Genomic DNA, 72089 nt, shown 5'->3' with positions numbered 1-72089 from the left:
GCTTACCTGGTAGTTCTGGCCGTCATAGTCATGTACACTGTGCAAACGCTGTCTCAGATTCTAGCCTTAAATACCTTTTAGGAGACCTAATTTTGCAACATCATTTATCTTTCATAAAACAATTTAACAAGACAGTGCACTCTGAAATTGTATTCCCAAAAAATAAGAAAGGAAACCATTTTAGCATTTTTTAAATACAAAATAAAATACAAAAAAACTATAATTATTTTGTAAAATTATTCAAAACTTTTAAATGGTATTATATGTGTTTTTGTTTGTTCTGTGATCCTAATTCTGTAAAGTATCTTTTTGAGCATAAAGATTGTGATGGATGATAAATAGGTGCATAGTTTGCTGAGCTTGGTTCGTTGCGTTCATAAAAATGTGCTGTCTGATGAAATTTTGCTGCTTACATGGATAGTACGTTGTGTGAAGCAGGCCTTAGACAGTGGTCAGCTCCCTAGATGTCTTTATCTCTGAAATAGCTGACGTACCACACTGCTTTACAAACAACAAGAGCTTGAGTTGTGTGTGTAATACATCAGCAATGCATTAGTAGTATTTCATATCCCATTAGGGCTGTTGCGAGTTGCGAGTAGCTGTCGTTGCAGGCAGCAATTGACTGATGTTTGAAGAACTGTCACATACGGCTTCTGTCACACGTCTCTGAAGTTTGTATCTCTTCTCACCAAGAGTGTGTCAGTCAGTCACACCGCTGTCATTCATTGCATGATGTCAGACATCAGACAGTACACAGGCGCCTCCAGTTTATTCATGCATAAATTGTATTTTGCTCGTCTACAGTGTTCAGGGAATGCTGACTGTTAACCTAGAAATAGTGGTGGTGTGGCATAGTGGTTAAAGATTTGGGTTGATGACCTAATGGTTTTGGGTTTGAACCCCACACTTAACCCTTGTTTTTTTTCCAGGAAGGCTTTTCTTGTAAAATGCTGACTGACACTTTGGTTAAAAGCATCTGCTTTGCATGTAATTGATTTAACTGCTGTCCAGTGTTGTGTGGGGTTTATTCCTTTGCCAGTTCTGCTAGAAAACATATGTGGTCAGGGTTTCTCACATTTCACCAGTAGTAGGTTTGTGTGTCATTCCAAAGCCATTGTATCAGTCCGATCTATGGATGTGGAATAAATAAACAGTGTAAAATAATGAAAGAGGATAAAGGTGTTTCCGTCCAGGCTGAAAAGCATTGTCAAATCAGATATTCTGTATTTTTTTAACATGTTAAATCAAGTAATTTAAATCAATTAATTTAATTTATAATTACTGTGTTGCTTTATATTTTTTTTTGTTATTATAGTTAACAGACATTTACTTCAGTCTATAAATATTCATTTCAGTCTTTTTCATTATTAATTAAATTGTTTTATTATTTAATTGTTATATTTAGCAGACTTCTTTTGTATTTTATATTGTTTCATATATTTATTTTGTCTTAATTTAAAATTATATTTTATTTTATTTTATTTTATTTTATTTTCAGTCCAAGGATGCCATGCAGTGATTCTTCAACACTCAGTTGGTCTTTCTGGACTGAATGTATGAATGTAATCAACTGAAGGAATCCCACTTTGACGCCGTGCATCTTTTCCTCTGTGATAATATCAGTGCTTTTCTCATGTGGATGAAAGTAAGGCCTTGCTCTTCTCCTGAACTCCTCATCTTTCATAAAATCATTGTCCCTATTGGTTGAGAGCTCTAGTGAGTCACGCCATTCAGAGGTTATATTTCACCATGCTGAATAATTAATTTTCCCTGTCTTACTCTCAACGTAAAGGTGATACAGTGCATATCTGCACATGAGCTGTTTAGCCGTGAGCATGGAGTATAAAACAAAGAAAAAACAAACAAACCTTGTATCATGATGTCATTAGATAGTCAGATGATTGGCAGTGTTTCCAGAGAAGTTTCTTCTCCATAATGTTATTTTCTAGCATTTACATTAATTATTTAACCTTGTCCCTTACAGTATTTTCACCCCTGTGTGTTATTTAAGCGAAGGACTGTCATAGGATTCACAATTTAAATGACCTTTAATCCCTCTCCCGTCCTTGTGGCTGTCAAATGCTATTCCACTGCTGTTAATTAAGCCGGTTTATGCTTCACAATGTCAACCCTGAAGACCCTTATATAGCAACAAAATGTCTTTGGCAAGGACATCACCTCCAACTGCCCCATTGACAGGGCCGTGACCCCACCTAAGTTTTGTAGAGGCACTAATTAGGGCAACCTCCCATGGAGGAATTAAGTTTCAGTGAATATGGCATTATAGTCACTGGACTACTCGCATGAAAGCCAAAGGCATTTTAATGCTGTGAATGGCATTTCTCTGGCGTTTGGAAATATATCAGTAGGGAACAACTCAAACGTGAATGTGCTGCTAATATATTTATAACTAAAAACACTGAATGTTCTGATAGATGTCGCTGAAAAATGTTTGTTATGGAGTTTGGCTATCTGGGATAAAATCAAAAACATCATCCATCACTGACAATGTTTCCACATGTTTGTCCATTTCATGTATTCCTTATTTTTATCCTGAATTCGTATTTATACCCCAAATGTGTTTAGACCACACACTTAGATAAAATATAGATCTATCTATCTATCTATCTATCTATCTATCTATCTATCTATCTATCTATCTATCTATCTATCTATCTGTCTGTCAGTTATTCTGTCTATCATTCTGTCCGTTTCTTTCTCAGCACTATCTGCCTCTCTTACAGTTATATGAATGTCTTTGATTTTCATTTTATTCTGTCTTCCTTAAATTCAGTATGACAACCCTGGCATGGAAAAACCCTATTAGGTCGAAATAAAGGTTCTTCTATGTCATCAGAATATAAAATGCTGTAAAATGGGTAAGAAACAGTTTCATTTAGTGTCAAGTCTGAGTTAGAGCTGAAATGTGTGACATCTGCCATCGCCATACAGAACTGCGAAATAAAGACTGTTGACTGAATGAAATCAACCTACAAAGGTCTTCCTTATAATCTGTACATTTCAGAATGTGATAGCAAAAAGTATTTTAACATTCAAAAAAAAAAAAAAAAAATACACACCCTTCAGCTTTTAACGCCTTGTTCCAGAGGTTTCACTCTCTCCGGTATCTGAATCATATACAGTATAGCACAGATGTAAGAGAGTTTCAAGCATTAAACTTTACATAAAGAGAAACTTGAAGTTAAATATAGTACCTCAAGAACATGTACGAGTGCATTATACTGGAGTGTGTGGAAAGGTGAACGCCCCGTTCGTCCCAGTTTGGTCAGCTTGCCTCTGGGCATTTCAGACTGGGCTGGGGTGTACAGTAGGACTTCAGAAGACTGTGTATGACTCTCTCCACCCACTCGGTGACTCCTGCCAATGCACCCAGGCTGATTAATCTCCATTTCCACTGCAGAGCATGGAGGAGTGTAGAGGGGATATCACATGCTCTCACTTATTCCCTGCATTAATGCAGTGGGTGTGGGTCACCCCGCTGAGGAGTCTGTAGACGCTTTCTTTATCTCTCTATTCTCAGCCCACGTTCTGAATCAGCTTTCAGGGCTACAGAGGTTCCCCTCTTCCAGCAACTTTTGTTTCAGCTGTATATTATAAATAGACCTCAAACACACCTCTCGACAGGATGGCAGATTCGGTGTGATTCGTACAGGTTTATCTGCTCCAAATCACTCTGATTGACTTGCTCTTGAATGGCCTCTGAGATTTTGCCATTTTTCATCCAAGGATTTCAGAGCTGGACCTCAGGGAGGATGTATGTTTTGTCATTTATTTTCCATATTGCCTGTAAGAAAGAAAAATCACAAATGAGGTCTTCTGAATGTCTGTGTACTTAGCAATGTGATTAAATTAAGAGCATTGCATTATAGCAAATTATGTTGTCTCGTTTTTTACTGTTTTATTCTTTCAATGAATTTCAGAAGAAACACCTGAAGTGAAGTAGGTACTTTTGATTTTGTAGTAGATATAGGCATCCCAAATAAAGCATTTGGATGAAATGATGTCTTTTATTTATGTGACGGGTTGCATGACATGAAAAGCACAAACTGTCAGCCTTAATGTTCACTTACTGTATGTTCAACACTGCTATTTGTTGACACAATTAAGAATTGATATATAATCTTGCACATCATAGTCGTGATACATTTTGCCCTCTTTTTTGTATATTTTTTAATTCAAATACTTTAACGTTTTACAAAGACAAATCGGTAGCACTTTATTTTACAGTCCTGTTCCTCATGTACATACTATGTACTTATTATAGTAATTACAATAACTATGTAATAACTAGTTACTAACCCTGAACCTACCCCTAAACCTAACCCTACCCCATGTAGTTACCTTGTGTTACCAGAAATTTCTTAGATAAATACACTGTAAGTACACTATAAGTACATGTTATGTTACACTGTAAAATAAAGTGCAACCGACAAATCAATACCTAAAGGCAATATATTGGGAAAAAAATACATTATGTTGCTAATTTATCCTTTTATGTCATCTATTTCTCCACTAGAATGCTTGGCGTGATGATTACTGTAGAGGAAATGCAGACTAAGAGAACAGATGGGCCGGACTGATGAGAGCGAACTGTAGAATCCTACCCATCAATCCTATGTGAACGATCCCAAAGGACTCACATGTGCTCGGCTTCCGTCTGCCATGTTTCCAAGTATAAGCTGTAAGAAAACACACACTTTTCCACATACTCTCACCCCTGACTCATGGGTGGGCTTCAGCGGGGCCCAGATGTGCACCGCCAGATGAGCATCACTGTAATGCCTTTTTCGTCTTTTCTTTCCCTCCATCCCTCTCTGTCCCTTCTATTACCTTTCTCTCCTTTTCCTTCTCAGTAACTCTGGTCTCTTCTATTCTTACATCATAATCAGGAAACACTTCACTGCGGCCCCTTTGAATGTAACATTTAATTAACCCTGCAATTATTGCATCTGGAGCTTATTAACATATCAAATGAGTAACCGCTGGGACGCAAAAAGGAACTGGGACTTTTGGGGGGCATTGATTACCTTTTCAATGCACAGCTTGCTTCGGTATGACTCATTGTGTTTAAAGCAGCCTGTTCATTTTCCCCTGTGCTCATTTTGTAAAATGTAAATGTGTTTTAGCACATTTTCTCAGCTCATTAGTTTGAGGTTCATTTCAGCAGCGTGCAGAGGCGCTGCGGCTGATGGAGTTGGTGGAGGTGATGCACATCTTTCTGCAGGTTTGCTGAGAGAATATATGAATAATTTCTTGTTTGTTTGTCGATTACGCTGAGGTTGTTCAGCTCAGGGATATGGGTCTCGGCTCATTGTGGCTCAGCGGGAGGGACGTTTCTGTCTTTAACCTGTCAGGCAAACCCTGTGATCTTTTGGATCTGAGCTGTCAGGTGCTTGTCATGTCAGGGACTTTCTGTAGCACTTGTTAAGAAGGGCAGCATCTTTATAAATACCTGATGTCTGGGAAATGCAACTCTGTAATTAAGCTGCATAATGTTGTGATTTCACTTATATAGTTGTGAAGGTTTTCTTCCATTCTACCAAGAATTTCTACCATTGTTATTATAAAAGTCAGTACATCATTTGAGATGTTGTCAAAAGTCTACATTGTTAGCATTTTACCATGTATTTTTCTACGGTCCAAACTTTGGTCAGACATGTTTTTCATTGCTGTAACAGGGTACTGATTTTCAAAAGATTTATTGTGTTGAATAACCCATGTTTGTCTTTGACCTCCAATGTTGTTCTTTGCATCCACGGCTTAGCACAGATGGCTTTAATTGTGATTTTGCAGGCATGATGAGTTCTGCCCTTAGAAAGACAATAAACACTTTGGCACACAATACTATGTGTTTGTGGGTAGCAGAGCATATGGAAAGACTTGTAGGAGTGGAGAGGGCACCAGGTGCTGGGCTTCTGAGATGGAGTCTTTTGTTAACCAATGGAGTCAAAGGCATACCTTGATGAGCAGTTTTATCATAAGACTGCCTTTTCCTTGAGACAAAGAGAGAGGGAGAGAGAGTGAAGGGTTAAGAAGTGAAAGAAAGAAAGCAATTATTTCTGAGAGAGGGCACCTTTGGAGCCTGGTGATGATATGTGAGATCTCACATATGGAGAGAGGTCTGATTGGCCATGAGCTGATGAGAAAACCTGCACATGTGTGTTTCTACCAATCTCACAACCCTCAGGGGGTCAGAGACGAACTCCAGCTGGTCATGAGAGACACTTTAGCATCTTTCTGCATGTTACTCGAATAACATGTCTGGAAGCAACAACAACAAAAAAACGTGTGATAACTCTGTGTTTTCAATTATTTTTCACAAATTGTCTAGGTTCTTTTTTAAGGGTTCACGGGGGTATATACACATTGATGTCTGTCTATCCATCCATCCATTCATCCATTTGTTATTTCTTTGTTCTCTCTGTCTATAAGGCCTTTAAACTTATCTTTTCTCCCAAAATTTTCTTTGTAAACAGTTAAATATAACAGTTTCTTAGTAATATCTTTACATTTCAATTAATTTTACAGTTTTCTTATGTGTTGGTACTTTTTTGAAAATCATCCTTAACATTTGTTAAGCAGTAAATACATTTCTCTAAAGTTTGTACAAACAGCACATAGTGGATGACCTGCAAAAGCCTGTATATTACTCAAAATCCTTAGTTCATCTCAAAAGTAAATATTTATGGCAATGAGAATGTCAGTGCCATCAGCATAACAAATCTTATTGTCACTGAACACAAACTAGACAGTCAATGTTTTGTAGTCAATGTGTACTGTGTAAGCTATGGCTACGTTTTAATGTCAGTGATACTGTGTGTGGGTTGTATACTGGGCTATGCAATACTATGGGATACTGATTGCAAGAGATTGGGCAGGATTTACATTTAGGCATTTACTTTTGGTCTGTACTGACCAAATGTATTTACTTTTGGTCAATTTATTGCATCATTCATTGATTAATGGAACCATTTCATAACCTATGTTTTGAAACAATGCAAATGCATAACAGGTTTGAAAGCAATTAAACTTCCAAAGCATTTGTCTCTCATAGACAGCACTTTCCATGGCTGTGATACACTTCTGAAGACATGCACAACATCACACAATCAGTGCAAGCATGAAGAATGCAATAGAACAGGAAGTGCTTCCTGTTCTGTAAATCAGTAGATGTTCAGTGTTCAACTGCATTTGAGAGATGTGCTTCTGTTTTGTTTTTTGTGTTTTTTAAAGAGCTGTGTGGTGTGTTGAGGAGTCCTGAATGTATTCTTGTACATTAGGAATTCATCTGAAAGCCTGCAGACCTTTCATTTGTATGGGTGTCACTTTGTATTAAAAAGCAGAGACACATCATGGCTCATAATTATTGAATGAATGAAAGATGCATTTATATAGTGCTTTATTGTGTAATGTTGTAATGGGAGGGGGTCTTCCTCAACCACCACAAGTGTGCAGCATCCACTTAGATGATGCGATTGCAGCCAAAGGACAATGGCGCCAATGTGCACACCTCACACAGGTGAAGAGGAGAGAGGGTCATAGAGCCAATAAAGTGGTTGGGGATTATTAGGAGGCCATGACTGACAAAGGCCAGGGGGGCAATTTGGCCAGGACACCGGGGTTACACCCCTACTCTTAACAAGAAGTGCCATGGGATTTTTAATGACCTCAGAGAGTCAGAACCTCAGTTTAACATCTCATCCGAAAGACTGTGCTTTTTTACAGTATAGTGTCCCCGCCACTACACTGGAGCATTAGGACCCACACAGACCACAGGGAGAGCACTCCCTGCTGGCCTCACTAACACCACTTCCAGCATCAACCTAGTTTTCCCAGGAGGTCTCCCATTCAGGTACTGATGACCAGGTACAGTCTTGGGCTGCAGGGTGATATGTGGTTATACAAAAATACCACAAAAAAATGTAATATGAACTTCTATTACTTTGTATTGAAACGAAGCTTAGCAACTTTAGAATTCTTTATATTATTATTAATAATAAATATTTATGGCAATGAGAGTATCAGTGCCATCAGCATAAAAAATCTTATTGTAACTGTACACAAACTTGACAGTCAGTGTTTTGCTGTCAGTGTCTACTGAGGAAGCTATGGCTACGTTTGAATGTCAGTGATTGGATACAATACTGTATGTGGACTATGCATTACTGTATGTGGGATACTGATTGCAAGACATTGGACAGAATTTATATTTATGCATTTACTTTTGGTCTGTCAGCAAATTACTGTAAATTACAAATTAGCAAATTACACTTTGGATGCCTCAAGGGTGAGTAAAACAGGCTAATTTCCATTTTTGGGTGAACTAACCCTTTAAGACTTTTCAATTGAAAACCAGTATAATATGTTTTAATGAACATCACAAGCAACTGATAATGCAGAACTTGTACAAATCGGTTGCATGAATGTACTAAGCACTGGAAATTTGTTCAAAAGAATGAGACATTGCTTTTATGCTGCATACAAGTGACTAGATAGTGTTATAGATTGAACAAATAAATTCTTCAGATTTGATCTGGAAAATACCAAAACACTTGATAATTAAAGCACTTAAGTGCTCTGGCATTCAACAAGGTCTTTAATCCAGGAACCACAGGAGAATAATCCACACAAGGAGCTTGGAAGACACATGTAGACAATGAGTAGACCCTACAAACATGAACTTTAGAATTGTTTATTATTATTAAATATGATCCCGAAATCCCTCCTGAGAGATGCGTCCTCACATCATAGTAACAACAGAGGGAGGCCTGGATGGGAACTTGGAAGGAGGTTCTGGATGAGGACGGATATCCGGGAGGAGGCTGGCAGACAGAGACCAGGAGGGTGATGGAGGGAGGAGCCAGGGAGGAGACGGTGGAGGGGCTTGGAGCAGGAGGAGTCCAGCTGGACTCAGACCACAGCCCTGATGTCGATCCACGGTGAAGCCGACGGAGGGAAGAAGCAATAGAGGAGGGGGCCGACCAACGGCGGTGGAGCAGGTGCTGGAGGAGCCCGAGTCGGAGATGGATAACCAAAGAGCCAGGGCAATGGGGAGGACCTGGAGGCCGCGGTGGACCCGGAGGGACAGAGGGACAGAGGGACGAGGTGAAGCCAGAGGAATGGAGACCTGAGGCGCAGGATAGTCAACACCAGACCAAAGGGAACTAGTGGACTGCTAGGCCATGGTGGAGAGGAGGGAGCTAGGAGCCATGTTGGAGTTGACGGGTCAATGGGCTGAGGTGGAGTCCAGGCCTCGGAGACTGGAGTCGGGGGCAAAGGGAGACTCCAGTCACAGCGACGCTGGAGGAGGGCAGTCCCGCGGAGCTCGCCCCACATAGATGGTAGGCTGAGGCCAAGCAGAGGGGCTACAATACAAAAGTGGTGGAGGGGGCACTGGAAGGCAAATTCTTGGAGCAAGCACCGGAGGACCGGAAGCCCCCTCAGTACTGGACGAGGAAACCAAGGACGAAAGAGGGCTGGATAGGACCGGCGGAGACAACAAAAAGATAGGAGAGGGGGCAGTTCAATTTCCAGTTCAGACTCCCAGTCTGTTAGATCCCCCTCCTCGACATTTTGGCCCTTTCAGCATTCCATACTCAGCTCACCCTCAGCCGCGGTGCAAGGGGCAGAGCTCCTCTCTGCGCTCACACCGTCGGTGGCTTTCTCCCATGTTGCGAGTGGTGTTGCCGGCTCATACACCTAGACTGACGTCACGGACTCTGGTTCTCTCTAGCAATGGCTCGCCGGTGGCTGTGGGCACTGGCTCTCCATCAGCAGCCAGCTCGGGCATGCACACTGTGAATCAGAGAGATGGTGGACTGGGCTCTGTGTCGGGAGGGGCACTGGCGATTAGTTCTGGGAACCGACAGGGGGACAGAGATCCATTTCTCATTCTAGTCCACAAAGACAGTGAAATTTGATCAGGGACCATCCTCGGACGACGACACTCTGTACGCAATGTTCAAACTGGTGTCATAGAATGCACAGAGTGCGTCGTCCGGGTAGCTGGTGAGGAGCTTGGAAGACACATGTAGACAATGAGTAGACCTGACAAACATAAGCTCAATAGACTGGGGCTTTTAAACTCAGGATAAGGAGGGAGTTAAGGAAACACACCTGACATCAAATCAGCAATCAATGGGAGACAGAAACTGGGTCACAGGGGAAGAAACACATATGTCTGTAGTCCTGACACAAGGTTACTGGAATTTTTCAGTCTCCTTTTGTGTCAGTTTTTGTAGGTGCATGTAATTTCATTATATATGAATGTGTGTGCTGTTCGAGGTCATGATGGAAAGTATGAATTTAACAACACTTTGCTTTCACGGTGGCTCGACAAGCCACCTTGTCTCTGGGAGGCGTGTGGCTTTGTCTAATCTAATTTTGCTTTGCAGCTGCCTCGCTCTCTGACGTCAGCCCTTTGTGCTTCAAAGGCAAACCCACAGAAACTGTGTGACAGGGAAATATGGAAGGAGTTATTTTTCTACAAAGAATCAAAAAAGCTAATTCATAATTTTCACACTGATACGCTGGAGCCAGTGTCTTTGCACTTACTGCCTTTTATAGCTTTTTGAAATGTTCCAGCGCTAAGGCACGCTGAGTCAGAGGAGACATTCGTTCTCATTTGTCACATTAAATGACCAAACTAATCATGCTGGGGAACATCATGGAACATTTGTAACCCTAAAGTGGCAATAAAAGGCCATTAAACAGTGAGCGTCTCATATTATTAAAGTGCTCTGGTCAGATCCGTTGTTGGATTGGTTGCAAACAAGGTGAACTTAATGTCTCAACCTCAAAACATGGTTCAAATTCCATACATGCAGTGCATACACATGTATGAGTTACACTGAAATGGATCATTTAATGTCTGGTTTATGAGCAAACATGTTTAACCATTGATAAACCATAATGTGAGGTCATTTTTGTCATTCTTTGAAGATAAAAGCCCCTGCATACTCGTGGTGAAGTTATTTTTCATTAGGGGTAAAATTAACTAATGGTAGTTTGAAGGTATTTATAAGCCAGAGTGAACTTTTCTATAAAGGTTTGGTTTTGAACTTATTTTGTTCAAAATGCCTGTTTGTTCTATTAATAATGTCATATGAAGAACATTTGCTCATAACTTTGAGATAACCTTGCCAAAAAATGTCCTGTTATCTTTCACTTTGGTAATAATTTAATCTACAGTAGAGCAAAAAAAAAAAAAAAAAAAAATTGAGTAGACATAATGAATGTACGAATGCATCATAACCTCTGTTTTAAAACAATGCAAATGGATAAACAGGTTTGAAAAGACCTTCAAAATAAATTGTTTGTCATAGACAACACTTTCCATGGCTGTTATACATTTCTGAAGACATGCACAGCATCACACAGTCAGTACAAGTGTGCAGAATGCAACAGAACAGGAAGTGCTTCCTGTTCTGTGAATCAGTAGATGTTCAGTGCTTAACTGCATTCGAGAGATGTGCTTCTGTTTTTGAAAAAAGAGCTGTGTGGTGTGTGGAGGAGTCCTGAATGTATTCTTGTACATCAGGAATTCATCTGGATGCCTGCAGTCCTTTCACTTGTATGGGTGTCACTTTGTATTAGAAAGCAGAGACACATCATTACTCATAATTATTAATTTGGTTATGGAAGAAAAATTTTATTATATGAACTTCTGCTGTTTTAATAAATAATACTGACTAATGAACTTTAGAATTGGTTATTATTCTTCTGTACTGAATTAAAAACTCCCATTAAAAACTGATATTTATTTGCATCTTGGCATTATTAAAAGTAATAAAGGACAATATGGCTTTTATATTTCATTTTTTATGAGTGAAGAAAGGGTTTTATGACCAGAGTTAATAAAAGCAGTGACATATTCTCAAACAAGAAATACTTTTCTTAAAAAGTGCCCTCCAAAAATGTTTAAAACATTAACAGTAATGAGTTTAAATATGAATTTTAAAAGGGGGGGGGGGGGGGGAGTATGTAAATTAATTACTTTTTTAATTAAACTCCCACACTGAACTTTGGAACCTTGGAAGAACGTATTTGTAATCAATACTGACAAAATATCAGGGGGCAAGCTTTTCTGTTTTATTAATTACTAATCTGATTAGTAATTTGGACCTTACTTTAACATTAAAACAAAACATAAACAATTAAATAACTTAATGTTATATAAGATTAAGGGGACAAGGGTTCGTTTTAGACACTTGTCTATTAAATAAAAAGTTTTTGCAAAAACAATTTTGTATTGTTTCATATTATTTAACGGATTGGCTTTTTCTAATAAATTTTATTTATGTATTTTCTCTATGATTATCAACTACCATTTTGAACTCATTTTAAATTAAATAAGGGGTTTTGGTAGAAAACCAAGGCTGAATCTGCACTTCAATCAGGGAAAACGTATATGCTAATGTGAACTAAAAACTACAAAACTACAAAATGACATGCTGTTATAGGCTATGCAGTGGGAAACGTGTTTTTTGATGACAAAACTTCTCGAGAACAGCAGTGAAACACGCAAGGCTCACATTACAGCCTTGCATATGCTCTAAAAATTTGAAATATTTCCTCATTTAATGCAATAAATGCAAACCATCTGCATTACAAAGAGGCATATTGATTACAAAACAGAACAGAAATGACATCAAACATATCATATGGCAATCATTTTCCATTTAATAAGCTGTTTGCCTGGATTTTCCATGATGATCATCACTGGTTTGGATCGGACCGTAAGATCACTGGTCAATAAGGAGAAAAATTCCAATCAGTTTAAACATTTAAGTTGGGTTACTGTGTCCTTGCTCATTATAGGAACTTGAACCACTTTCTTGCTTCAATGCTTTCACCCCCTAAAGGCAAATAACTAAGGTTAAAGCCAGGGACACTCAGACAATGTTCTAAGCAAGGCCAAGTCAGACGTGATGAATTACACCAACAACTGCAATTGTCAATCTCAGGTCTTTCTTAAAAACATTTAATTAAACAAGCTCCTAAGCTCTCATGCACAAATACTCAATGGGTTTCGGTGAATTAAAGAGTTACCTGTAGAATAGACATCCCTGAACTACACCTACAGTAATATCTTTGTTGGGTGGTGTTATAAAAGATCTAAAGGGGAAGAATAGGAATATAATCTTGACTTTACAGCAGTCCAGATGAGCTCAAGTCACTGGACATCAGTCTCTTATAAAGGAAACTCAATTAACCACTATATTCTGTCTGGAGATTGAAGATGAATGTAGTTTGCACAATCAATATTAGTCATTATCTTTCAGGATACAGGCCTTATTCACAAATCATGTTACTGTGGACAATGACTTCCTATACGTCATGTGAATAGAGTGCTTTTCGCTTTTTTGTTTGTTTGTTGTTGCTGTTATTTTAGTCAACTAAACCTAAAACTATCAAAAAAAATGTCACTTGAAATAAAATAAACATTCAATGAAATATTTTTTTTAGCTAGTTGCCAAAGCAATACCCAAATTATACTTAAATAACTAAAACCAGAAAAAAATGTAAATAAAAAATTTTTGTGAATAAATTAATGATGAATGAGGCATTTGGTTGCACTTTATTTTACAGTAGGTGTACTTACATGTACTTATAGTGTACTTATACAGTGTATTTATCTAAGAAAGTTCTGGTAATACAAGGTAACTACATGGGGTAGGGTTAGGGTTAGGGGTAGGTTCAGGATTAGTACCTAGTTATTACATAGTTATTGTAATTACTATAATAAGTACATAGTATGTACATGAGGAACAGGACTGTAAAATAAAGTGCTACCATGCATTTATATAGTGCTTTATTGTTGTACGTACAAAGTATAAATACATAAAAACGTATCTTTTTTATGGCTAGTTGCCAAAGTTACACACAACATAACAAATTTTCATTTAGATGACTTAATGTACTAAAATAACTGAAATAAAAATGAATAAAGACTATATAGAAATATTAAAAAAAAAACTAAAAATTTGCACACAAAAATGGAAAATAAAAAAATACAAATAAATTAAAAACTATTATAAAAAATAAAATTATATATATATATATATATATATATATATATATATATATATATATATATATATATATATATATATATATATATTAAAAATAGTATGATACTAAATTAATGATTTCAATAAATGGCTGATAATAAATGGTATTTTCTTGTAATTGTTTATTAGATTGCTGTAACATGTTTATTTTATTAATAATAAGTAGTAGTAGTAGTAGTAGTAGTAGTAGTAGTAGTAGTATTTCTGTAGTTTGGTGGTGCTACTGGCACAGAAATAATATGAACATTAATGAACTTGGAGTATATGTCTACTGAAAATTGTTCATTAAAAAAAAAAATATTCTTTTATACATGATTTAACAATATAAAACGCTTTGATGGTTCCACTGCATGTTATACTTTCATTTACTTGCTAATGGACTCTCTCGCATAGAAAAACATTGCTGATTGCTTCATTGAAGTGATGAGAGAGATAGTGCACCTATGTATTATCAACAAATACGCCCGGGATCAAGCGATCCATTTCAGTCGAGCTGACATAAATGTGGAATTTCCAAAGGGTATGTAGTCAGGTGAACTGTACTGTGAGGCTGACACTAAATGTGTGTTTAAAGCTCATATTATCATTAATGTTTGAGCTAAAAGGGGTTGAGGTCAGGCTTCCTACTGAAATTTTAGACTGACAAATGAAGCTGGAACATGAGTAAATGACTATGGGGAAAATTGAAGCCAGAGCATATTTTAATGGAACATCACTCTAAAACTGTACTGGGTCTATGCAGGTTCATTCAGAATCACGACAGCCACATGTAACATGAAATAAGCTTACATCTAAGCCTTATTGTCTTGATAGCAGGTTGTGAAGTGGAACATTTAAGACCTAAATATCTTGCTTTACTTGCACTTAGGCTTAAATTTCAAAGCCTCAGTGGCTAAAAAGCCTTACTGTGTCACAAATCACTCATGTCCATCAATCACTACAGCCTCTGCTTTTAGATGTACTTTGAAAATAAAGCTTAAATGCTGGAACTATAAGATATAAGAACACAAGATGTTAGAGCTTTATTGTGTGTGTGTACGTGTTTATATATAGGATATCTATACCATATACATATGTGTTTGACTGTATTCATATGGAGAAATTTTACAACATACTATTGGTAGGCCTCTCACTCTTCTATATCGCCCCCTATCGGCATGTGTGCACTCACGGAACTAACTTAAATCTTTCCACTTACTACAGGTTTGATCTTTTGGTTATCGTACACTATTTTGTGCAACCTGCACTGGCATGAAGCGAACTGCTTATTTTATTTAAGTAACTTTTGCACTTCCACCAAACACACACACACACACACACACACACACACACACACACACACACACACACACACACACATATATATATATATATATATATATATATATATATATATATTCAATAACAAATATATAGATCATAATGTGTATACAAATATTTTTTATACACCTTAATATAATCAAATTATTTCACAGATAGTATGTATCGTTTTAATGACGAAATAAAAATACGAATAAAAATAAAAAACGAAATTAATTCTGTAAACGCAGTGGGCTATATATTTTTAAACTATATAAATGGGTCTTTATATATAAAATAAACTTTTTATATATTTTTTATTAAGAAAGCACCTGTATATTTAGGATATTCGGCATCAAAAGCTAGCTGAATATGCACTGTCTGTCACTATAAGTCTACGGCCAAACGCTTCTCCAAAGAACACGGCAAGCGAGAACTCCAACCAAAGCATTTTCTTCATAGTTACGAGTGTGAGCTTGATTTGTGCGTGTGGGGGAAAGTGGGTGTCGCTCTGTAGAATAATTATGCGAGACAAGGGAGGTATTTTCTGACGGGTGGCTTCACTGAAGACTCGACAGCTCGAGGTTGGAGGACTGCTCTGCCTTCATCTCCTGTAAGGGTCCCGTGAACGGATTCGAGCTGGATTTTTGACAGGTAGGACCAACCAAAATGTGGATGTGATGTATCCAAACACACTGAACTCTTAAGTGGACCTATAATGATCTGCCTACGAAGAAACGAGAAGGGTGCAAGCCGCCACAGACGCACCGTGGACTGTTGTTGTCTGAGGAATGATAACAAATGAACGATACGGAAAGGAACATGGTTGAAAGGACCAGTAAATTTCTGTTGATCGTCGTCGGATCGGTCTTCTTCATGTTGATTTTGTACCAGTACGTGGCGCCAGGGGTGATAAACTTCGGCTCCCCGCAGGGGTACCTTCTCGGCGAAGAGGACATGACCATTTTCCCCACTCCAGATCCGCACTATGTGAAAAAGTACTACTTCCCTATTAAAGAGCTCGAGCGCAACATAGATTTCGAAATCAAGGGAGAAGACGTGATTGTGTTTCTCCACATCCAAAAGACCGGCGGGACTACCTTCGGAAGGCATCTAGTCCAAAATGTTCGACTGGAGCTTCCGTGTGATTGTAGACCGGGCCAGAAGAAGTGTACTTGCTACCGTCCGAACCGAAAGGAGACCTGGCTGTTCTCTCGGTTCTCCACCGGCTGGAGTTGCGGCTTGCACGCGGACTGGACCGAGCTCACCAACTGCGTCCCGGGAGTTCTCAACAAGAAAGAAAGCAAGTCGAAAAAAACGAGGTGAGTTTGTGTGTTTGACCTTGCAAGTGCTGGAAGTAACGTTAGCAAGGTTTTCAAAACAGTCAGTGTCGCGAGGAGTTTAAATGTCCCTGAGAGGCTTCGGCTTAAGTTAGTGAGGGAAATTTATAACAGGCTCAGATATTGGGATTGGCGTTGCTTGTATTGATAATATCACGGTTTTAAACTATTTTTCTGTGTACAGTCGCCTCAGCGAATTTTAATTGTGCGTAAACCACATACTTCCTACACTTGTTCTCGTTTAAAAACCGTTTTTGCTTACTCAGTAAAGATACAGTGTCAGTTTCACAAAAGAACAGATTCGTTTAAACAGTATCTTTTTTTTTTTCATTTAACGTTACTGTTTCTGGGCTGGATAGGGATTCCTTAAGTAGAACTGAAGTTAGGCTGGAAAAGTCAAATTCCACGATTTTCCTGTATTGAAGAGCTTGATAGTTGACAGCTGTATAGCTAATTTTGCCATTTTTTAAAGACATTTCCATCTTTCAATAATCTGTTGTTTACTGCAAGAAATCATGGTAATAGGACTGACTTTATAATACTGTGCTACTCATCTGACATTTTCACTTCCTGGAGAGCGGAAGATGTTATGACAGATTTGTTTTAAATTATTATTTATGGAATAGTATCATTGTATGGATTCTTTTACTTTAATCCCTTGAATTTGACCTGACAGAAATTGTCTTACTGAATGGCACAGTGTTAATAGTTCATCGCTCCATCGCTTCAGGTGTGAATCCATCCTTAAAATATGACAAGACACATGGGAACCATAATTTCTATGATGTCATAGTTGCTGCTGCAATGTAATATTTGGACCTTTCAGTCTTACTCTCATTTATTTATTTATTTTTTTAACTGTGACACCACATTTGAGTGTAGTAACTTTCTGATAGACATTTTGATAGCACTTTATTTTACTGTCCTGTTCCTCATGTACATACTATTATAGTAATTACAATAACTATGTAATAATAACTAGGTACTAACCCTGAACCTACCCCTAAACCTAACCCTACCCCATGTAGTTACCTTGTATTACCAGAAATTTCTTATAGTGTACTTAGTGTATTAATATAAGTACATGTAAGTACACGTAGTGTAAAATAAAGTGCAACCGATAATTATTATTATTATTTTTTTATGCAAAGGATGAGTCAACCCCTTGTGTGACTTGAACCTACAACGTTTCAGTTTATAGCTTGGAGCTTTAACCACCATGTTATCACCCCTATTTCTACGCTGCATGCCATTTTCTCTGAGTTGACCACAAATTAAATGGCTCGTTCGTGTTTATTTCAGAGTGACTAGAAAACCAAAGCAGTTTCAGTTTATACACAAGGAAGCTCTCCAGCTGTGTGACCAGATAACTAGTCAGACGCTCAACGGGGTGTGTTTAAGCAGACCCGCAGGGAGAGCTGAAATAACATGCTGATATCTTGCTGCTCTGGACAACTTAAAGACTTCTTTCAAGACTTCTCTGTTCGTTTGAAAATCACTGGCCCTAAATATGATAATGGACATAGTGACTCATATTTCAGTGTTACTAAGTGCATGGAAAAGACATCCTAGAACTTGCCTTACCTTTCACTTTCCCAGGTGGTTTTCTAGGGAGTTTTTTGACTCTGCCGGGGAACTTTGTGAAATGCCAGTGCATTCCATTGTACTTTTAGCAAATGGCCAATTAACCTCATAACTGACAACCTGCTAATTCATGATGATGATGAAGTTCTCAGTAAAAACCTTCTAGATCCACACACAATGCAACTGTTACATGGCCACGTTTTGTCAGCTGTAGGCTTGGTTGATGATAATTGGGAATATCATGGATGGTTATGTCCAATCACTGAGAAAGAGAGTTTAAAAGCCGTCCAACTAGCCTAATGGGTACCCCGCTGGCTGAGTGCATCACACATGCCTTGACGCACAGGCCTAAGTGACTCGCACTACCAGGAGAGCCATCAGTTGTCACTGGCTGATCTCAGCAGCCCTACACCAACAGCCTCATTCACACTTAAACAAGCAGAGCGCCGTTCACACTCCCCTGCTGGTGACGTGTTTTCAAGATGCAGTTGCCATGTGTTCAGTCACTGCAAAGTGGTTTACACTATACAATTCACTGAGATTTAATATGTTAATATAGTGGCCAATATGGCATTTACAATATATAAGTACCACATTGGGCTATATTTGTTATTATTATTATTATTATTTTTTATCATTAATGGTTTAAATATATTGAATATTTAATTGTGCATAAATATTTCAGTTTATTTTTTTTATGCAGACTACCTTAGCCATCATCTGCTGATTTAAAGTTAATCTTAACATCATTTTTATAAAGAGTTCATACATTTTCATACTGTACGATAATGCTATGATGCCTAGCAGTATTTCAATAAAGATTAGTTTTAACTTTTAAATGTTATTTTTGTTACTTATTTACATAAAATAGTGTAGAATTTGAATATGACTTAAATTAGTTGTTTCTCAGCCATAACATTAGTATCAGTCAGAAATGTTACATCAGTTTAAAAGTATAAATACTGAATTATTTTTCTTGTTACCAAGGATTAAATTTATATATATATATATATATATATATATATATATATATATATATATATATATATATATATATATATATATTAAACCTTAACAATTTAATTTATTTTCATTGCCTGTACATGAGTTCACTTGAGTTCACTGAAATCGTATTTTGATATTTTCAGTCTATATATTTGTTTGAGATATCTATTTCCAGTCTAGTTGACTGACTATATTGATTCTGCCAGAAGTAGTTGAACCTCATGCTCTAATGGGTTTTATGTTGTGGGCAGTAGCCTGTTAAGATTATCATAAACTCCACAGTAAGGGCTCATTATCTGCTCTTCCCCTGGGTAACGTCTCAATGACACACACATTGGTGTATGTGTGTATATATGCCGTTGAGAGAAGGAAAGCAATTTGACTCTCAACCAGAAATAGAATAAGGTTAGTTCCACTTGAGGAAGATGTTGTAACTGATAGTTAGGATGGGGTCTGTGCACTGATAAATTAATGTTGCAGCATGCAGTTGCATGGAGAGGAGTTGTCCTAATGAGAGGCCAAAGGGTTTAGCTTCACGGTGACTCATTTGAGATGCATTCGTGACTGTTTCTTTGTGTGTAAAGGATATGCACGTACAAGTTAGTAAGCAAAACAGATCCAGACAGCCTTGAAAAGATATACGCAAACTCAGCAGATTTCCCAGCGTGTTTGTAAAGAAATCTGTACAGTAAGCGGGGTGGCTTGAGAAAACCTTCCACCACAATGCAAAGTTGATGCCAGGGTTGTTTCTACAGTTCTTTTGGATTGTTGTCCAAGTCAAAAGAACCCATCTGTCAGCCTCTATGACATTCAGTTCGTGCTTCGATTCATTTCATTTACTTTCTTCACTCATTTTATTGTAGTTCCAAGGATGAATAATGATCAACAAGTCAAACTTATTTGGGTAGCAATCATGTTAACAGCACAATCTGTGAACAATGCCATTTTAATATTGAGCGTTTTGAAGAAGACTCTTCTGCATAACCCATCACCCACACACCGTGTAGTTTTCACCTGAGCAAATAACTATTGACAGCTTTAAGTCCAATCTGTCTGTAGCTCCTGGCGCCAGACTGTTTACTTCATCTGCATGTCATGAGAGTTGCTTATCTTAACGATTACGCAGGAAACTGCAGTTAAAAGTCTGTGATGGCAACCATAAACCTTACCGTTATCAGATAATTAGATTGTTGTGGTAATGTTATTTATTAGTCTGTGTGTTAGTTAAGTAGCACCACACCTCGTCTGATGTGCTGGTCAAAGTGGAGATGTGAGGAAATGCTGACTGTCATAGATCTGGATCAGCCGGGATGGTGACATAGATTTAGACAGAGCTGCTTTTGTGCTAAATTTGGGTCTCGGGATCCACTGGGAACAGTTCAGGGATATTATGTCTAGGTAAGTTCTCTTTGTAGCTCGAATGTTTATAAGAGGATTTGTTCTGGACATAAATGCTGATAATCAGTACAGCAGATCTACAGCCTGCTTTTCTACCACAGCTATAATGAAACTTGTGTGCAGCATGGGTTGCTTTATTCATTGTGCTTGTGACGTTTTAGGATAAATTCAGACGAATTGCTGTTTCTGGAAGACTTTCACTGACAAATTGCCATCAAAATTGCTTCATTCAAGGAAGTATTGTATAAATAAAATCCTTTGTGTATTAAACTGTGATATGTGGAGAAAGCTGTATGTCTGTTTGCAGTCCCAGTTCTTAATGGCCAATGTAGGTATTATATGTAAGATGTAGGCCTAGTTCATGTGTGTTTTTAATAATGACAAGTGCATTATCAACAACATAACAGCATCTGAAATGTAAGCATTTTGCATAGGAACATCTTTAGGGGTGTAAAATGTTGGATCATTTATGTTAATAGGATATTGAATTCATAGTTAGATTTGATTTTATTGTATTTAAACAACAAGAATAAACCAGTCTGTTCAATACAATCACATTTTATGTATTTTGCAATTATTGATGATTTTATTGTGGTTTCTGATGCCATTTTCAACTCCTTTTCAAAGGTTTTCATCTTTTTAGTTAAGCCTGAAAATCTTTAAGATTTTTTTTTTATTTATATAATTTTGAAGTAATCATTAAATCTTTTAATTGTATTTTGAAAATAATATATAAAGATTTTTAATGTCTTTAAAATAAGCCTTTATGCTTTCCAAGTCTGCATTTATTTGATCAAAAATGCAGTAAAAGTAGTGATATTGTGAAATATTATTCCAATTTAACTTTATTCTATGTTAACATATTTTACAATCTGATTTGTTATTGTGATGACAAAGTTTAATTTTCAACTACCAGTAGGTGCTAACTGCTAATCACAACCAGCCAACAATTAAAACAATGAGCAATTGCAACAAGGAGTCAGGAAACCATGGGATCAGAAGTTAGAAGTAGACTCTCAATGGACAAATCCTCTGCCGCACTGGTGTAATCTTGAAGAAGGTGCACAGACCGGTAATAACACTGGTTCTGGCTGCAGGATGTGATTTACTGTGAGACAGGACAGCAGCCTGTGAGGGAACAGGCCAGCGGTAAGCCGCTAACTACCTGTCCGCAGAGACAAATGAGGGCCAGATTCTCTCAGACTTTCCCCCGTTCTTATTTTCTCGTTGTGCTCATTGCCTCCCTCATTGTATCTACTCCTCTTTCTTTGTGTAGCACTCAGTTTATAGCTTCTCTCTCCCTGTCTCTCCCTGTCCTTCTTTGCGAGCGTGACTGAAGTGTCTCTTTTAATGTAAAACTGCTCAGTTCTAACATTCTTCTTTTGTATTGCTTGTTAAGTAAATGATGCCTGCACTCTAGGGGAAACTATATAAACAGTGGCTCCCTGGCATGTGGGTTTAATGCAGAAGTCTGGACCCCTTGAAGGCATGTATTTCCCGTAGCAGGCATGAAACTGGATGAGCAGTGGTCTGTAGCAGCGGTTCGTCGCTAAATTGAATCAGATGTTGTCAGGCTGTGATGGGTCACGGTTCAGCGAGAGCCACTCAGACACACTTTAGAGGTAATTGGAGGACTTTTCTCTTCAACCTCACTCGTCCTTTTGGTGATTTATCTTAAGAAATGACCTTAGTGCTGATATTATTCAAATTTTACACAGATATCACACATTCAACTCACTTCTGGGAGTCCTGTTTTTGAGGTCTCATGTAGCCTTTTGAAGTCCACATTGAAACTTATTATTTTTAAGAACCAAATGTTGAATTATGTGATGTTCGAGGTAAATTGGATGTAATTTCTCCAGTATCTCCAGAATCTGTAGGGTTGCTTAAGTCAGGGTTATAGTTATAGTTAACTAAGACTAATAAATAAATATAATGAATAAAACGTATAAAATACCCAGAGCGTGTAAAAAAAAAAATCCTCTCAACATTTTCCAAATTAAAGTAGTACTAAAATAACTAAAACTATTAAATAAGCATTACTAAAAAAAAAAAAAAATAAGAGACAAAAACAATTAAATAAAAAAATGTGAAGTTAAAAACACAAAATATAAATTAAATATATTAAAAATATATTTTAAATGTCCATAATAATAAGAAATAATAATAATAATATACTTAACACTGGCTCATATTTGGATCTGAACAGATTTAAAATAGGATTGAAATCTGATTTTGTTAATGGATCTCAGTCTGAACACTAATAAAAAAAAAGTTCATCATAAGCTTTAAAACAATTCAAATGCCTCTTTCTTATGATCTTGTCACATTTGGATTTGTTTACTGCCCTCAGGAAAAAGATAATAAAAGGCAGGCTCGCACATGTGTATGCTTGTGTGTTTCTTGGTTATTACACATTGATTTGGCTGTGGTGCTTGCGGAGTTCAAAGCCTTAGGTGTTTGTTGGTCTCTCGTATAAAGCTCAGTGGGTCAGGGGATGCACCTGAAACTCGGGACGTTAGCTGTGTCAGTGGCCGCACATGGCATGATAGCACACAGCCATGTCCCTATGAGTCGGGACAGCCTTAGTGTGTTAATCCAATCAGATCAGCGGGGGATTAGAGACCGTTGTCTCCAAAGAAGACCATGGAGTTATGCTAATCTCTTTAGCGATGAGTGCTTGGGCCAGAGCGTTTCTCTCTCATGAGATGCAGACAGACAGTTGCTTCCTATGTTGAGAGGGTATTTCATACAGAAAAACAAAACATCCATTTTGATCTATTGTGTTTAATCAAAGTTGACTAGTCACTGATGACGTCATTATGAACAAATAAGTCTGGAGCTGTGACAAACACCTTGTGCACACTTATGGCATATGACACAGTGACGCCCATATGGCTATTGATACTAAAACTGCTCATTTTTATCAGTTCTTTTGTCTTTGGGTCTTTATATTTTTCACAGATTCCTGCTCGTTCTAAACCAGATACAGATAAAGTAGCACAGTAAAAATTACATTCATATGAATGCATTAATGAGAGCGATTGCATGTGTGAATTAATTCTACCTGGCAGCGTCTCTCTACTAGTAGTGAAGCTTTGGGATTTAGTTGAGAAAATATATGTTTGAACTTTTCAGTTTCTGAGCTGTTTTATTGAGAAATCACAGAACAGTGTTGACAACAGATTTCCGCGCTGTATGATGTACGCGCTTCTGTCTGTAGCCTATGTGTGTGTGCATTATAGTACAGTAGCGCATTAGATTAGAACGGCGATTATCTTACCTGTACAATAAGCTGTTTAAAACATGCATTCTCACGTTCAATTTCGAGCATCCAGTAATATAATCACACATATGTTTACGTCAAAATTTACGTCATATCAGTTCGTTCTGCGATTTCGGTAAAGCGGCGGGAGAACAAAATCTCCTAGTGACTAGCAACATGAATACACTGGAGTGTCGAATAACTTGACTGGCACAAATATATCCGTACCTGTACGATCGCACGTGGACAGACTTTAACGATTCAGCGAAAGCTTTTAATTCCTAGAAAGAAATTGCAATGAAGCTTGGTGTTGTTGACCCGGAGTTATGCAAGAAGCGACGAAGAAAGAGTTATCCAAAGCCGTGAAAAGAATGAAAGGAAAGAGTAAAGATATAAGGTAGTAAGTACCAAATACATGTTTCAAATAAATGTTTCACCATTCTGCTGCTGCTGTTTTTCTTTCAATAAGTGAATTTAAAGGGTATACAATAAATGAAATTTCAAAAGACCATGCAATAATAAACTTTAGTTTTTATCAAAAGGTAAATCATGACTCCACATAAAATATAAAAAGGTGTAAGAATTTATCCAGTTTAATAAAATAAATGAACACTGATAAATAAAAACAAACTGACACCAATATTTTTTTTCCACATCTTGCTAAAGTTTTCAGACTATGAGACATTCACACTTCCCATAAAGGACTAATAACAAATGACATGGTTCTTTTGTATTGCAAACATGATACATGACACTGGACTGCTGCTAATCATTGATCTTTTGTCTGTAATATTCTGACCATTGGTGATCTTCTCACATCTAAATTGCCTACACTTCATCATTTCATCATTATTGTGTTTAGGGCATGTTTATATTAATCTACGCCCCACCTCCAGCAGCGCGGGGGTGTATCCGGGCCTTTATTTTAGCCTATTAGAAGCAGGAAGAATAGCCACTACCATGGATGGGACATTAATGGGGATCCAAATAAACAATAAACATAGCAACCAGTGTATTCTGATTCCTTAATGAATAAATATTATGAGCTGGTTCATTAAAGTCAATCAAAAACATACAGCACAGTCTGGTTTTCATACACGTACATTATGCAACCATGAGTCTTACATCAGTCTAATCACTGACTGATGAAGTAAAGATGCATATAATGAGCACATTATGTTTATTTCTTACACACCCTGAAAGATTTGTTAATGAAACCATTAAAGAACTTAATTCAAATTGGAACCATTGAGTCAATTTCCTATGGACCACAGTCTCACGAAAAGGTTTCAAACTTGAAAGTCATTTCTTAAATTTGAAACTCCTTGTCAATACCAAACCGTGCAACACTTTTATTTCTTGTTCAGCACGAAAGTTGAAATTGTTGCTTACAAATGCGTCGTACTTTTAATGGCAAAAAGTCCTACTCGAATATGTCCCGCGCCGGCTCAGTGACTAAATGACTGATCTTCACATCATTTGCCAGAACTCAGTGCTGTATGAAATTGAATTCAGGGAAAGCGAAGACTGCAAGATGGGGATTTAGAAGCTGATCATTGTATTCTACTAGGGAGAAAAATGTTACTCCCTTCGGGAAAAGCAGGCTTAAACCGAAGCAAACGCACACTGACTTCGCCACACAGGAAGTACACAAAAGCTTGACGGTCGATCTGTCAAATAAAAGTGATTAGAAGAGTCTCTCACGATCCTTGTTCCTGTCGTCCTCGTCTAGCATCAAGGACGTGAGGGGGATGAGGAATTCTTGTTTAGGCAGTCATTACAGTCGTGCTTTTTTGGTTTTAATTCAATCGTTTTGCCATGAACTTTGATTTTTCCGAGGCCTCATTTGTCTTAGTGTGTGAGATGTCTTCTGTGAATGACATCTCACTTAACACGTCTTCAGATCTATACCGGTGCGCACAGGAAATGGGCCGTCCTGCTGTCCTGCACTAAATTGATGCTCTACAAGGGCAAATTACAAGGTAATGAGTGGTTAGCAGGAGACACTCTTTAATTACGACTTGATGGTCTCGAGTGAGTCTGAAGGACAGCTATGGATTATTGTGTGCCTGTTTGTGCGTGTCTGGATGTTTCAAGTTCCGGCTGGACGCCGTCTCACACTTTCTCTTGTATTTTTAGTCGATTCCAAATCTGGAGGCCCATCTCAAGGCGTACTAATAATAGCCCTGGGGCCTATTATGACAATGACGTGCAATCTGTCTCTTTCTACTGAACGGCCGGCAGGGCACAAGCAGACTGTGGAGATTCGGCTTACGCTATACCCTCATTAAAGCGTGGTCTTATTAAAACATTTGAAAAGGGGCAATGAAGGAGAGGGAACGATGACAGAATCAAAGCTGTGACCAAATTGTGGTTCCCAGTGGGATTACATTATCGAATTGTCGCGCATGTCAACATATTTGCACATGCACACTTGTGGTGTGTGTAGGATTTTTTTGCTTGGCTTCTTTTTGGCTATATTTGGATGTCATTGGCGACTTTGGGCAGCACGGGCTGTGTTACACACAACTGTGCCCACACAGAATCTGTACTTTTTTTTTCCAGACTGGTTGTGGAGGAAATCTTCAGAATTTATTTAGTTTTGATCATTTTAAACTTATTTTTTTCCTTCAGTGTGAAGAACTGGATTGTGGAAAGGATGTCTACCACAATCTAACATGCATCGCTTACATGAGCACCATGATTCAGTTTCACATTGTATTTCTATTTGATTCTGATTATTTTGGTAATATATGAGTTATAATGATCGTTTTGTTTACAGATGATAGAAATACTCTTATACTTATAGCGGTAATTTTATCAGAAAAAAAAAAAAAACAACACAGCCGAAACGGTTCAATTAAACTGTTTATTTAACAGATAAAAAATGTCAGGCTGATTAAATGACAACATTATCTTGACTAAAATAAAAAATTAAAACTAAAAACATTTGTTAATTTTTAAGTTTAATATTTTTTTTTTTTTTTTTTATTATGCTGAAATAAAATATAATATTACAGGGAAAAGTTTAAATGCAAAAAGCTATATAAGCATTAATTTGAAATTACTTTTAGGAATTTGAAATTACTGAAAGAAAAAAAATATTTAAAAAATAAATTTATTTTAAATATTAGGGGTGTAACCCCATTCACAAAATTCACGGTTCATTCATGTAGTGGTTTCGTTGTCCATGATAACAAAATCAGCAGGAGAGGTGTTTGTCAGTGATGTCCAGTTCCTCCTGGAATAAGCACAGAGGGTAGAACTTTAACTTCAGAGACTAAAAGTAGACATTTACACGTACTGCCAGTAGAGTGGGGGAACTATAACGCCTTAGATTTTTCATATGGGGTTTTTCAATTAAAATAAAGCCTGTGGTAAACATAACTTGACAATACTTTTATGTTTTGTTGTACAACGTAAATTACACACATCCATACCCAAAATACACATTTTGAAGCAGTTATGTTTATTTTTGAAAATGTATGTTTAATAAGTATATCTAGATGAGGTTTAGGCTGTGAGTGTGTGCAGTCTACAATGTAGAGCAAATGTAGTCTCATCAAGTTATGTTTACCACAGGCTTTATTTTATTCATAAATTGAAAAGCCGCATAAAAACAAAAACCCATAGGAAAATCTCAAAAGAACCCGCAGTGAATTACACTTCCTAGTTCTGACCTCGTAATTCCCCCACTCTATTTCAGATCTATTAATGCACTTAATATTTACATTTCATGTCTGGAAGAATAGTTCTCGTCATACACTGGGAGAGCAAGAAGGGCTCCTTTTTATGCTGACATCATGTAAACAAAAAATAAATAAATAAACATGTTAAACAAGCAGGCCAACATTATTTTATATACAATGAAAACAGTGATGGAGGTGGTTTGCACTCACCCAAACTTCTGTGAAATCTTGCTGGTGTGTGCCACAAACATGCTCAAGTATGTGTATAACCAACAATGGATGTAGAAAAGAGAAAGTCATGTCTGTGTCCTGTTATATGAGGATACATCAAACAACTTGCTCTTCAACTCAATAGAAGTTACCTTAAGTGTTGAGGCTCACTCTTTGTATTCAGCATCCAGCTCAGCCTGCAATTAGAGAACGTTTGTAAGGCAAGGCAAGGCAAGTTTATTTATATAGCACATTTCGTACACAATGGTTATTCACAGTGCATAAAAGAAAGTAAAATAATAATGAAAAATAAATAAATAACAAGAATAAAACAAGCAATTTTAAAACTTTTAAGATTGTTAAAAAAATTACTTATTTAAAATGAATTTAAAACAGTTAGAAAATGATTTCACATTAAATAAAAATATAGTGCAATCAGTTCGGACATTGCACAGTGCTCATTCAGTAAATACACAGCTAAACCGATGAGTTTTGAGTCTAGATTTAAATGTGACTGGTGTTTTAGCACATCTGATCTCTTCTGGAAGCTGATTCCAACTGCAGGCGGCTAAAGGCAGACTCCCCTTGTTTTGTGTGAACCCTTGGTTTTAAGATTTACTACAAGTTTGTAGGCTCCTTTTGTAATTTTAATATGTTAGCTTTAACCCAATTTAGGATGAATGATCTTAGCTGCTAGCTGACCAATTAAAAATCTAAAATTTCCAGGGCATTTCTTCCCAAAAAAGCATCGTATGAAACGTTTGCCACCAAATGGTCTTAACAGCGAGTCTCCGCCATGTTGAATAGATTCTTCTCTGAACGTCGGTTAGAGCAACAATGTGACGTCACTTTACGTCACTCAAATTTAAAAATAATAATTTAAGTAGGAGAGTTTACTCAAAACTGTTGAGCTACACAAAAATAAAACTAAATTCCTTGTTCATAAAATGTAATTGGTATGAGTTGCATTAATGATTTAACAGACTTTAATTGTAGTGTTCTTATTCTTAATAAGTTAGTAGAACTGTTCGGGTTTACAGTGTTTCTGACTTTCCCGCAAGTACTGGACAAAGATACCACAACACTGCACCAGATTGATTCCTTTTGCATGCCGGAAATCTTCCTGCACCTCTGCTAATGCCCTGAGAACAGAGCTGGGATAGACGGCTCTTCATTACCCCAGCAGCGGGGATCCAAACCAACCCATGACACAGTCGATTCTCAGCACAAACCGCATCTGTTATTCTAGTGTAAGACGTTAAATAAAGAAAAGGAAAGGCTGAGCATGTGGAAACCGATCATTTGGCTCGATGCTAAAGGATTTGTTTTTTTCCCCCCTTGTTGTTGCTGAGCAGATGTCTTCAGCAAGCGAGAATTGGTTTCCGTGAAATTTGGGCTGGCATTGTGTTATTAGACATCTGGATGCTGTTGCCTGATATTTGGCTGTGCAGCAGTTGAGGGATTTAAAACCAGCACATTTTTCGATTTTTGAGCCTCTTGCACCCGCAGTTGAAAGTGCAGAAACAGCTAAACGCTAGAAGGAACATCTGACAAATCGAGGGAGATGGAGCATATGCTGGGAAAACAAAAGCTTAAACTGATATTTTGAAGGTTCCCACCTCCCTGATCTTGAAACATAAACCTGGCGGGGTTGGGAGGGAAGGAAAACTGACACCCACATCACTAGAGATATTATTACCCATTTATGGTACTATTTATATCTCCGCTGGGCCTGCAGAGCACCGAGGGGAAGTGAGGTCATATATGTTGAGATTGCTGGAGGCTGGTTTACATTCTCCTGAACATGTTTTATTTATTAATACAATGATGGAGGTCAGAAACAGGTGATTTTCTGCACATATCCAGCGTGGTGGATAAGGCGTTTAGAGCACTGGTTTGCCTGCAGCGAGTTAGGGGATGTGGGTGGGTTTCGGTTTATGCGCTTACCTGGACATGGATCAGAAAGGCAGCAGGCCGTAGAGGCTTACAGTGGTTTGGACCCAGGTTTAGGTTTGAGCTGCCTGAGTTTGCCCAGGGGTTGTTGTTGGTGTAGAAATTGAAGAGGAGCAGGAGAGGTAGAAGGAAAGAGAGAGGAGTGATAAATAGATAAATCCAGCCACATCGATGAAAAGATTTACATTGACCTCCAAAACTGTCTGTGAAGAGTAATTGTGGGAAAAGATGGATGGTCGGTTGTCTCCTTTTCTGTCTATGGCAGAAACGTCAACGGGAAAATATCGTATCTGCTATATGTAGTCATGCTCTATTGATTTTTATATATTTTTTTAGGGATTTAAGAAAAGGTTTCAGTTATTTATTCTGAGAGTCATTCTGTGGAGTTTTGCCTCCAGTATTGCAAACATGAATACATTTAAAATAATGTTTTAAAGGCTAGTAAATTACAAACCCGTGGACTGTACGTCATACCCGGGGGATGATGGAATACAGTGTCTACTACTTCATCTTCTCCTCTGTTCTGCATTATTCAGCCATTTTCAATTAGGTAACCAATTCTTTCTTTCTTTTTATGTAGCTAAACATAGCACAGGGCCATTGGACAAGGATTCAGTTTTTCTATATAATATGTTCTTTTTTTAGAATCTGCAACTGACCACACAGAGGAGATTATAAGTGAGATTTTCCTAAGAATGCAGTTGTCAAAGGGATGAGGACCAAGAAATAAAAGTATTTGTCATTATTTACTCACCTTCATGTCATCACAAACCCAGAACTGACTTTTCTTTATAATACAAATTTCAGAAAATGTTTTTTTTTTGGCAATATTTACAGTGTAATGAGTGAATCTGAACGGTCAACAAAAAAGCTGGGCTAAGTAGTTCATATTTCTCATGCACTATATTCCAGAACAGATTTGAAACAGACTGAAATTTAAATGATTGGTTTATAATCATTCCCTTCAGGAAGCTATTAATCCATGTGACTGGGTCGTTGAACTTATAAACCGAATCAGTCCCATTTGGGAACTTGATCAGTCATTAATAGTTAAGATGTTCACAATGTAAAGGTTTTTAGTAAATTGTGACTCATGTATCAGTCTTTTTCAAGCTGTATGGCTTCAAAAGGCTTGTAGTATATTGCTCAAGTTGTATGGACCATGTTTATAACACTTTTTATAGTGTGTTTTACCTGTCAGCCCTCTTACCTTTGATACTGAAACATGTGGCCAGTAAAAAGAAGTCATACAGGTTTGCAATGACATGAAGATGAGTAAATGATAACATCAGATTAATCTTTGAGTGAACTATCCCTTTAAGGAGCTTGAGAGCGAGTTGTTTGGTGTGTGTGTGTGTTTGTTTAAACTTCTTGCTGTGGCCCTGACTGTGGGATTTTAATATGTCTGTATTTTTATTGCTGTTGGGAAGGGATGGAGCTTTTGTGAACTACATTCTAAATTGACAAGTAGATTGAATTTGTGGAATGGATGATGAAATGCTATTGAAATATTCATTTTTCCTTTGTGCTGCAGATGAGTAGGGGCGCCCACCCACATGTCCCGGTACTGCTTTATTTGAGGAAGAACTGTCACTGATTCGTCACCTCACAGCTGTTCGGCAGAGGAAGAGAGTTCCCATAAACTGACGCATTTCTCTTGATGATCAACCGCTATTGAAGTTGTTTCTCGGAATGAAATGAAAAGAAACAGAGAGAACGAACGTTCCCAATACAATAACATCCAGGCTTCTGTTATTAAATGTTCTGAGGTGTTGTCCTGAGCTGCTATAATGAGTTTAAAGAGTGAAAGGAATTATGGGAACTTGATAGATGTAGGCAGTGCAGGAATCTTGCAGTCAGGAGGCATGTGCACTAAGCTGGCCTGTTCGACAAGCGTGATAATTGAATTGTTGGAAATGCAAATCCGTTTCAATGACCACTGCAAGCAAATGAAGATCCACCTGTGGAAGCTGTGAGCATGCGCAGGGAATTGTGGGTAATCATTGCTTTGCAAGCAGACAAAGACCCTTTGAATCTCTGCAAGCTTTTTGTGTCTTTTCACTATATTCAGTCTTTTCTCTCTGAACTCAGAGAAGTTGAGACTTATCAAGTCTGTCAGCCTTAGCTCTCGTTTCTTTCGTTCTTTCAACCACTCTTTCGTTTCCATTAGATTTAGTCAGTGTAGCTGCCTTATTAAAGGTTTTTAGAAATTGTTTTTAGTTGGGATACATGTAATTGAAAATTTGATGTTTCTTATGTTGAGGGAGAGTTAATTATGAAAATGTCTGTTTTTGAGTGAACTGTTCCTCTAAATGGCCAAATTTAAAATACCATTTTGTCTAAATACATTAGAAATAAATGCTGTTGTATGTGGTGCAAGTAAATTTAGCCAGCACAACATTATAATGTAGAGTATGAAACCGAGATATTAGTTTTGACATTTCTTAAAGATTAAATTTAAAGCATAGTCCACCCAAAAATTCAAATTCTGTCATCATTCACTAACCCTCCACTTTTTCCAAACCTGCAGTTTTTTCTTCTACTGAAAACAAAAAGAAGATATTTTGTAGAATGTTGTTAACCAAACAGTTAATAGTAGCAATTGACTTTCATGGTATTTTTTGCTATTTCCTTTTTTTTATTTTTATCATGCAAATCAATGGCTACCGTCAACTGTCTGATTACCAAAACTTTTACCAAAACAAGAGAAGAACATCTTTGCTATAATCTACCTCTGTCCTTTTAGGTTAGTGCTTTATATGATTCACTTATAAAACTTGTTTGTATTCGTTTGAGCGAGGTTCTAGTTGAACGAACACTAGTAAATCCAACCATCCATCATTTTCATCAGCCGAGCATGTCTCCAAGCCGCCCGTTTTCCCCTAAACTCCTGAGTAGGAGCTTTGGAAAGTTTGTTCATTGAAAAAAGTGCTGAAGGTGGTTTTCCTTTTGAAGCGCATCGGCCGTGGCTGTGTACAGGCCTTTGTTGTGTGATGACGTGATTGAAAGCCAAGCATGCAAGCTTTCTACAAGATCAAATGATAGAGTTCTTCAACCCCCAAGTGCTCTGTGTTTTCCTTGGCTCAGCGCTGATGTACAGGGGTTTGAATATGCGAGTAGGTGCAGTGCATATTGCAGGCTTCACACTTCAAAGTCATCTGTTTATATCTCACACACTATTTCAGGCTGTTTTAATGACCACGTTTGGAGGAAACTGGGTGTGATTTACAGGATTTGAGTGAAACCACTTGATTTACTTTGCTGCTTCTTACGTCATTTCGAAGGAACTCTGCTCCATCTTCTCTTTTGTTCCCCACTGTTGCATGTTTTTTTTTTTTTCCTTTTTGGGGTTTTCCAAAGAATTATAATTGATGATGCAGGTCAGCAGAAATAAAAAGTGACGAGCTCTGCCAGTAAAACTGATTTGTAACAGGGAGAACTAACAGAATCATGTCTTTCTAGCATAGCTGGGTTGACTTCATTTTTTAATGATACTGTGATATGTAAAGCTCGAACCGGTTTTGTTTCTTCTTCAGCTTGACAGTACTTTGCCTTTTATCTATATGGTTTCCTCAAGAAAAAAATTATAAATACAAATATATATATATATATATATATATATATATATATATATATATATATATATATATATATATATATATATATATATATATTATATTATATTATATTATAGTATATTATATTAATATTATATGTTATTACATCAATATTATAAATATATATCTGCCATTCACAAAAATAATTGTTTCCTTAATAATATCAACAAGAATTTAATGCAGTGCCGAAAACCACACCGAATAAATTAATGAATTAAATGCATTTATTTAAAAATAAGCAGGCTTTTTAAGCACTTTTTAAGATTTTATACAATAACCATACTGTTCAAAACGGTATTTAGATACTTTCTTGTTGTCAAAGATTAAAGGATCATGTTCATAGTTAATGTGCTGAACTACACCTGTTTCCTCTGTTAGGACACCTGTGTGAACTTAAGGAAAGGACTTTATACATCCACTAAAAATGATGTGTACGTACTTGTGTCAGTCTGTGTTGCATGTGCGTGGAGTTGAGTACAGGATGAGAGTGGTCTGGGTCCCTCTGTTCTAGTGAAACACGAGGTGATCTGTGATTTATTGTGTCAGTTATCACCTTCTGTGTCTCGAGTAGCTGTTGCCCAGATGGTCTTGTCATTAAGAGTGTAAATTACACATTTAAAAGAAGTCATCCCAGAACTCTGTACGCACATATATGCCTTCTTAAATGAGATGTTCATCTTTCTCTTGCACATATTATGAAAGAAATATAAAAAAGATTTACCTTTTGTCAAAGTAAGCCTCCTTGCTAATGTATGAACTGACAAATACTATTTAACGATGGTTGCAAAGCATTTATTTGACATTTTGTGGCATTTGAGACATTTTTTTTTTACATTTACGCATTTATCAGACGTTTTTATCCAAAGCAACTTACAGTGCATTCAGGCTATAAATTTTTACCTAGCATGTGTTCCCTGGGAATCGAACCCACAATGCTCTACCACTGAGCCACAGGAACACTCTATACGGCGTATACACTCTATACGACATATATTAGTACGTCTACTGATATTTCTTTTGTAAATGTGTGCAAAAGAGTGTGTGTACACACACATATACATGTGTTTGTGCTGATCTGAATGCTGGCAGCTGCATCCTGTCATCATTTACTAGGGTCAGCAAACCTTGTGAGTCTTTGAATGATGGCTTTAGCCTCTTTTAGCAGGTGTTTAAGGGAAGAATGAGCCAAAGCCACCTTCCCTTCACCTTCAGTTTTATTAAACCCTCAGACCTGAGCTTTTAACAGCAGCTGAGGGTGGACTGAATAAAGACAGGATCATATTTAAGCATTAAGGTTTTGGGTCAAATAGGATTCACAGAGATTGGATATTTACCCCTTATCAGGCCTGCTTTGAGCTTCCTTTAAGAACATAACACATTTTTATTTGTCTGTTATATATTGAATTCATTTAATGTTAATCCAGTAATGTTGTTGCATGAAAGTTGCTTGTCCTCTGTCCTATATCTGAACTAGGAATAGAGGTCAGGACAAACCAGTGTCACTATTTGCATGCTAACAATGCCATTCACTTTCACTCAGTATGCCATACTAATGGATAGAGTATCGATTATAGCTGTCATGTTAAGAAACGTTAAGGGACGGGCTTTTTTTTTAAAGTGCAATTAAAATTCAGTGGTGTCTGAAGGGTCTTCCACTCGTAGCTGTCAATAATCAAACTCTATTTGGCAATAGGCCTCTGAAAGACAGAAAGTCAATTGAAATCACTTTACCATCATGTGGTCTATTATTAGACATGCGTTGAGGGATTTTTCCATTGGTCAAGGGACTCCGATAACCTTTAAACCTTTGGTTTACACTTGTCATTGGATTTTTAATGGATTAAAGACCTGATTTAGATTTAACTTGTGCCTTTTCTGTTTGAAACAGTCACATTCACATGACTAATCTTTTCATCCAGAGTAACTTTGTAATGGGTTTTCTATTTTGGAAATCAAACCAAACCAAACTGTGATATTAAGATTTTTTTGTCTGGAATTAAGTTGAATTCCACTCATTCCACTATAATATATTTGATTAATATTATATTTCCTTGCTCATACATCTGTGGTTGTGTTACAGGCATTTAGTCATGTTATTGGTGGAGAAAATTACATTTAGATAGAAACAAACTTATTGTTATCTTTTTCTTAGAATAGTATGCATTGATGAATCATGTACTTTATGACCAGCAGCACTTAGAAAGTCAATGTCAATTAGTTTTTTTTTTAAGTTGTCTTGAAAAGCATTTCTGTTTCCTCTGTTTTTATTGCAGGGTTTGGTTTGGTTTAGTTGCGTCTTATTCTTGGTTTCTCTTAATTACATGCTCCTCATTTACCCCTAACTGTAAGGATGTAATTAACTAGCAAGTGTTTCGGAGAGCAGCTGTTTGTGGTCAGTGGTGTGGGTTTGGTAGGAAGCATGACAGCCGAAGACTCTGGATTAACAGATCACTGTGTCATGACCTGTAGCTGAACATTATGATAACGGCGGCCATGATGACGAGATGTACAGACATGGTGTTTTTAACAGCAGCCAGAGCTGATAGTGGCAGGTGGCACCGTGGCCCAGAGAGACTCTTTTGTCCATTTTTACATTATTCCACTGGTTCTCTCTGTGAGTTCTACGTTAGTTGTTTTAGAGCCATCTGGAGCCACTCACTCTTGTCTTTTACCTCTTTTTCTTCGGTTTAAAGGTCAGTGTTCAGCAGGAATCTGAGTCTGCATGTGGTCTAGAGTGGTTACCACCGTTAACATTTGGCATAGAGGTCAAAGGTCAGACATGGGGTTAGTCCCTGTAGGGGGATAAAAGAAAATTCTGGTTTTATGGCATGCTGCCTCCTTGTCAGATTGATCCTATTGGTTTTCCAGAAAGACATAAAATTCTGAATGGCCTGAAGCAGAAGTAGCATGATTTCATACCAATCAAAAAGCAATTAAAAAGTCAAAATGATTCAAGATTAATCTAAGTTTTTTTTTTTTTTTTTTATCGAAGCATTGTAGGTAAATCATTGTCAAATGAAGACAAACTCTTAATTGAAAAACAAAGTTATAATACTATTATTCATTTAATATAGTAAAGAATATATTAAAAAAATTATATTATACTTTGTTATATTGTTATTATATAAGTGTTATAATATATGACAGTAAAATATATTTATTTAGAAATAAAAATGATAAAAACTAAATTATAATTGTGTTTTATTATATAACTACTATTTATTTATTATAATATATAACAATAATAAAAATATGAAACATGAAATATAAGTAATATTTTATATTATTAATACATTTATAATTATTATAATATATAATAAAAATGATAGTAATCGTTTAAAAATGTAAAATTAAAACAAATTAAATATTTTAGAATATTACATAAGCAATCTGTAAATTAGAATAGTATATAGTATATAACCTAATTGAGAAAAGTTTTAAAATAAAATAAATAATGCTTTATACATTTGAGTAAACACAATTAATTCAAAATGATCTTGAATATTTCCAAATCAAACCAGATTTCTTGACCGAATTATGAACTTTGTAAACTGTGGGAATCAGCGGTGGGTTCAAAAAAGGTTGATTCCTAAAGCTGAGATCATTTACCCAATGCCTTTATGTGTGACTGTTGGGGTTACTGCTTTTAGTTTCTACAAAGCAAAAATGTTTAGTTTGCTGCAGTTTTTTGTGGAGATGCCAACTAACACTCCCTTTTTTGTGTTCAGCTTTTCTGAGATGAGCTTTGCCATTTAAAGCCCATTAGGTTGATTGATTGTGTCTGTGTCATGGTAAATGGCAGTGTTGGGTTGGTGCCCCTTTTCATAAACTCTGTTTTTAATCTAGCAGAAAGGTTCACGCATCTGTTCATTTTTCATCCTGTCGGCTAGCTCAGGTTCATCGTGGCTGTGGGCACCATATGGTTGAATTACCCAAAAGCCACTGGTTCGTCACCGTTTTTTTTATGGTTGAGAGCGCTGGAGTGGGCAGGAACACAGTCCTGTAAAAAACAACAGATGCTGAGAATGCCTCTTCTGTCTGACTGAATGTCAAGCGTTTCATGAGGAATTCTAGGTGTGTTTGACTAACCCCAAAGCTAATAACAGTGAGCCCTACTTATGTACAGCACATCTCTCTCTAAGGATGTTAACATGATATACATTGCATAGCATGCAAGTCTCATTTTAAGTTCTAACATCCATCCTAACTGTTAGCAAAACATTTTATATTTTATATTCATATTGCATTGATATTAAGGATGCACTCAAAATCATGCCAATCAACCAGCAAATAGCAGATCTTATTTTTTTTTTTCAAGAGATAAAATAATGTTTCAAAGCAGCTTTACAGAAAAAAAAACATGTTAATAATAATAATTTAAAGAATTTATTGTTATATTATTAACAACAACAAGTAGGCATATGTATTATTTAATAATAATAATAATAATAATAATAATAATAATAATAATAATAATAATAATAATATATTATTAATTATAAATATTAATCAATATTATTATTATTATATTTATAATAACAAACTTTATTTGTTTATTTTAGCCTCTTGAAAGGTAACTTCTGTAAAAAGTGTCTTTAAAAATATTACTACTAATAATCAGGTCTTCCTGTCTAAATGGTTGGATCTAGAACAGAATAACCTGCAGTGTAAACCAGGTAAATGAAGTCTCCTGATGTGCGACTAATAATGGGACTTTTATAAACTGGTGATGATGACTGGTAATCCGGAGTTCATAGGTCTGTGTGTTTGATGTCTCTCATTTCTCAGATTATCCCTGTAGATCCTGTTAGTGTGATGTTCACACTGCTAATCTGAGCCAGAGACATGCAGCACATCTCGTTCAAATACACGGCCACCTGCTCGTGAGATCACAGCTGCGATACAAGACCAGGGAAAAAGATTTCGTTTGACCTCATCAGATGTTACTATTTTTCTGCAGCGAGCGTTTACCCTCTTATGTTTTCTCCTTTTATCCGCGTCTCACTGTTTGTATCTCCCAGATCGGGAGAAAAGATTTGAAATTAACCTGTCACCATTTCAAAACGTCTGTTTGAACGGCACAGAATAGCTAATTTCACAAATCAGATACTGTACGGGCTCTACTTAGGTAGGGTTTATAGTTTTGTTGAAAATCTTCTGTATACCTAGCCAGTTTTATACAAAATAATTTACCTGAAGCATGAGTAATAGTAGAAGTGATGCTTACCTATTTAAAACTAACTCTCTCTCTCTCTCTCTCTCTCTCTCTCTCATGTCTCATGCTGCCCATCTCTCCATCTCGACTCAAGGTAAAGACATTTTATCTTTCTCAGCCTCATTCCTTTTCATAGTGTGTCATCTCAGTGTGAGATATTTCAGGTATCTCTGATCATGTTGCCAATAAAGGTGTCTGTCTCATGGGATGCCAGGGTCCTTCTGTGTCAGTGGTCCTGCCTTGAGACCATCTGGGTCTCTAGTTTACTGCCTGTGCATTTGTCAGTCATCAAAGGCTAAGATTACCCAGATCTCTTTGATATGGACAACTGTGGACAAACATGCACAGGGTAATGCAAGTTTTTAAAATTTTAAATTGTTAATCTTTAGATTTTTCCAAAAATAATTATATACACCATAGTCCAAAAATTGAGTTCAGTAACATTTTTATCTATTTGTAAAAATAAGAATTCTCTAATGTTCACCAAGGTGGCATTTATTTGATTAAAAAATACAGTAAAGTATTTTGCAAAGCTGATTTTTCCACAGTCATTAAACCAGTGTCACAAGAGTCTTCAGTGATATTCAGAATCCTTTGATGAATAGAAAGCTCAAGAACAACAGCTGGATATGATCTCCACCCAATGCATTAAACTTCTGCTGTGTTCCAGTTTGTCCTTCCCTCTCCTGTTGGTAAATGGTGAAAGATTGTGAAAGGGTTTGACTTACAGTAAAGGTTTCTGTTGCTATGCAGATGCATATTTGGTTAATGCAAAGCAAGCCGTTAATAAGCCAAAGAAACATTGGTCTGAAGCTTTGATTTGCATTCAGTGAAGTGTGTGTGTGTGTGTGTGTGTGTGTGTGTAGTCTATCATATTGGGCAGCCAACCGGTGAAATGAAGTCTATTTGGCTGCTTTTTTCTGATTACTTGAAAATTTTGAAACCGTTTATGTCAGTTTTACAAGCAAGCTGGTTCTAAAAATGGGGTTTATTCTTTTACACTTCCTATTTTCTCTTCCTGAAATCAGTAAAGTTACACCAGCATTACAACACCACATCTCTACCAAGAGACAGTCTTATCACTGAGGGATCAAGGTGTCAGTGCTTTTGTCTCAGGATCGCAAAGGATAGTTGTGACTGTTCGAAAGAAAGTGAACATCTGAGGAAAGAATTCAGGAGTTTCTCTTGGCTATCTATTCATCCTTTTACCTTACTCACTATCCGTGTGTCTCTCATGCTCTCACTGTTTCTGTTTTTGTTGTCTTTCTCTTCACATGGAGATGAGAAATCTGGTAATCACAATATGTTAATTTTTATTTACTTAAACCCATATGAGTTTCCTTCTACCACATGACACTAAACGAGACCATTTGAAGTTACTGTTTTCAGCATTTATCCATGAAATTACAAAGAACTGTCATTTGCTCATTCTCCTTTTGTCCCAAACCAAACAAATTTCGGTTAATCTTAAATTAAAAAAATTAAGGTATTTTAATAAAACCTAGAATGTAAAGTACAATTGAAAGCACAGATAATCAAAACTTTGAAGATAAAAAATTGTAAAAGCTTAAATTAAATTTGTACATTATTATAAAGCAATCATATCTTTATGCAAAATGTATTATTAACAGCTTGTTTAATATGGATTTTATGACAAAATTAATAATGCTCTTCAATCTTCAATTGGGGGACAGAAACTTCTTAATTTGTGTTTCAATGTTTTATCAAAGTATTGTGGTTTTGGAATCACAAAACGATAAATATATGACAAAATTGTAATATTTCAGTGAACTATCCCTTTAATGCTTCCAAATAAAAATTTAAACAAATAATTCAGACTGGTTTTGTGAGCCAGAGATTTATTTTTTTACTTGAACAACACAAGTAAAAATCAGTTTTTTAATTTTTTTATTTTTTTGTGAACTGTTCATTTAAGCTTTATGAGAATCAAGCAAGGAATCCTACAAATCCAATTTTTTTACACTTACATCCACACTTACATAGAGAAGCATCGATCTGAGTAAATACATTTATGGAACTGAGGCTCATCCATGTATAGTGACAGGGCTGCAGTGTCGATCATATCTAAACATTAGAAGATGAACTTGTTTCTTACATTTCAGTCAGTTGAGACCATCCCACAAGACGTTTGCTCTGCGTGTTCTCTACTGATGAAATAGCCTTTCTTTGAACGGATCATTGGCTCTCATAAGTACCATGTCCTTCTCAGAGGACTCGCTGTGTTTGTGTAGATATTTGAGAGGTTTTCCCCCCTTGGTAAGTTTTACCTTGAGTTTTTTTAGTAGCCTGAAGAGAGCTGTCAATCAAGTTGATTGACATTGAGACTGCATTCGCACCTTGCCTTTGTGTAGGGAGTTTTCCTTCTGTCCGTTCATGTGTGCCACTGTGTCCCTGCAGCCCATGGCAGTAATAAGTCTGTCACGGCTGTCTGTGAAAAGTCACGTTCTGCTGTGTTATGTGTGTGTGACCCGAGGCAATGTGGCACCTCATTCCTCAAACGAGACAACAGAAGCACCAAACTTTGAAGCCTGCGGTGCTGCCGGAATTGAACCCTGTGCGACTCTGTGACCCCGGTGTTGGAGAAAACTCATACATTCTCTACACTCCCACACAGCTCGCACAGAGCAACTGCCGTCTCCCTCATGTGCTAACTGCTCATAAATGTTTTACATGCAGCATATGCCAAACACACACAATGCTGTCGGCCTGCCAAGTAGTAGTGAATGTATGGCAATGTTCTAAGTTATGCTGTATGTGTAACGCTAATAGTGTATAGTTTAAATACTGTAGGCATGATTTTGAAGACCTTTGCATTTAAAGCTTACATTTAAAGGTGAACAAATACAATTCCCTACACCACTATTAATGTTTAATCTGTCTCTGTCATTGTTTCTGTGCTTTTGTCTCTCTGAATGTCGAATTTACTCTTTCTCATCCTCTCTAGCCTTGTTCACACCAATAAACAGCACAAAATAACACAAAATAAAGCAATTTTCCTCACCCAAACTAGTCATGTGCAAATGATCTTTCTTCTCTGAAAGTATTTGCATACAGTTTTACTTTTTCTTTTGCTCTGATCGTTTTAGCTTCTAAAATGCCCTAAAACTGTATTGTAGTTCACAGAGGTGTGGTTTCATTTTGAAATCCTGTGCTGAAATGTTATGCTTGGTGCGAACAGATCTAAGCTCTTTATCTCGCTCACAAAATTGTAAGTTTGAGGGGGAGGGTGCTCCCGCCAGCACAATCATTTGTTGACGTGCCTCGTGGGACCTGAAGAAAGTGGAGTTATGCATGTGTGCAAGCGTGATTGAAGGTGTTAATGCTCCAGGGCCTTGTATATCAGCTCCAGGCCTGATTGGTGAGCTCTGTAAGTAGAGGTGACGGGCTGACATGAGGTGAGGGGTCTGACTGTGGCAGGATCTCCACCCCAAAGCTGCTCTGTGGCCCAGGCAAATGTTTCTCATTCTCAGCTGTCATCCGCTTCTCACAGGCAGACGGGCACGCAGGGATCTCGCCCGCCCTGAGCCCCGGAGCGCGACATGCTGTAGCGCTCCGCCCCCCGTGCCGCCCGCCTGTCCGGGGCTTTAGAGACAAAAACGGAGCACAATCTCCTGAGAAATTCCCAGAGCATGCATGTGAGCCGCCACATAGACGCTGTGCTCTTTTTAAACTGGATAAAGGGGCAAGACCTCCCCTTTCTTTCTTTCTCCCGCTCTAATGGAGTTGCCGTGGTGGTTCATTCCCAGAGTGCAGCTCAAGAGGATTTGGGAGAAGTATAGATTTAGGGATGAGAGCTACATAATGACCTGTTCATTCATTAATTATCTGATGAAGGAGAATGACTCTCCAGTGTAAACAGTGAACCTCCATTGGAACGCGTGTGCTTATTTGCGTTAAGTATCTAAGCAAGATTCAGTTGTTTTTAAGTTAAGCTAATTATAATTACTACAGACTAAGGCTCATCTACTTTAGCTAACTTAAAAAAAAAATAAACATTGAAAATAGTAGTTTTTGGATGAGACCTTTATTTTAGGATTATAGGCCTAATTTTATTTGAATAATTACATTGCTCAAATAAATGCAGCCTTAATTTGCATTTTTATTTTATCTATTTTTTTAATGAGTTAAATTGGGACTTATCACAGGTCAGATTGGTTAGTTCAGGTGTATATGTTCCTTTCAGACTAAGTCACTATTAGTTTTTGCTCTTGTTTTCTTTTAAGAGAATTTCATTTAGTGTTTGTGAGAACGAGACTTCTCCAGATGTGCACAGGGATTTTCTTGGTCCACTGTTGTGATTTATTTTTTTCTCTCCCATTTCTTCTTGTTCCTAACCCCTTTGCCCATGCACCCATAAATCAAAAAAACAGTCAGTCTGAGAATAATTGGGTTGTTAAAGGCCAGGACTATCTTTTAGAGTATTTCTATTGAATCATTTTCTGAAAGTAGTCCTACAAATGAACTCGGGCGACTGTCAGATCAATAGAAATCATGAGGTCAATCAGACCATCTCTCACACACACACATGCCAGAGGGAGAATTGTCCCTTTCCTAAAAAACTTCTTTACTGGTTTACTTAAGCTGGCTGCACTCTAGAATATTTGATGGCCAATTTTAAGCCGATTTGCACCCCCGAATGATCAGGGGGCATGGCCTGATTTGAGGCTTGTCGCAAAGGTTTCTTTTTTTTGGTCCACAAAATCCTCTATTGTATGGTGTTATTATGATTATTTAACTGCTCCTGATGGAGACGGAGCGTCCCTGAACTCAAATCGTAAATATTAAAACGATGTTGCGTACTTCTATAGCTGAAAATTGGCAGCCACAAAAACAGTATTGAGAAACAACATCACCCATATTCTATTTTTTGTACTTTGTTTTTCACTTTGAAAAAGATTGCATGGCAGGAGAGCCAGCTAACAAGGTTGATTTTTCTTAGTTTGTTTTACTTCTCTAGTCACGTTTGATCTTGCGAGTCTCCATGAGGTCTCGTGTCTCTGTGAAATCATTCCTACATGAATCAAGTCTGAGGTCTCGCTGTCTGGTCACATTGTTTTTTTTTATTTTTTATTTATCCATATACATTTGTATATTTTCAAAATACTATGGTGCTCACATGGGATATGTGGGTTCAAATCTGGCCCGTGATGTAACCTGAAATGCTAAAATCATGCTTCTTTAATAGTAAAGTGAGGAACAGTTTCATTGAAACTCAGAAACTGCAATTTTTATTAATGTCTTTCTCTCACGCTCTGTCTCTCACGCAAGCAGTCGAATCTAACATTAGCGAGGGGAGGTAATTGTGTCAGAGCCTTAGAGGGAGGTAAAATGGAATAATGAGACTCATTATCATACTAAAAAAGAGAGCGAGACCGAAGATGGGAAGAAGATGAGAAAATAAAAGAAAGGGAGGAAAGGATGAGGAAGTGCTCCCATCAGTTTGCGAGCGAGAGCTTCTATGCTCTTGTTAATAGAGTTTAGCTGAAGAACGACGTCAGTCTGGCTTTGCTGAATATTCTCTGCAGAAATGAAACCACTTTTCCCTTCGCTCTGTCGCTTTGATCAGCCCGCGCCAGTTTTCTTCCACATTAGATGAATAGCTGGAAAATAAGACTAGTGGAGCGTGTTACCGCCACGTAAATGACAGGTGAAGGGCAGTTTCCTTTCGCTAGCTGGCAGGGCTGATCCGGTGACAGACTTTGAAGTTTAGAGGAATCTCCTCTTCGTGTTGAATCGAGGCGGATGGAAGCACTTCAGACCGAGAGATGTTTTTGTCTCCGCACTGAAGTGGGCAAGATTACAGCGTTTTGAGTTTTTTTTTAATCCTCACCGAGCGTGAGATTAGAAACACCTGCACAATGGAGCAGGAAGTAGAGGAGGAGAGTTGTTCAAGGACAGGGGAAGTTTGTGTCTTTGAGGCAAGTGCGCCAGGCTTAGTGGGATTTGACAGAGACCACGTTTTGTTCTCACATTGCAGCATGATGCTTCAATATCAGAAGCCTAGCTGTAATATTTCTTACATTACGAAAGGGTGAAGGAGAGAGACTGAGATAAAAGAAAGTGAGTTGTGTTGTTTGATATGATGCACAATGGTGCAATAGTTTGTGAAGGAGAGACAATGTCAGTGCTCGAACTCCTCTCACTTTAGTCTTAAATAGCATAGTGTAACAATGAATTGATAAGTGTTGTGATGTATTAACTATGGTTTCAATTATTTGTGAGATTGTACATTGCATTAAAAGGTGCATTGCAAAGCAAAATTAATGCTTTAAAACCTATCTTATAATGCATTATAGATAAAGGCTTTAAAGTGTTATTTTTTTTTAGCCCAAAAAAATCACTGTTTGGTAGATTCAGTGTTTTTATCAAATGTCTTATGCTCACAAAAGGCTGTGTTTAATAAAGAATACAGTAAAAGTATTGAATTCTAATCATTAAAAAAAACTTTTGTTTTAATATATTTTAAAATGTAATTATTTGTATGATCACAACTACATTTTCAGCTTAATTTAGTAAAGGATACATTGAAATTTGTTCATTGTTTGTCCATGTTAGTTTACATTGCAGTAAAGTTAACAGATAAATACAACTTGTGTTAGTACATGTTGAAATTAATGTAAACCACAAATAGCATAATGAAATGCTGTAGAATTATTGTTCATTGTTATTTAATATTAAATCATATTAACAAATGAAACCTTACTGTTCAAGCATTCCATATTTTCTGCTATTAAACAATTCTTATTTTTTTATTCTAGAAACTAGCATTTTGAATTGGTAGTTGTAAAAAAAAAAAAAAAAAGTTATGATAAACATTAAGACATTTCTGTTTATTATTAGTTAAAGAGATTCTATTTGAGATGCTCTTGGCTACCGCAAAGCCAATGAGAATATAATTTGATTACCTTTTATTGTGTGATGCCAAGCGCTCTTGCTGAAATTATGACTCAGTTTTAATAGTATCATTACTCTTTTAGCACATGGAAATGAGTCATTAGTGGTGCGATTTATCTACTGTCTTTGGCTTCATTATGTTTTTTTTTTTTTTTTGTGGTTTATCTGTAATATTGCATATGAAACCAGCAGAGCCTGTTTACTCTTTATTGTGTGTACCAGTAAACTTGATTTAGATTGAGTATTTTCAACCAAACATTTGATTACAAGGTGGGCGGCATGACCTAAATCTTATATCACGATATAATATTTTATATATTACATAACCATGAAGCTGTCTGTGTGAGAAATAACTGAATTTAAACAATGAATGTTCAAATGCTAATGCCATATTGTTTTACACTAGTATAATTAATTTAAAAGAGAAAATGGTACAAAATGTTAAAAAAGCTTCCACTGTACCCTTTCAAAAAGTACTGATATGTTCATTTTAAGGTTAAATTAAATACATTTTTAAAGTGTAAGTATTTCCTGAGAGTGGATATGATTTTCAGCTCTAAAAAGATACTGGTTTATTGAATTAATGTGGCAAAGAGAGTTGCCTTCTCCTGTCTGATTTGTTTGTTGTGTCGGCACTATAACCGACAAAGAGCTGTGTGTTGTGATTTCAGCTTCACTTTAAAGCCCACTGGCTGTTTTGATGGATCACAAGGAGGACCAAACACACTTCACTTGTCACTTACTTCTCCAAGGTGTTGTGATTTGAAGAAAATGCTGAGCAAGCCGCATGTCAGCTGTCACTTCGCCAGAAAAACCCAACCAGCTATCAGACCCGCTGAGGCATAGACTGCGTGCACGGTGCCTTCCCATACTGTGTGCCTGTGTATCGGTGCATGTCCGTGACGTTCCTTGAGTGCTTTGACGATATGTTTTATCTTCGGTCAGTGGTGTGGCCGTGTCTCGCTGTAGTCTGCTTAGAGTGCAGATTCGCTGTTCTCCACCTCTGAGACGTGTGCTTGACCGCTGTCCTTGGTGCTGAAAAACTATCTGGCTGAAAGCTTGATTGATTGAATGGTGCACTTATACTCACACAGGTGGAAGTGAGGGACCTAACTGATACTGTAAAGTGACTCAAATGAAAAATGATCACATTGTTCATTGAATCCACTTCGTCTCTGGCCTCTATGCTCTGTTCAGTTCAATCAGGATGTATCCTTTTCCTGTATAGCAGTGGTTCTCAAACTTTTTACAGTTGCATACCCCCTGGGGCATTTAACATTCTTCTACATACCCTCTCTCTTCCACCTAAACCCAGTCAAACCTTTCCTATTAAAGGACATTATTTGCCCGCTTAAATGGATTTACAGGTGCATTTTTTACCTTTTATAGAGGCAAAAATGTTCTATCCTTATTAATTGTATGTTATGTTTTATGTCATATTCGTCACATTCAGTTATGGAAAATTGAAGTGATAGCCTACTTGAAGATTTAAAAATTAAACTGCCAACAGGTCACAACAAGTCACTGTCTTAATGAGCCAGGCATTCATTCATTTAGTAACAAAACAAAATGTTGCAGCAAAGAACTACTGCAGGATTCTATACTCTTTGGGTGTAATTAAGAATGGGTTATAAATCACTGACTCTCCAAATCTGGAATCTGGGAGTGCAAAAAAATCTAAATATTAAGGAAATCGAAGCTTCTATATATTTAAAAAAAAATAATCTTTCATTACATTAGAAGCAGCATTTTACTTGTCAGAAATGCATGTTTGGTTTTAATTTTACTTTAAGTTCGGGTAGAATTAATGAATGCCAAAACTCTATTTTTTATCCGCGTACCACCTCCGTCACCTCACATAACCCAGTTCAAGAACCACTGCTGTATAGGTTACGCGTTACAGCATATACTGTATATGTACGAAGAATTAAATACATAGAGTTGTTGTTCACTGACAAGCTGCGCAAAACATGTGCAAGATATGGTCGTGGTTTTGTGCAGCTTGTCAGTGAACAACGGCTCTGTGTAGGTAATTCTTCTCCATGTGAAAGCGTGCAGTTGATGGATTAGGGCTGTTCTCGGCTAAAGATTATTCTGGTTGACTAGTAGTCATTAATTTTAAGCATTAGTCGCACTTTTATTAATAAACCATATAAATCATAAAATCTAGCCTTAAATTGCCTGCACAGCCTAAGAAGCACCTCAAGCACACACAAAAAAAGGCTTGCCACAGTGCACCGGTAAATATAATAATTATGAATGTCTTAGGGTAAAACAGCAAGTACACTGCATTAACGTTTTAATAATTTATTGCTTTCTTTTTTTGGTTTAAGCGATTAAGTCAGTGACACTGACTCTTTATCGCTGCATTATGCACCTGTATGCATGTTTCATACAGATTACATAATGTAAAGATATGTATTTCCAATTTGAATTTGTTCATTTAAAAGTTTTATTCTCTGTAGATATGCAGTAGCCCAACTCACTACTGTTCATCTTCTACATGCCACAAAAAACATGTGAACAGCACACTAACATTAGACTAACATTAGATTGAGCTGCCATGTAAAGTTGCTACTACTTAATATTTCAGATGATAAGCCATATTTGAGGTAGATAAATGTTAGGTGAGCATATGGATGTCCTGCCCAATGTATATACTACCACATAGACCAACCGTTAACGATTTGTCCACCACGGACTGTTTGATTTCGCCACTTCGTGTGGAATTTTTTAAATTCTTTGACTAATGAAATTTCTTAAGTTTACAGAGGTGATTTAGTGAAGAGCAGAGATAGATTTTCTCTTTTGTTGTTTGCTTAACATGAGTGATAGACAGGAGTATTAGACTGCTGTCACTTTAAGAGCTGCCCAGTTCAAATATACTATTACACGTTTTTTTTTTTTTCAGCTGTTTGATCTAAATTACTGTTTTTATGAGGATACTTGCAAAGATGGGCATTTTGACACATACAAGTGTGTGTATGTAACTGATCAAGGCCTGTAAAGTGGCAAAAATAACTCAATACCATTCAGTACTCTGAGCACTTTCGTCACGTGTGTGTGTCATCATTTGGCTGACGAATCAAATGTGATAACGTGGTCGGCTCTTAAAGATTCAGATCTCTCCCAGCAGAACTAGCACCACACAAGTTTGTTTTTGTGAAAAGTGGGGACATCCCATAGGCGTAATGGTTTTTATACTGTAGAAACTGTATATTCTATCACCCTACACCAACCCTACGCCTCACCCTAACCCTCACAGGAAACTTTGTGTCATACCCATCATGTCATTATACAGAGTTTTGTCCTGAGATGTCACAAAAACACACCCTCACTCACTCACTCACTCACTCACTCATTCCAGGATCTGATATATCAGGTGTTAGATTACACTCATATTACACAGACTGATTTATTGAAATTAACTTGGATTAGAAGCAAAACCAAGAGCCTCTCAGACATATTCATTAATGTGGAAGTCAGCTTATTTTTCAGAAGAAAATATGCATTAGTTTCTGTAAATTACATTGTAGCCATACTTGAGTATTAAACCTATATGAACAGTGGGAGGTGGAGAACTAGAGACTGTTAGGATATGACTCACTGAAGTATTCATTTGCAGCAGCTTTGCTTTTTACTTCTGATGTACATTTAGGCTACGTACCAAACCCATTTATTTATGGAGAGCAATGTGACCAACGTGGGAGTAAATATATTTTCTGGATTAGCTCAATCTCTGTGATAAACAATACGATGATTAAAACACACTCATCAACTAACAAAGTTTGTGAATGAGACTATATGGCTTGTATGTTTCACTCCCCTTAGTTTTATGTGGTCGAGAAAAATACACTGATATGGAAACATGTTTGGGTGTCAGGTGTAGCATAGAAAAGTGTTCAAATATTAATCAGATTTTGAAGGTGGTGCCATTCTAAACATTGTGTATTTTGACACAAATTTCATGATTTGATTCAATTCTCATCCACAAGCTTTCGATTCGATTACAGATTCTATTCAATATCGATTATTTGGGATATATATCAGGTACAGTAGGATACATGCCAAATTTTCTCAAGGAAAAAAAAATCTCAACTTGCTGTAAAATATTCATGAGAGTCTGCTGGTACTATATCACTATAATATTAAAGGGTAAAATATACTGATTTGTTAAAATTACACTTAATAATGTTTACAATTACATTATATTTCTACTTCAATTTGTGTCATAAAAACTTGATGGATTTATTCAAAACATAAATTAAACAGTGAACATCAGTAAAAAAAAATAATAATTATAATGAATAAGTTATATGGTGCATATATTTAGCAAAAATGCCCCTCTCTACAGTTTATTTTGTTTCATCTGACAAATGAAAAGTTGGAAAGATTTTAGTTGGAAGGCCAGACAAAGTATTTTCGCTTTCACAATAAAACATACAGCCTCTGTGTCCACAACATGGCGCAGCAACAATACTACAGCGAGAATACAAGTTACACCTTCTTTCTTTGCATGAACATTTTGGCAGTGTTATACAAATCTTCCCACATTGTGACATAGACATTTGGTGGCGTGTTTAAACAAGGCATTTTAGGAGGGCCTGGATGCGTCTTAACTTTTATAAAGACTTTGGGTTTGAGACTTTAGTCTTTACAACTTTAGGGATCTTATCTATTCACAAACAACTTGTAACATCCAAAAGAGAAAGGAAAAGTTGAAATCACATCATATGACCCCTTTAAAGTACCAAAGCACAATGCTTATTGTGACGTATTGGATGGGAAGTGCCCTTCAATGTTCCGTCCGTTAACTGAAAACAGGCTGGACTAATCAATTCTTGGAATTTAAGAATCGATATCGTTCCGTAAAAATGAGAATCGATTAATATCGAGATATCTAAAAAAAAAATGTACCCAGCCCTACTGTGTATCACTCTCTCACACTCCCTGCAGACTGATCCATATTGATCAGTGTGGACTGTATCTGTCTAGATCTGGATCGACCGTGCCATTGTGACATCAGTGCATCGGTCAGCACAGCGGAAACCATTAATGCAGAACTGATTAAACTGCACTAATAGGCATTTGTTCTGCTTGAGTTACCAGTCACAAAAATCAAGTTGATTTACTGATCAACAGTCTGAACCCCGTCTGTGTGAAAACCAGGATTTTAGAAGCAGTGAAAGACACTTCTCTTATTCTCTTTCCATTCTTTTCTTTTAATTCATTAATACATTCTTTGATTTTCTACTGTCTTTCGTTCTTTGTGATTCAGAGCAGTGAAAGAATAGACCATACTAGATTTTGAACTAGTTTGACTGATTCAATGAAAAGAACTGAATCATGGAAAGATTCATTTGTAAATCGTACACAATTACATTCCTTTGCTGTCGTCTTTCTTTCTTTCTTTTCTTTCTTTCTTTCTTTTAGGGATGGAATGAATATTCCGCAACCAAAAATAGCAAAAAAATATCTTTCAGTGTTTGGCTGAATAAGCAAAAAGGCTGAATAATATGTACTGAACAATGACTAATGCGAATTACATTTTATATCCTATTATTCCATTCATTCTTTTATTTTTCCTTTCCCTCATACTTTCTTTTTCCTTTCTTTCTTTGTCTCATTTTTCATTCATTTCCTTTGCTGCTTTCTCACTTTTTCTTTCTTTTTTTACTCATATTATCCTATCATCCCTTTATTCTCGCTTATCCTTTTTAATTCTCTTTTTTCCTTATACTTCCAAATTATTATTTTTGTGTGCTTTTTTTTTTGTTCTTTCTTTCTCACTTTGACAGCATTATGCATTGAGAATTAATATAAACTTTTTTAGTTATTATATACACCCAACTTTTAATATTCTCAAGAGTTCTGCTCCTTTTAGTTTTGGCTGTGTATCAGCTTGCGTTGTGTGAATAGAATATGAGTGTCGTGCATTAGTTCAAGTGTGGGAGACCGACAACTGGCCCTGAAGGCTCTCCAAGGCCCATCTGCTTTTATCAAGCTACAGTCATATGAAGGTCTCTGTCTCACCTCTTACCAAGGACCCTCAATGCATTATAACAAGGCCAGTGTTTCATTTGAGCCTTCATTTTTTTCTTTGTTATCTTTCTGTTGGTTTCTCTCACCCATCACCCTGATAAAGAGGCTCTCGGTGCTTTAAAATGACAGAAGTGTTCAAAGAATTCAGAAATGTCTCCATTAGCATGATCATCATTGCACTGAGAGGAAATAGACTCTGCAATTATCCAGGAGTATCTCATGTGTGACAGGCATCCCGAGGAGGTCAAAAACACTTATTAACTTCAAACTGTGTGAGTGTGCGTCATGTCTGTCTTCTGTGTTTGTTGTCTTTGTTCAGTGGCAGCTAGAAACGCTAAATAAGGCATTCTTTATTTATTTATGCAGAAAAATGTTTACTCATGTTAATTTATTGCATTTCTTATTTGTTAACTATTAGTAGTTTAAATATATAAAGCACATAACAAGCCTCTCAGGACATCTATCTGAATATTAGGCAGCTGTATTCACCAGCATGTATTCTGATGAGCATTAATCAACCCAAACTAACAGCACGATGCATTCTGGTCTCATTTCTCGGCATGGCAGTAAAATGGAAGCTTATATTTAAGTATAAACAAATAGTATAAAATAAAGCACAATAAATAGACAGTTTTGCCTGGATGGATGAAAGTGCAACACCTGCAGTGATGTGCATTAGCCAGGAAAATGGGGGAAAAGCCTCTGGCCTCCTTCCAGACGGCCCGAAAAAGAGAAGCCAGAGAGAGGGAGGATGAGGGGGAGCGGAGAGAGGAACAGCATCTGCTTCATGCCTCAGTAGTTTAAAAAAAAACAAGTGGAGGGAAAAAACGCTGGATGCCAGTGACTGTGAGTACACCTGTCTGGTTGTCGTCATGGCAACCTAATTAGAAAGCCAATAGGATGAGAGCAGGGTCTGGTTAGAGACGCCAAAGACAGGAGCTCAAAAACAGTTCAGTGGTGAAGATTAGAATGAGAAAGATTGCTTCAGCTGAGGTGATTTGAGAAGAGAGAGAGAGATGATCCGTCTTCACCTGTCAGCATCACAATACACACCTGCTTTGTCTTTTTAAGAAATTTTATTGTTTTAAATGTTACTTTTTAAATTAATTTCTAACATTTTTTTTTTCAGTTTATAATTTATGACTTATGACATTATTTTAATTATTATTTCTTTATATATTTGTCTTTAACCCATATTTGCTATTGCTTTTTTATAACATTTAAAAAAATTACTTTTTAAAAATATATTTCCAGCTATTGTTTTATTAATGTATTTTTGTCTGATCCATATTTTGTTACTTTCTTGTTTATTTTATTGTTCACATTGTTTATTCATATTTCTTTTATAAAATATTAATATTTAAAATGTAATTGTTTTATCTCTTTATATTTCTGCTTCATATTTTGTACTTTGTGCATTTACCATGCATTCAAAGCAGGCTCAAACTGAAACTAAGAGATATCTCTCTCCGAGAGATGGACCAGAACAGAGGTCTCTGTCTTTCACTTCCAAGCCCCCTCTGCCTCGTTCTCTTCCTCTCTAAGGCACTCTCTGTCTGTCTGATAAGACAAGTGGTCTAAGCAAGCCTGGGGTTAAACACATTCTTTACTCTTCTTCCAGAGACACTAACTGTTTAAACTGTAAACTTGTTAACCCAGGAATCCCGCTCTAAAACAGACACCATTGTTAAAAAAAAAAAAAAAAAAAAAAAATATATATATATATATATATATATATATATATATATATATATATACACACACACACACACACACACACACACACACACATATATATATATATGTATTTATATGTATATATATATATATATATATATATATAAAGCACGACAGACAGGAAAGGCAAAGCTGAAAATAATTTGGTTTTAGTCCTGGCTATATAAATTATATCCAGGATGGAAAAGATTATACTTCCAAGTCATCTAAAATAATAATAATAATAATAATAACTAGCTTTCTAATCTTTTTCTATTCTATCTATTTTATTTTCATTTATTATAGAATTAACCAAAGCAAAAAACTAAATCCTCTAACACAAGCTTGCTCAATTTTTTTTTTTTCTATTCTATTCTGTCTGTTTTCTTTTTATTTATGATATATATTTTTAAAAGCCCTTGCTATCTGTATTGCATTAAGCTAACTGAGACTTGTTGTAACACTTGTGTATCATAGCTCTTTTGTTGATTTTGATTGGTTCTATTGTCCTCATTTGTAAGTCGCTTTGGATAAAAGTGTCTGCTAAATGTAAATGTAATGTAAATCTCAAGCAGTTTTCTAGCAATGGTGGAGTTCTGTTAGATTTTTTCTAGTGTGTTTCAGTGAGAAATCAGTGAATGTGAAACGGAGGGATCTCCTCCTCAGGCTGTTAGGGGGTCTCTTTTCTATAAACATTCCTCACATTCCTGCTGCTAATTGGATCAGAACCATGGAGTTCCTGGTGGAGAGCTCCTTTAGTGTGCTTTTAGAGTCTTACATGGATGGTGGTCTGTTTCTTCTCTCTCTCGCTCTCTTTCTCTCTCTCTCTCTCTCTCTCTCTCTCACTACTATTTGGTCTCGGTTTGTTTTTTCAGGGCACATGGTAGTTTCATCAGATTTTGGTTGCATCTGGGTGATACATTGAATATTATGGCAATAATAATATGAAATAATTTATACTTCTGTTGGTTTAAGTCAAACCTAATAAAATAATTTTCATAAAAAATATTACAATTTATTCTTTATCATTGTTAGTAGTAGTCATTGACATAGTTATATGTTGGGAATATAAAATTAATCCTATATTAATGTTTTATTTATTTTTATTTTTATTTTTTGATCAAAAAATTTCAGGGACCTGAAATCATGAAAAAAGCACTTCTTTTCCACCCCCACAGCACATCAGCATAAAGTAAATAGTTTGAAGGTTAAAGGCCAGGTCATCCTAGACTCTCTCAGGAGGGCATCACATTATGAGAAGGATTTATGAAATCCTGCATTATTCCCTCTCTAGTCTCCAGTCCTGCCTTAGTCCCTATTGGTTCTTCAGTCATACATAAACATAAAGAACTGCATGCAACAATAAGCTCTAGCTTTATTAAAGCCTCTGCTATATCTGAACTTATGTACCACTGCTGTCTGTCTCTCCAACCAGAACACTCTCTTTCCTGTGGAGTTCATCTACAATTTACAATCTTTTTCTTAAAGGGATAGTTACCCAAAAATGAAAATCACCCCATGATTTACACACCCTCAAGCCATCCTAGGTATATATGACAATTTTCAATGAGACTAATACAATCAGAGTTATATTAAATCATGTCCAGGCTAATCCATCATTTATAATGGAAGTGGATGGTAGCCGAAAATTTGAAGTCCAAAAAATTGCACCCATCCATTATAAAAGTCCACATGGCTCGAGGGGGTTAATAAAGGTATTCTGAAGCGACACAATGCGTTTGGGTAAGAAAAATAACCATATTTACAACTTAAGAAACCATAATCTCTAGCTTCCGCTAACTGTCGTACGCACATTCTCATGAGTGGCGTCCAGAGGATGATGCAAACGAGGTGACGAACGCAGAAGTGACAAACGTGGAAGGGCAGACAAGAGAGCAAAACAAAACACCGGTCACGAATTAGTAGTACAAAATGAGGATTTCGATGTAAGCCAAGAGGACACTGGCTTTTCCTTTGCTGTAAACAAAACTTGTTTTTCGCACCTACGTCATCCGCTGGATACCACTCTCATGAACGTGTGTAAGACAGTTAGTGGAAACTTGATATTAAGTTTTATACATTTTTAAATATGGATATTTTTCTTACACAAATGCATCACGTCACTTCAGAAGGCCTTTATTAACCCCCTGGAGCCATGAGGACTGCTTTTATAATGGATGGGTGCGATTTTTAATAAAGCATGGATCCGCCTGGATGTTATTTAATATAACTCTGATTGTATTCGTCTGAAAGAAGAATGTCATATACACCTAGGATGGCTTGAGAGTGAGTACATTTTAATTTTTGTGTGAACTATCCCTGCACTTTAAATTGCACAGCAACTCTGGTCATTCCATGTTTGTCGTTTGTCGTTCTTTGTCAAATTAAGGATTGATTATTATCTTTCCGCTAATATTTCACAGATTCGATCTTTCATTCCGATACTTGATTGTTTAACCTTCTGAATTTTTGCATTATAAGGTGGTAACACATGATGCTTGTTTTGGCATGTGAGAAAACACAGATGTTAAAATCTTCAGGCTACTGATTTCCCCATGATACCCGTCACAATTCAGATCCTGACTGCTTTTTTTAATGGCATCCATGAGGTCACGCAAGGTTCCTTCAGTGTGTTGGTTTGGTGCCTGCTCTGTCCTCACACATTTGGCAGATCTTTAACCTGCCAGGAGTCTTTCCGCCTACTAGGATCTCAACATGTTATTTATCACCCTCTCTGAAGTGAAACACCTGTGCGGGTTTAAGACGGCTGGTTTACGAGACCGCCAGGTAGATCCCAGGACCTGCAGGGGGTCGACCCGTTCTTCCTGACTTATTTACCACATTTTCCAGATTTTTTTTTTTTCATTTCTTCTAGCGGTTCCTCATCTTCTTGAGGCACTACTCACATTTTCTTCATAAAAATCTGTCTTTATACCTCTCTCCTTATCTGTCTCTCCTTTCCTCCTCTCTCTCTCTCTCTCTCACACACACTGGCGTCTTTATCTGCGTCTCTTCCTCCCACACCCCAAGACGAAAGAATCGCCGCTCTCTTGTTAGTCACGCTCCTTCAGCTGTTAAAGCTAGCATGTGGCAGCGAGCGCCAAGAATAAGGTGGAATTTACATTCATCCTAGTGAAAGCAGTTGTGCCGCCTTTGAGAGTCAGAGAAATCTAGTTGAAATCCTCCACCTCACTCATACTTTAATAGGTTTGATGCAGTCACGGGTGAAATTTCCACCTACTGCCCGTCTCTGCACCCAAGGCAGACCGCTGCCTCTGCTCACATTCAGAAAGACGCAGGGAGACCCTCTTACTTCCCGGTCCCTATATGCATTCCATCATGTTTGTGTATATTCACAGATCAGAGTAAAAATAGCTTGTTTTCTTGTTAGGAAGAATTCTGTAAAGCATCATTTATCAGATGTTGTTGGCTTTTCATGGAATTTCATTATAATTTTAATGTGGAAACCTTAGTTTTTAGTATATTAAATTAATGTTACTGTCAGATCTAATTTCTGCCAACTTCAACAAATCAGCATATTAGCATATTAGAATGATTTCTGTGACTGAGGATCTAATTCAGCTATGCATCACAAGACTGAATGACATTAAAAAAACTATTAAAATGGAAAATAGCTATTTTCAATTGTAATATTTTACAATATTAATGTTTTTGAACCAAATATATACAGTCTTGGTAAGCATTTTATTTTTTATTTTATTTATTTATTTTTTTTCAGAAAAAATAAATAAAAATCATACCAGCTCCAAACTTTTGAAAGGCATTTTATCATGGTGAACAAACTAAACTAATGTGATTCATACAGAATTCTCATGAGACTATATTAGCATTCCAGCTACTTACAAGGCAATAATCTTCTAAATCAAGATTAAAAAAGGTCAGTGACCACCAAAGTTCAGATTTCTGTTATGAGAAGGGGCTCTGCCAGATTGCTAAATTTAGATCTTGTTGTTGTTTCTTCACCTAAGGCCTTTTTAACACCACACATGAAAGGCCGTATTAACCGATTCACCCTGGTTTGTTGCAACAAGGCGCTCCAGATGAGTTAAGCATATAGCTACATTTTGAGGTTTTATTTTGTATAGATTCATTACCACAAAGATGTAAATGTGGACCTCTCTTTGTATAAATTAGATTTAATGACAATGTTTCAAATCAGAGTTTATAATAATTCTCAGTGGCTCACTTTAGTTAACTGTGGTATAATTTATGTGCATTGGTAAAATATATAGTCAGTGTTGTAACCCAAAATTTACTTTTCTGGTTTTCTGTTTTGAGCCGAGGAGGTTCGCTTTCACTTATCTGGTGTGAAACAGTTAAATTAAACAGCAAACAGTTAAATTAAATCAGTTAATTGAATTTTATTCATGTTTTAGGAACAAGTTTTTTTGTTTGTTTTTAAAGGTACAGTTGAAAATTGTCATTAATTGCTCACCGTCAATGTCGTTTCAAACCCTAAAGAGCTTTGTTCATCTTCAGAACACAAATGAAGAAATGTTTTATGTAATCCGAGAGCTTTCTGACCCTGCATAAACACTCCTGATGTCACACAGACCATTTAAATGATATCCCTACTACCTTTCTGGGCCTTGAACGTGGTAGTTGTGTTGCTGTCTGTGCATGGTCAGAAATCTCTCGGATTTCTTCAAAAATACCTTAATTTGTGTTCAAAAGATGAAGAAGGGTCTTGAGGGTGAGTAATTGATGAGTAACAGAATTTTCATTTTTGGGTGATGTGTCCCTTTATATGCTTGTCATTACCTGTTTCTTAACAGTTGTGATGGTGTCGGCAGATCATGTGGCAGTTGGCCACAGTGAAACAGATTGATGATGCTGGAATGCAACTTGTTAAAGAAACAACCAAGCCTACAAACATTTCAAAAGCATGTCAGCAGAATCACATCTTTTGGTCCAAGGTGCAATCATGCCACTACATATACAGTGGACCAGTTCAAAATGATTTTAGTGTTGTGGATCAGACGCTTGTAATAATAACCATTCTGGTGCCATCGATATGTCAGTGTGTCATCTTTGTGTGGTCAGAAAAGGTAATGTTTTCCTTTATGTGTGTGAAAGAAAGTTTTGTGTGTGTACATAAATGTCCACACTGAATTGTCAAAAACGCTTTTCTTTGTCCCAAGTTTTTTTGTACTCGCTCTTACAGAGAAATGGATTTTCAAGTGGACCGTCTCCAGGATGACAGACTAGAGTCATTTTGCACAGTCTGGTGCTTTTTGCTGGCAAAAAAAAAAAAAAAATGAGGAGACTTCAATTTCCCAACCCACACTCTGAAGCAGCAAGCATCCCCAATGAAATTAAACCAGTCTGGAACATATTCACCTGACCTGTTCTAGTCATGTCACCTTTAGATATTTGTCAAGGGTACTTGTGAGCTAAACCGGTGGAGGTTGGATGCTCTGGTGGGGTAAGGGAACCCTGTGGCAAGAGTCAGCAATGGTTCTGCATCAACAATTCAGCAATGGTTCACTTCCCTAGTGTTTAAAGGCACCATTTAGAGGTTGGCACTGGAAGTGAAATGTCTTAGGTAGCCAACATGTTGATTGAAATGGCTTTCTCTATGTGCATGTATAAGAATGAGAGCATATTGGCATCGATGGGGTTAACACACTGATCCAAAAGAACCAACAGTTGTTTTCTCCATTTTTCTGCCACTTCCTCTCTGTGAGTGTGTCTGAAAGGGGAAATGGTGCCCCCACAGCTGTTTTGTGTCTGGTGTGTCAGAATGGGTGACTGGTCTTTGTGCTGTCTGATTTGCATGTGGAGTTGTGTCAGATGGAGAGTTGTGACGGCTCCACAGTGAGCTGTCAGCCCGAGGATGAATCTTCCAGCATGCTCTGTCTTCAGTTCTGACCTTGAACTCCAGACTCTCCATCTCTCTCAAGAGCCACATTTCCTTCCGTGTCTCAGTGAGAGAGAGCAGGGTTTTAACCTCATAATTAGATTTTTAATGAAGTTGTGGATTGTTTTAATGTATTTGTTAAGTGGGCTTGATTCTACAATGGATTTAGAAGAATGATTTTGGAATGAACCTCCACATTCAGGGTAGCACCCCCCACCCCCCAATATTCAGATTAGTGTTTTAGTTTTTCAGTCGCTGGTTCTTAGACTATTACATTTGTAGTTATATTCTTGATACAGGATTTTTGTGTCACTATTTAAACAGACTCTAGCCTAGAAACTGTAAAGCTGAAAAAAAAAATTGATTTTATTATTTGTAAGAATGTATCTATTCACAGTCAGCTCTGTATTTTTTTACAGTGCCTTAGGATTAGTCAGTCAATTAGGCAAACCACCAGTTAGTTGATTTTACAAATGTATACTCTTGCTGACATTGAAGTTTTAGAGTACAAGAGGATTTAAACAAATACTTAGAAACAACAGGCGCCAGATTCCTACGCTTCCCGTTGACTTTGCCAAAGCAGACTTGCACACAAACACACACACACACTAACTGAAATGCTTCTACCCGAGTTGGCCTCAGCTGGGTCTTAATTCAATTATGAAAGACTTTTATAAAAGAGACTTGTGTTCAGTAGCTTTATTTATGAGTCTGCACAGTGTAGCAGCCCAAGCTTGTAGTATGACCCTCAGTTACTTTGTGAGGTGCCCCAAGTCTCAGTACTGGGTCCATTCTCATTAATAATGTGTTTTTTTCAGTGTGTGTTATTAGTATTGACCGGGCTTGCAGAGAGCAGGCAGCCAGTTATTGGCTGGGATTTGGATCTGCTGTGTGTGTTGATGGGGCCCCGAGTTTAATCACTGTGGAAACATGAGACTTATTAAAACGGGAAGCCTTGGCACTGCAGAGGGATCTCGAACGTCTCTCAGGCTCACTAATGATTATAAGCCTGCAGCTTTGTCACCAAATAAAGGGAAAGGAAGAGATAATAAAGATGTAAAGATACAGAGAAGACATAAAAAGTCAAATGATTCTATTAATTTAGATGGTGAATTAAGTAAAAAGATCAACAAAAATGAATCAGAAGTAAGAATCGTTTTAGCAGTGAGCTCAAAATCTCAAATTCTGTCTGAGAGTGTTCTTGCTGTGGCAATGAAGGTACTGAGGTTCTCACAAGTGTCCTATGTTTTCTGTAAGGGCCTGGTTAATACATGCACACTGCCACCATGTGGTTAGGAAGGGCACCGCATGTACAGTGAAAGGGCATTTAAGTGTTGACTGGATTGCCGCCTCTTGGCCAGAGGCAAGATGATTGCACAGTGTATCTCAGCACCCAGTGTTACCTTGGGAAGTGCCATGTGGGTCACCAGCAATGAATTTCAGCATCGCCCACTGTTTTTGTCTAATCACTTATTTCATACTGTTTTCGAATGTGTATCTAGCTCTCGGGCACTTTGGAGGGAATCCGTTTCCTTGGCACATTTGGTCACTGGAGTGTGAAGAGGTAATGTAGGGTGAAGCACAGCTGGAGCGAGTGGTGACGGGGGGGCGTTGAATTTGTAACTGAGAGCTATACTCTGTTGTCAGTCTGGTTGAGATTAATCTGTTGAAAACCACCTGCTAGTTTGTTGGCAGTGCTTGGTCTTTCTTCCAACTCCACAAATCCTTTGCGTGGTACCGCCGAAACTTTTCCCTGTGGCTTGTGTCTCTGTAGCATTCTCAGAGTGGCAGAACAGATATTTTTGTGTATTTTCAGAAAAGGTCCCTATAGTGTGCATGTAAGCAGCGTAAGAACTGAAGATAGGTGGTTTCATCACCATCATTATCTGACTGCTCACTTCAATACAGCCTTTCACTAAAAGATTCTAAACCATGCCTGTTATCTCACTTAGTTCTGCTTCATATAATGGTTGTTAAAGATGTTTGCAGATGTATGGGTATTTTTCTATCTCATGTCAAATAGGGAAGTGTGCATGGCCATACATGATTTAGTATTGTGTGGAAAAAAAGCAAAAAATAATAATAATTTGAGAGAAGGCAAAATAATCATGTAATCTGAGTTTTAAATAGATTCATTGAAACTGAATTACTGAAGTGAATCAAAACTTACCATTGATTAATATTTTGCTACTTATATTTATTACATTTATTCATTTATGTCTATGCATAAAAATGTTTTGAATCATTAATTAAAAAAAATACTACTCTTATTGCAGATTAGCAGATGCTTTTGTCCAAAATAAGACAAAATAATAACTATTATATTAATTTTTTAATACATATTACAACCAAGTATATTTTAATACATAATATACCAATTATGCACATCTAGACCAGAACTGTTCCTAGTCCGTATATTCCTGTCCTCCTTTTTTTGTCATCTACAATGATGATTCAAGGTCATCAATCAAATTAATATCTAAACCGACAGGATGTTAAGTGGTGGGAAAGGATTAAGACAGTGGTGCCCGGGGCATGCTGGGAAGGAAGTCTCTGAGCAAAGGCATTTATTGAGTCACGGTTTACACCTGTTACATCCTGTCTTTGGAAACAAAGTATTAATTGTAGGATAAAGTTGTATACATGTAGACAGTATGCCTCAATACAGGTTGCATTGTGATGATGGATTTTTCTTTGTTCTACTGTGAATGTTTTGTTGATGATATGAGCAGTTTAGCTCCAACAGCAAAGGTCATGGGTTCAATTCCCATGCACTGAAAGTCACTCTGGATGAAAGAATCAGCCAAATGCATAAATGTAAATATTATCATAATATTGTATATCATTGGTTTGTTTTGTGACTAATGGATTTCTTCTGTCTTGTTTTCTGCAGAAAGTTCTATTACATAACTCTACTGAGAGACCCGGTTTCCCGTTACCTTAGCGAATGGAGGCACGTCCAGCGTGGGGCAACATGGAAGACGTCCTTGCACATGTGCGACGGACGGACGCCAACGCCCGAAGAGTTGCCGGCCTGCTACGAGGGCTCAGACTGGTCGGGGTGCACTTTGCAGCAGTTCATGGACTGCCCCTACAATCTCGCCAATAACCGCCAAGTACGCATGCTGGCCGACCTCAGCCTCGTTGGATGCTACAACCTCTCCACAGTTCCTGAGAAGAGGCGCTCACAGCTGCTGCTCGAATCGGCCAAGAAAAACCTACGAGACATGGCTTTCTACGGCCTGACAGAGTTCCAGCGGAAGACACAGTACTTGTTCGAGCGCACCTTCCACCTCAAGTTCATCCGGCCCTTCATGCAGTACAACAGCACGCGGGCGGCCGGCGTGGACCTGGACAACGACACGATACAGCGCATCGAGGAGCTCAACGACCTGGACATGAAGCTGTACGACTATGCCAAAGACCTGTTTCAGCAACGCTACCAGTACAAGCACGTGCTGGACCGCCGGGAGCAGAGACTACTGAGAGGACAGGCATCTTTCCACAGCCCGTTCCGAGAGGACGGAGCCAGAGGAGAGGGTACGGCACGCCTGCCAACTGAGGACTACATGAATCACATCATCAACGGATGGTAACCGCCCACCCCTCTCCAGAGAGACCAAAAAAAGAGACACAGTTACAAGGAGAGGGGGATTAAACAGACCCAAGTGGAAGATCCATTCCCAGATGGGAGAGTTCGACATCCCATACTTTGGGCGGGGAATATGGGACCAGGAAACTTCATGAAATGAGCGTTTCGCTTAGTGCCCCATCTCATAGGCCTTTTATAAACAAAAGTTATGGCATACCATTAATATTAAATTATTATCGATTTTTTGTTTTTGTGCCACAAAGTTTTTCCTCAACCTCTGTGCTGCAGTGTTTCTCCAAAAGAGTGACTGAAACTAAAAAACAGATTTTAATATCTGATTCACATTAATGTCTGAGAATCTATGAACTCTTTAGGAAATATAAAGATTGTTTATATATATAATATATATATATATATATATATATATATATATATATATATGGCCTTTTTTAACTTGGTTTGAAGTGGATGGAACCAGTCACAAGTGGTTGAAAATTACTAACAGGTGTTGTGAGTATGATTTTATAGATATATCTTAATATATATAACACAAAAGAGTCCTGATTTCCATGAGTGTTTTTAGGGCTTTTCCCCTTTGAGTGTCGATTCCCAAGCAGATTCCCATAAGCCCTGGAGATTGTATTTGGAAAGCCATTCCTGACAGATGTATCCAACTGTAGTATACTAATACCCCCCAAAAAAACGATTACGCCAACATATTTTTTTTGCTTTTTAAGCATGTGCTAATTTATACAGTATGCACTGTATGTGTTTGTTTTTGCACATTTACTGTGATCCTTTAACCCATAATGCAGTGCAGTATGCCCACATTTTGCATTGTAAATCACGTACCTTGAATGAACAAGACTCTTCTCTCATTTACCGATCAGGATTCACATCAACATGTGCCCTTGTTAATTAAGTTTGTGCGCATGTAAAACATGTCAGTTGAACTTGCACTGAGCATGTTGGGGCTTGACATCTCTCACAGATAGATGTCGTTTGGCTCTGTGTCTACAGAGACTCCTTAACTCGCATCTTCACACTTCCCTCCAGCTTAAACTCAGAATAAACAGACTGCTATTGAAGCCATGTTTAGAGCCATTTTAAAAATGCTTATGGGAAAAGAGTGAAGAATGGATCAGATGTTCCGTCTGTCTCTCTCATTCAGAATATGAAAATCCATGCTGATTAAAATCAAAAGATTGGTGAGGAAAGTGTGACCATTACTGTGTGTGTGTGTGTGTATGTGTGCATGTTTTTGTGACATATCTGGACACAAATTTGTATAATGACATATGACACAGGTATTACAAGGAGAGGGTGACTTATGAGGACATAACCCATGTCCCCATTTTTCAAAACGTTTATAAACCATACAGAATGAGGTTTTTTTTAGAAGGTAAAAATGCACAAAGTTTCCGGTTAGGGTTAGGTGTAGGGTTGGTGTAGGGCCATAGAATATAAAGTTTGTACAGTATAAAAACCATTACGCCTATGGAATGTCCCCACTTTTCACAAAAACAAACGTGTGTGTGTGTGTGTGTGTGCGCGTGTGTGCGTATGCGTGTGCATAATGTTAATGTGTGCAAGTGTATATTGAATATATATGAGGTGTCTAGAGTTTGCTTCCCAACAATGTTCATTACTGTGAGTATTTCTGTTATTCATGACATCTGGATCTTCAAAATTACCAATAAAAAGTTATTTCCCGTTTTTATTTGAATATGTTGTGTTAAATGTTTTTCCTCTTTCAGTGTCACATGTTCCTTCAGAAATAATTCTAATATGCTGATTTGCTGCTTAATAAACATTTCTGAATAAATAATTCTAACAATAACAATGGTGCATTTTTTGTGAAAACAATTAATCTTTTTTTTTTCTTTGAATAGAAAGGTCAAAGTTTTTTTTTTTTTTTTTTTTAGTTTTTATTGAAATCTACATTTTTTTGTCATTTTTATTCAAGTTCATGCATCTTAGCAGAGTAAAACCAATTTCTTACTGACACCAAGCTCTTGAATGGTAGGTATATAGCTCTGTGTGAAAACGTTGGAACAATCACAGGTTTCCTCCCTGTGTCTTACAAAACTCTTGTTTCTGTTGTTTGAGTTAATCAGCAGCTCTCTCCCGAGTGTTAATTATTTCTTAGAGGGTGTGTGTGTGTGTGCGTGCGTGTTTAGTGTCCCAGGAACAGGCTCAATGTTATGACATATTTCCTGTGGAGGACAATTTTGTCATTACTTTTGCCTGACTCAAGTTTTCAGTGACAAACAATTTGAGAAACTCAAATCGTCATTTAAAATATATTCATCAAGTGTCATATTTCAGTACAGCAGTCTTACCAGGTCAGTAAGATTTGTTGTGATTCTGATTCTGTATGATTTATATATAACAATTGTTTCTTTAAAAAAAAAAAAAAAAAGATATTTTTCTCAGGTGGCCAAACCTGTGTGTCTTTCTTCACCTTCATGTCACAGTTTGTGTTCCCCTGAGAGTGGAGCTGAAATCATCTGCTGTTCCTCCGAGACGCTGATGACGCTGCTCTGCTGTAACCACAGACCACAGAGATCCAGCCCAGCAGAAGCACAGGGACGGCCAGTCGCCTCACTTGCTGTTTTTATTGTTCTTTGTTGGACCGATGAGATTGGCTTTTGTGTTGTGTTCTAAACTAAAGACCAACATGGACTTCAGAGGTTTACAAGGGACAATGTTGCATCACAGCCTAATGTTTCATCACTCTCTTGTGTTTGTCCAATAAAAGGGCAGTCCATTTTTGAAGGCAAAATATGAAGGCAATATAGCTATTCATAAAATAATAAAGCATTTATTATAGTCATATAAATGGTCACGCTGAAGAAGCTAGTCAACAGGCAGATGTTAACATGACATCTGTTTGTCTTTAAAAATCATGAACAAATCTACATGTGTATGAATAAAAAAAAAAAATAATAAAAAAAAAGGATCCAGACTGCATTAAATTATAAGTTTTTTACTGAATTCAGTCACCACTTAAAAATTTTGAATATTAACAACAACAAAAAACTACAAACCATTTTAAACACAAACAGTCTGAAGCTACAGAACCAATTAAAAGTCATTACATTTTTTATAATAATAATAATATACTTTTTAGCAAGGATGCATTAAATCAATCAAAGTGACTGTAGAGACATTATTTTTCAAATAAATGCTGTTTTTATGTTATATATATATATATATATATATATATATATATATATATATATATATATATATATATATATATATATAATAGTTATTGTATGTTGTACTAATACTTAAAAAATGTTATCATTTATCAAATAAATGCAGCAATGGTGATCATAAGACTTCTTTCGACAAAACATCTGATGTAAAATTTAACCAGTCCCAAACATTCAAATGGTTGTGTAATTGATATTTCATATATTGTTACAACTTGCTTAACTTTGTTCAAGCACCAGCTTTTTGTCAATAGTTATCATTCAGATAAATCCATAAGTCATCAGAGACTAGTACTTATTAATGTGAACAGGTGTACAGTGTTTAAGGAATATGGCAGTAGTTTGTGTGTGTGTGTGTGTGTGTGTGTGTGTGTGTGTGTGTGTGTGTGTGTGTGTGTGTGTGTGTGTGTGTGTGTGTGTGTGTGTGTTTTAGCCCCTTGAATCACATTTGCCTTGTTTTCCTTTAACAAGTGTGTCCGCGGCACATTTTCTCTTACACTGCTTTTGATTCAGTAAGACTGCAGATCATAACACTTCTCTCCATCCAACACAACTAAACAAAATCTGATGTAAGCCATTGGCTCTGCATGTTCTGCACACTTACCTGTATGATCAAGTCAATTAAATGTACTACAGCTGTTGGTTCAGAATCACATGTGCCTGAAAAGCAGACTGCTTAACCATCAGACCCACCTGCAATGATTCATTTAATTTAACCTAACGATGAAAAATAAGCTATGCTCTTCATGGGCACCAGAGAGCACTATAGGACAAATAACGGAACTGATTTGCTGGAAGTTGGGTTTGAAGTTATTTTTTTCTGTTTAATATGTTTGTGTTGTTACATCATCTGTTTGTATCTGTTTATGTCTGTGTATATGTGTAAGAAAAGCGTCTAAACTCCCGTAGTCGCAGAGCATTTACTGAAGTTACTTCTCAGCTGTTAAGAAAGAGTTCTTCAGGTCTACAGGTGTGTAGAATGAATGCTTTCCATTTGTTTCCATACTATATCTGCCATCTTGGCATTGTCCTTCGATCTGGATGTTCTTTTTGACCTGTAACATATAACATAAATCCAAAGCACACTTATTCATAAGCAGGGAGTGTGTATGAATTTCTGTGACATGAAAATGTAGACTTTGACTTTCTGGTGTGATAAGAATTTAGCCTTAATGATCAAAAGACTAGATGGACATTCGCATCAGATTAGTTCAATGCCTGCACAGATAATGACAATTATCTGTGATTGTAAGTGCTGGATGTCCATAAGATGGAGCTGTAGGTTTAGTTTTGTCACATGCTCTTTGTCCTTGTGTTTGTGATTCATTTTCAGCAGTGGGGTTATCTATTTAACAGGATGGCATCCAACACTTATATACACAATGAGACACAAGAAAATTATTAATAATGCACATTTATTTTTCTTTAATTTTTTTATTTTCTTAGTGTCTCAGACTGAGCTTTTCATTGACATTGGATACCAAGAACACTAACTATTGATTGAAAAAATGGAAAAAAATTCTTTAACAACTTTAAAACTTTAAAAGTCAATATTCAAGGTATTTTAAAAAATTACCTTAAAAATGTTTCACATTAAAAAAAATTAATTAAATTAAGCAATCATGGAACATAAAAGTGTCCAAGCATTTATATCAGATGGCATTTTCTAAGCATGCCCTTAAATGAGGAAACACTTTTTGTCTGCTTTGAGTTTTCAGGTGCTAAAACATCTGCCATTTTAAAGGAAAGGTATTTAATCTCTCATGATGATCCGTCCAAACGAATCAAAAGCATCGTTTATGATTAAATGATTTACTTCAATGACTTGGTCTTGCTACATAATTGAAGGGTTAGTTCACAAAAAAAAATTATCGTTAATTAATCACCCTCATGTTGTTCTGAACCCCAAGCCCGTCGTTCATCTACGGAACACAAATGAAGATATTTTTGACAGACAAGGCACAGAAACTGTACAGTAGTTAATGTGAGTATTTTACAGATGCCTTTGCTACACTTTTATGTGTTAATCTTGGTAATACCGTTGCTGTCTATGGAGGATCAGAGAGCTCGCAGATTTCATCAAAAATATTAATTTGTGTTCCGAAGAGAAATGATGGTCTTATTGGTTTGGAACAACATGAGGGTGAGTAATTACTGACAGAATTTTCATCTGTCTAAGCACAAACTGATTTACTAGAATCCATCACTTCCCAACACAACATTAGCTAGAGTAGCGTTTGCTCAAAAACTGTACCTCTGTATTCATCCTTTGTGTCTCCCTAAGATGTAATTTTATTACTCGGTTTACTCTGGCTTTTTACTTTTTTCTTTGTGTATAATTGTAATTGTTATTGCTTTAAGGTTTCAATGATTGTACTGTTTAAAAAGTAATAATAATAATTAAAATCATACTATTTATCTAAATCAGTAATCGTTTAATCTAACCACATGAGTGTAAGCATTTATTCAAACAATAACCATGTGAATTATTAATTGCTTAGCATGCCGTGCCCGTGAATACTATCACATTTCAGTGAGTAAGTGTCTTCACACTCGCACACAGACTGATTCCACTGACCTCATCTCCAAACACCATCTGGGTGAACGGGAGCTTCTCAAATTCCAAACTTTAATGGTTTTTCAGCAAGAACGACTGGGTTACTTCCAAGCCATGTAACACACACTTCTTGGATCTTCCCTGCGATTTAGGCATGACAGGGTGATCTTTTCCTCGCTACACAGAATAGCTTTTGTTCATTAAACGGCTGGGTAGATGTTTTTGTCCCTGCAGCACTTCTGACAGGTTCTACATGATTTCTGAGTCTGTGTAAAGATACAGTACAATGCAAAACCATAATTTGAGTTTGTGAATCCCAACATGAAATTGCCATCAAAACAGGTTACATAAGCAGGTTTCAGTATGGGTGTAACCAACTGCTAAAAGCTATGCTAAAACTTCATGAACATTACACAATGAAACATAAAAACAATTTCATACACCTAAATTAGCAAAGGCTGAAGATTTAGTAGATAATCAGCAAACACCTGCTTTACCCCTGAGCAATAAATACCCAGTCGAACAGCAAAACACAAACAGCTTCCACAAATCCACACTATTACTGTACACCTGCAAATGAATGTTGATCTCTGAGTCTATTCACAAATGAGACTCCAGGCTCAAGGCTTGAGCGTGAGAGATGGTGAAAGAGAATGGCAAAGAGAAAGATCCTTAAGGACTCCACTATCTCTGGTGTCTCTGTTTGTAAACCTGCTGCGCTAATGACTCCTGCTAAAACTAATGAAGAATACGACACAGGAAGATTGATCCGCACTGTGCTTATCAAACACTATTGGATTCATGTGGTCCATTCAGCTGCCCACATCTGTGATCTGCAGTCCCACTTATTTACAAGGAATTTCAGGACATAACAATACATCCATTTTGACAAACCTTTCCGTTTGCACATAGGATAGTGATTTAAATATCATCTTGCCACATCGCGTGACTGATAATGCTTTTATGTAAATGTTAACAGGCATGAAACATGCGGCCAGCATGAGTGCCATTAGCATAATCAGAGCAAAAACATTTAGTGAAGAAAATATGAGTGACATTTACATGCAAAAAAGCTATTACCATGAAGCTAGAGTGTTGCAGGTGGTTTCCAGGGTGTTAGTTTCTGGTTGCTAGGGTGCTTTGTGTGTTTTTTAGCATTTGATATGAGGTTTATATGAGGTGTTACTTCCTGGCAAATTTCTGAAGTGAAATATTGTGGTCCTTAAACCCCATTTACACAAAACCAAGAAAACACAATCAGAGCCTATGTTAACAATTCATGCTCTGTTATAGAATATTGGCATAAACGTGACAGCATAATAGTGCCAAAACATTCTTTTGGCCTAGTCTGACCGTGGCTGATATGTTCTGGTCAAATATGTAATAGTGCTGTAAGAGCTCGCCTCAGCACTTACCTCTGAATTCAGACATGCATTACTCGCATTTCAATTACATATCACATTACTCCCATCATACCTCACTAGAATACCAATTCATGGGATGATTACCTTTCTTCCTCCCTATCATCTGGAGAAAAATGAGACTTTCAGACTGAACATCTACTCGTGGAGTTTCTTGTCTCCTGAGTGTTGAATGGTTTAGCATTTAGATAGCAGCCATGAAAGAAATTAAAGATGAGGGACTGAATGAAAGAGAGAGAGAGAGAGAGAGAGAGAGAGCTGTTAGGGATTTTATACCTAGAGCCACACAGAGAACAAGAGTTGAATTACAGTGAAACCCATAAGATTCATGTAAGATTGTCTAACTTCACATTATCCAGATAGTTCCATGAACTGTCAGATAATAGAAATATATCAAATGTGCAGAGCGCTTGGTCCCCAGGACCAGGATTAAAGACCACTGCTCTAAACCTAACCATAACTACTATGGGATAAAGACTTGAGTTTGGGTCTTTTCCAAACAGTCGAATGGATTCTGAAGATTTGGATTAAAGCACACAAATAAATTTGTTTGATTTCATAATTATGTGTTTTATGGTAAGATTGTCAGTCTGAGCATGTTAGGGTAAAGGCCTTTTGTGGCCAATGGCAAACAACGTGAACATTACATTACAAATAAAGGTTAAACGATTGCAGAAATGTTTTTCATTGTAAGGATTTAATGTGTATAAGTCTTGTTTAACATTATGTAGGCCTATTTTTGGAAATGGCAGCAGTATGGTCATCGCACAGAATAGAACAAAATGTTCTTATTTCATATTAAGTAATGAGAAAACAATTTAATAATGCAATTGAAAACATAAGTCCATAGAACTGAAAACAATAATAAGAAAAATAAGTGCCGCAATTTCAATATTCAAAAGGATTTGTTTTTAGGTGTCGCCAATACGTCAGTATTGTACGTTTAAATATTGAAAATACGTATTTGGACGTTTAGATGCTGAAAATACATTAGTATTGTACGTTTAAATGCTGAAAATACGTAAGTATTTGTACGTTTATATGCTGTTAATATATCAGTATTGTATGTTTTAGTGCCTGTAAAAACATAAGTAAATGTACGTTTTGTACATTTTACGTAAAATACGTTCAAATTATCATGAGATAACGTTGTCATATGAAGGATCATTTGACACTGAACACTACTGTGGTTAATATATATATATATATATATATATATATATAAAATTAAAAATCATAATAAAAAATCAATATTTTTTATCATAAATGCAGACTAGGTGAGCAAACTTTTCAAATTCCAAAATTTGTGAATTTTAAATATGTTTGCATGAAGTCAATCTTAAATTAAATATAAAAAAATTTATAAATAATGACTGTTACTGAATAAAGGGTAGAGGAGTGTGTCCGGAGTGTCATCTAGACTGCATTCTGATGTTGATGGTGGTAACAGATCGGAAGATGAGCGTCCAGTGTGTTAAAACATCAGATGGGTTCATGTTCATGTCAGTGTCAGCTCACTGTTTCTCTGAGAGCTTAAATTTGCCTTTGGGGACTGACCACATCTCTCCTGAACCCCCTTTAGATTCGACATAACTCATTCATTCTGATGTGAAATGCCCTTCTGTGAGACAATGAAAGCATCTTACACTCTGCTACAGGTGTGGGCTTGGTCAGTTGCTGACACATATTATTATATTTCAGTAAAAATTACAACTTAAACAGTTAGAAATCATGAAATTCGTGAAAAGCCAACAATCTTAACTACATTTGTTTGGTTTCTTCAAAGCCAATGGAGTCCTGTTGAATCTGTGTTATCTGTGTCTGTGCCATGTTTTTACAAGGTTTTAAAAATGTACTTTGGACCGGTGGGGAATATTTGACCATCTTATCACCTCTGTGGTGAATTATTTACTTAAATCTCACTTCACACCATATTTTGCACTGCTTAAAGATAAAGAAAGAACTTCTCATTTTTTATTTTTGCTTAATGTTGCTGTGTACGTTTCTCTCCTATTCTGACACTGATGGTGCTGTCTTTGGTTTGTGTTATGCACAAATGGTGTAGAGTGTTATGGT

At 36.9% G+C, this 72089-nt stretch overlaps 1 protein-coding gene across 1 annotated transcript; it reads left to right on the top strand.

Moving 5' to 3' along the window:
• Window positions 1-15897: 15897 nt before the first annotated feature.
• On the top strand, window positions 15898-63508 carry LOC113042493 (heparan-sulfate 6-O-sulfotransferase 1-B). Its single transcript, XM_026201385.1, has 2 exons — window positions 15898-16714; window positions 62116-63508. The coding sequence occupies exons 1-2, from the start codon at window positions 16194-16196 to the stop codon at window positions 62816-62818; spliced, it is 1224 nt and encodes a 407-aa protein (XP_026057170.1). The 5' UTR covers window positions 15898-16193; the 3' UTR covers window positions 62819-63508.
• Window positions 63509-72089: the final 8581 nt, after the last annotated feature.

The sequence above is a fragment of the Carassius auratus genome, chromosome 24, assembly GCF_003368295.1.
Source record: "Carassius auratus strain Wakin chromosome 24, ASM336829v1, whole genome shotgun sequence".
Lineage (NCBI taxonomy): Eukaryota > Metazoa > Chordata > Actinopteri > Cypriniformes > Cyprinidae > Carassius > Carassius auratus.
Note: the sequence above shows the minus strand (reverse complement) of the source record. Positions and strands in the feature narration are given on the sequence as shown.

Excerpts from the sequence above, each read along its gene's own strand:
- LOC113042493 (XM_026201385.1), top strand. The coding sequence starts at position 16,194 with ATGAACGATACGGAAAGGAACATGGTTGAAAGGACCAGTAAATTTCTG. Across the intron at positions 16,715-62,115 it reads AGCAAGTCGAAAAAAACGAG|AAAGTTCTATTACATAACTC; the intron begins GTGAGTTTGTGT and ends TGTTTTCTGCAG.